At 46.9% G+C, this 72,089-nt stretch overlaps 1 pseudogene; it reads left to right on the top strand.

Moving 5' to 3' along the window:
* The first annotated feature begins 18,280 nt into the window (after positions 1-18,280).
* On the top strand, positions 18,281-18,758 carry LOC125536954 (annotated as a pseudogene).
* Positions 18,759-72,089: the final 53,331 nt, after the last annotated feature.

Below are 72,089 nucleotides of genomic sequence, written 5' to 3'. Positions count from 1 at the left end.
GTGACATCCATCATGATTCACCCCGTGTGGCAGCTTATGTTGAAGCTGATAATGAGAAGGCACGTCAAGATTCTCTGGAACTGTTGGATGAAGAGCGGGATCTTGCAGCAGCACGTTCGGCGATTTATCAACAAGATCTTCGACGTTATGACAGCCGCCGGGTTAAAACTAGAACCTTTCAAGAAGGTGATTTGGTGCTCCGGCTCATCCAGGATCAGACTGATATGCACAAGTTATCCCCCCCTTGGGAAGGACCCTTTGTGGTCAGCAAAAATCTGCACAACGGATCCTACTACCTCATTGATGTTCGAGAGCATGAAGACTCACGTCAATCGGAGGAGGAGACAAAGCGGCCATGGAACATAGCTCTCCTTCGGCCTTACTATACTTGAAGCCATAGGCTCTTCACCTGTACATATTTATGACAGTGTATATACCATATAATAAAGTGGAGCCTCTGTTATAAGCGGGGTATCTGTTCTTTCTTATATCATATGTGTGCTTTTACAAGTTAACGGTCAAAGCAGAGTCTTTGTTAAACCGGCTTTAGCAATTGCATAAAGATAATGAAAATCACTAGGGGGCTTGGTCATGTTTGAACCACAGCTACACCTCTTGATAGGCATTTCAGCCACACAAGGAAAAACTTGTGGAGCCAAAGAGGGTATTGTACACAATACAAACTCAAACATAGGCACACGCTGAGCATCGCTCACAAAGTTACTTGGGGGCTCTTTTTTGCAAAGCAACAAAGAGTCTGAAAGGACCCTCGTAATTGGCTATCAAGCCATGGCTTGGAAGCCTGGTGTATTCACCTAAAACCCCGGGTTAACCTGCCTTCATCAAGTAAGCCACTCCTATCTAGGTAATCCTGGCATGACCCATCGAAGATTTGACAAGTCAATCTTTTACAGACCCTGAACTTGTCATAGTTAAAACGATGATTGGTTAATTGGAGGCCCATCTTAAAAGGCTTTGTTAAATGGTTTCACTCAGAGGCCTGGCAGCCCCTGAAAAGCCTCGATTTGGAGCCTGGCAGCTCGTAAAAAGCCTCACATATTTTCCTATTTGAATTTTGTTTGTTGACAATCATAAGTATTTTTTGATAAACCGGCGTCCCTGACCCGGCTTGCTTTCCAACTACCAGTTGTTGGCACATGATCAATTATAAACCGGTGGTCATTGACCCGGTCTGGTTTGACTAAATCACCAGTGTTATAAAGAAAATCCGGTAGTTATACCGGTCCGGTTTAATAGATAGCCAGGCATTATGAAGATGAAATTACCAAACGTCTTGGATTGGTGTTAAACACCTTTGCTGTATACACGTTTGGTGAATCAATGAGGTATGTTTTGTACATTATTTTTTGTACAAACACTTGATTATTCAACTAAAGTACTATATACTTCTTGGATATTATGACATGTTTAGCGGTAAACCGCTAGACACTTTTAAGTTTTTTGGACCTAGGAAGGCAAGTCATCATAGGCTATGCATAAAATATATCCTGAAGGACGACACAAATTCTCACAAAGTGTTATGAAACATGCTCGATGGCATGGCAGATAAACAAAGTTTCAGCTATCCTATTACATGAAGCTTCAAAGCGGTTCAAATAGTGCCATTGTTTTTCACAGTAGCCATATAAACCGGCGACCGGATCAGTCTTCTTCATCACGACGGTTTGACGGTTGCGGATCAGTTGGTGTTGGCACTTCTTCATCCCTCCCCAGCCGCTGGAAATCATACGTTGACCAGTCGATTCCGGTTAAAGCTTGAAACACTGCCTCCTCATGGATAAGATCAGAAGGGTTAATATCAGGGGCATAAGTGTGCTTACGAATCGGAGGCACAAGTTCTTCGACTTCATGGATATTGGCCGGCTGTCTTTTCCCTTCTGCATCATAAAACGGTTGAAAATGGGACAAATCGGTGTCCTTAGCCAATTTGCTGGCCGCTGGCAGCATCTGTTTGGTCATCCGCCGAAGATCATCATTGTCAAAATTTGAACCGTCTTCTTTAACGCCTGGATATCCTTTAATGATATCCTCCGCTTCAATGTCTGGAATCCAAGCCTTGGCTCGAATAAGGGCGGTTAATGCTCCTGCTCTCGCAGCGGCTCTTTTCAACTCACCAATACGCGCCGGTAACATGCCCAGCTTCTCAAGGGTCTCCTTAATCAATGTTGGCGCCGGTTTGTTATAAGCCGCTGTACTAATGGCTCGCTGAGATCCAGAATATAGCTGCTCAACCAATGTATATGCCGCTTTGAGCTTCATCCGCATATCTGCACCAAGATGAGTGATCCGAGTTCCTGCCAAAGATTTTATCAATATTTTGGTTAGTTTTAAGATTCATTGACTGGTGCAACATACATAAGCAGACACTTACCAAAGATAGTAGAGGTCATAGCATTGATTTGGCGCTTCAAACCGGCTAGTTCTTCAACCACCGGTTTCAGGGCTTCCTCGGCATCTACAGCTCTTTTGGTCAAACCGGCTTTTTCGGTTTCCCATTCAGCATGATCTCGGTTGAAGGATTCTTTCAATTTTTCCATTCCGGCCAGGGCCTGCGTCAGCTCCTCTTTGGCTTTTGCAGCTTCGGCTTGTTGAGACTTCACATTTTCTTGCAAGTCAGAGTTTTGGGCATCTTTGCTTCTCAGTTCAGCCTGCAACATTGAAGGTATATTCAACAAAACAACATATTTATGCACTAAGTATAAAGCATATAACAAGTTATCCACTTCATACTTGGGGGCTAATGCCTATTTGCTCTCAAATACTACCCTCTATACAAGTCTCCAGAACAATGCAAGCATTATCCTTGACACTTGGGGGCTAATGTACGTTTGTTCTAAACCGGCGGTGTGGATTCAAAACCGGATTAATTTGCCAAGTTTAACCAGCCTTTGGGGGCTATGCTGCAGAATGTTATCTAAATTTTTTCAAACATGAGTCTTATCTATGATTGAGGACACGCCTTTGCAAGGATCAATGATGGGATGCTTGAAGTGTTACAAAGACCCGGTTTATGATTAACAATCATAAAACGGTTCTTGGAGGCTACTTGGAATAATATTTAAGCTATAAATCAATGTACAAAGGAGAAGCATTTACCTCATATCGTTCTTTCATCAAATTCACCAAACCGGCTTCATAATCCCAGTTTGAGTGCAGACGGTTCAGGAAGCCGGAATGAAGTTCATCAGCGTTAAGATGAGCATAGTTTGATAAGTCACTGCTCCATTTACCTTTATCCCTTGCAATTTGCTCTTCTTTGGCACTATGCTGAGCCAAAATGACGGGATGACCAGGAGAGATGTCGCCTGTTCTAGTAATAATAACGTCATCACCTTGGCCTTCAGGATTTTTGGTGGATGATGATGGATTAGCCCGGTTTGGTTCTGCCGGTTCAGTATCAGGGGCGGCAGGTTCAGCATCTGTTGGTTTGTCAGTATATTGGCCGTCAAGGGGTGGATCATCAAAAGTTGTTTCACGATGAAGGCCTTCCGGTTCACCAGTCTGCTCTGGTTCACCTCTTGGTTCTTCTTCTTCAGCAACAAGGTCTTCTGGCGGATTGGTGACCCGAGCTTTCTTGCTGGCTCTAGCTTTGGCCCTACAAACAAAATAAAAAGGGATTAACATCCTGTTCAAAAGATATAGGGCGCATTGAAAGGAAAGATTTTTCATAAACTCACCCGGCCACAGTTTTCAAAGGGGGAGTTGAGTTGCTGTCGATTCACCAGAAGAGGAAGGAGGTGTCACCTGATAATTTGAATCAGACGGATTAAGAGGTTATCTGAAATAACCTGCCTTGGGGTAAGAATGGTCAGAAGTAGGAGAGACCTCAGACCGGCACTTCTGAACCAGAGTATCAGGTAAACCGGTAGAGGTGACCTGTTGGCCACTGTGCCGGGTTGTCCGGCGAGCTTCATGTTGTTGAGTCTTCAAAATAAATGTTGGATCCAAGTGAGCAAGAGGATGAGAAAAGCTTACTTTTCGGATTGCTTGGCGAGTTTTTTGTGTTGGCATAGAGTCCGAACCGTAGGAAAGGGTAATTACCTCTACGTCATCAGCCAGACTAGCTTCTGCCTCCTCCTGAGGAAGATCATTGTTAACAAGATGCATAAAAAGAGAGCCAAGTGAGTCAATTTCTACCTCAACTTCTAGGTCATCAGTATCATCATCAAGTTCCATATTAATCCGGTCAGCCGTTTTCCACTTTGACATCCGTTTTACGGCTTTGGTCTTCGGGTGGGTTGGTTTGACCGCTTTGTCTCCAGTTGGCTTTGCCACTTTCTCTATGGATTTCCGTTTCCAGAAAGGGTCATCACCCTATATATATAAAGAAGAAGGGTTTCAGCTTGTATAAGTTAAAGATATTAGAGATGAAGAGGAAGTGTAATGCTTACAGCAGGCGGTTTGTTCTTGGTATAGAAGGGACTCAGACCGGTTTGACTACAGACCAGTTTCGATTCATTCAGAATTTTCTTTACACCTTCGGTAACTTATTCCTCAGATAATTGGATATTGCAGTGGCGTTGAGGATCGTCAACTTCGCCGGTATATTCACACATTAAATCGGGATGCCGGCTTAGCGGCAAGATACTCCAGGATATCCAACAACGCACAAAATCTACGCCTGTTAAACCGTTTGCCATAAAGGCCCGGAGCATGGCGATTTGAGGAGCGTATTTTGCCCTTTTTGAAGAGCTCAGGCATTGTGGCATTGGGTGAGTATTGGATAATCTATGATCACGGAAGCCGGGGAGGGGATTTTCATCCTTAGGCGAAGTGTCTCTGCAATAGAACCATGTTTGGTTCCATTCCTTTGGGTGGCTATGGTGTTTGGCATAAGGAAATTCCACTTCTTTCCGCTTTTGAATCGAGACACCACCAAGCTCTGTGTTCGGGCCATTCACAAACTCTGTGCGCCGGTTTAAGTGAAAGAAATCCCGAAACAATTATGCAGTTGGTTCTTCTTGTAAATAGGCTTCACAGAAGAGTTGGAAATTACATAAGTTGGAGACTGAGTTGGGACCAATATCTTGTGGATGCAGTTGGAAGCTGGCAAGTACATCTCGATAAAATTTTGACCCTGGTGGTTTGAAACCACGGCCTATATGGTCAACAAAGATTACCACCTCGCCTTGTCTTGGGGTTGGAGGATTCTCTGTTCCTGGAACTCACCATTTGATCTCAGTTTTCTTAGGCAGAGAGCCGATGCTAACCATCTCATTCAATTCATCCTCAGTAACCCGGGAACGAGCCCAGTTGCAGGCAGTGAATTGTTTGGCCATTGCGAAGCGAACAAACTGAAAAATGAAAGGCCGATTTATAAATTACGTATGATTATACACAAGAGACAAGGGAATAAGAAACGTGCTGATATGATAAATGGTATAACCCGGAGACTTGTATAATGAGAGAGAAAGATAATGCTAGCACAGGGTTGATCAGACACTGTTAAACCGGAGCATAATTGTGAAGGTAACATGCTCTTCTGGTTTATCAGAGAGCTAATGGCATAGACTGTTTATACAATGCTAAACCACTTATATGGGTGCGAGGAGAAACGGATCTCGCAGGAACATAGAAACAGATCTCATAGTGATGTATGAAACTTTCGGATCTAAAGCTAAAGACAGAAAAGCAAAAATAATTGGATCTTGAAGGGGTGCAGAACTGAAGCAATTTCTGACAGACTAGATCAGTTCTTTGCGCATAAGGATTTGTGATGACTATGGTAGGTAAGCTACGGGAAGAGATGCATCAAGCATGAAGTGTCCATCTATTAAAGGAAGAATAGGGAAGAATAGCACTGATGAACTTCGGAAGAACGGCGAAGAATGTCGAAACCCTAGGACAGATCTATGGTGAAGAAAGCAGAGAACTTACCGAAGCTGGTGAGGAAGCGGAAGGGCGCCGCAGTATTCTGGTGCGTTCAGGCTGATGCAGCGGCCAAGGTCGAAGCAGAGGCGACGGTCGACGGTGGCGGCGGAGCTCCAGAGGCTGAGAGGCGCGAGGAAGACGACGCGAAGAGGCATGGATGGAAACAGTGAAAATGACCCCTCGGTCCTATTTATAAGGCGAAGTGATAAAATGGCAAGTACGGGAATCAAGGAGCCCAAAAAATGGATAAGTTAATAAAGGTGTTGCCTCGATGACTGGATATATATATTAAATGAAGGAAATATCCGACATCAACGGATGGATGACGTCACGGCGGTTTATCGTAATTTTGAAGTCTGGCATCACGGCGGTTTACAAGATCAAAAATGAAGATAAGAGAGAAGATTATTTCTAAAGTGTGGAAGATTGGCATGAACAAGTTCAAACCAATCTGGGGCCTAATGTTGGGGATATTACTAATGGATGTAAACCGGCCTTATGTAGCTGGGTTGACTCTTTGAAGATTAGAAGCCCATGAAGATGTAAAGATGATGGCGCTTTATGGTGGGCCCAAAGGCGGGTTACAGTCTGTAAATGTAAACCAGCCTAGTCATGTAACTTTTATAGTAAGATAGAAAGAGAGAGGCCGAATCGGACACGTTTATAATCCGGCTTCGGGACTCTGTAGCCCGGCGGGCGTCAACCTATGTATATAAAGGGACGACCCGACCGCGGTTTAGAGACAGACAACAACAACTCGAGAGCCAGACAAAGCGGATTCGCTCCCTGGCCTTCGAAACCCTAGCAATACCAATCACAACTAGACGTAGGATTTTTCCTTCATTGAAGGGGCCGAACTAGTATAAACTCCCGTGTCCCCGTGTCCAGTTTAACCCCTTTAAGCTAACCCGTTGCGATGGCTCCACGACTAAGTCATTTCACGAGGACATCTGCCGTGACAAACCCATGACAGAAGTCTTCCACCCTGAGTGGCTGGTCAACCCAGTCCTCGTCCTGAAGAAAAACAAGACCTGGCGCATGTGTATCGACTACACCAGCCTGAACAAGGCCCACCCCAAGGATCCGTTCGCCCTCCTGCGGATCGATCAAGTCATCGACTCCACCGCCAGCTGTGAGCTCCTGTCCTTCCTGGACGCTTACTCCGGCTATCACCACATAAAGCTAGACTCGACCGACGCCCCGAAGACGTCCTTCATCACGCGCCCTTCAGGGCATATTGCAAAATCACTATGTCATTCGTCCTGAAGAACTTCGGCACCACGTTCCAACGCTACATGCGGAAATGCCTGCTACCGTAACTCGGCCGCAACATCCACGTCTACATGGACGACATTGTGGTGAAGACCAAACATCACCTCACGCTCCTCGATGACCTAAAGGAAACTTTTGCTAAGCTGCGCGAGTACTGGATCAAGCTCAACCCGGAGAAATGCATTTTCGTCGTCCCGGCCGAAAAGCTACACGGCTTCCTCGTCTCGGAGCGCGGCATTGAGGTGAACCCGGAGAAGATCAAGGCCATCAAGCGCATGCGCAAGCCCGCTCGGTTGCGCGATGTCCAGAAGTTCACCGGCTGCTTGGCCTGGGTTAGCCGATTTCTCAGCCAGCTGGGTGAGAGAGCCCTGCCCCTATATCAACTGATGAAGAAGATGACGCCGTTCGAATGGAATGACCAGGCGGACGAGGCTTTCCGGGATCTCAAGCATATGCTCTCCACCGCACCCGTCCTGGTCGCGCAAAGTGAGAAGGAGCCATTATTGCTCTACATTGCCGCCACCTCGCGGTCGGTCAGCACAGTGGTGGTGGTCGAGCGGCCGGAGAAGGGCAAGATTCAAGCCGTCCAGTGCCTGGTCTACTACCTGAGCGAGATGCTCTCCGCCTCCAAGCAGAACTACCCGCACTACCAGAAGATGTGTTATGGTGTGTACTTTACCGCCAAGAAGTTTTCCAAGAGCATGTTCTCACCGTGGTCAGCATGGCCCCTATCAGCCAGATCATCGGCTGCCGGGATGCCTCTGGCCGGGTTGCCAAGTGGGCGATCGAGCTAGCCGGCCACACCATCCTCTACGAACCCCGCACCACGATCAAGTCCCAAGCCCTGGCCAACTTCCTTATCGACTGGACCAAGACCCAGTACCTGCCGCCGCTGCCGAATTCAACGCGTTGGCACATGCACTTCGACGGCTCCAAGATGCGCCTCGGCTTGGGCGCCGGCATCATGTTGTATTCCCCGAAGGGCGGCCGGCTTCGGTATGCGCTCCAGATCCATGTCGCCGCCTCCAACAATGTCACCGAATACGAAGCCCTTGTGCATGGCCTCCGGCTTGCCAAGGAACTCGGCATCCGACGAATCCTGTGCTACGGCGACTCGAACCTGGTGGTGCACTCGTGCTCCAGCGAGTGGTACACCCGTGACGCCAACATGGCAAGCTACCGCTTCCTCGGCCAGCAGCTGTCCGGATTCTTCGACGGCTGCGAGTTCCTCTATGTCCCACGCGCGGAAAAATGAAGCCGATGACGCGCTGGCCAAGATCGGCTCATCCCGGCAGTCTGTCCAGTCCGGCGTCTCCCTCGAGCACTTGCACAAACCATCCGTCAAGACGTGCCCGGACTCCGAGTCCATCTTCGTCTCGGACAACCCGGCCGCGCCTCTACCCGGCCCGGGGGCTGCTGAACCCGGCCCAGGGGCTGCTGAACCTGGCCCGGGGACTGCCCAACCCGGCCCGGGGGCTGCTAAACCCAACCCGGGGATTGCCCAACCCGGCTCGGGGGCTGCAACACTTGACCCGGCTGTCGTCATCCTCGACCCGGCCGCCGCCATCCCTGCCCCGGGGGCTGCTATCCTGGAACCCGCCGTGGTGGCTGTCTTCACCATGGTGACGGCCCCAGCATGGGCCCTACCCATCTCGGAATTCCTAGAGAACGGGGTTCTGCCCACAGATGAGACAGAAGCTCGGCAAGTGCAATACCAGGCGTCTGCCTACAACATCATCAACAACGAGCTCGTCAAATGCAGTTCGACGGGCGTTTTCCAACGCTGCGTCGAACAAGACAAGGGCATTGAGATCCTCCTCGACATCAATCAGGGCAAGTGCGGGCACGACACCTTGTCGAGATCCCTGGTGGCCAAGGCTTTCCGCCATGGTTTATACTGGCCACGGCCCTCCAAGACGCCGAGTTGCATGTCCTCAAGTGTGAGGGATGCCAACGCTTCAGCAAGCGCAGCCACTAGCCGGCCTCAGCACTTCGAACCGTCCCGATCACCTGGCCCTTCGCGGTCTAGGGACTCGACATGGAGGGACCTTTCAAGATCGCCCGAGGCGGCATGACGCATTTGCTAGTGGCGGTGGACAAGTTCACCAAGTGGATCGAAGCACGACCGATCAAGAAGCTAGATGGACCAACAGCCGCCCGATTCATCATGGATATCGCGGTGCGCTACGGCATCCCGAACCGCATCATCACGGACAACGACACGAACTTTGCCCAGGGCGCACTCGCGCAATATTGCTCCGTCTCCGGCATCCGCCTCGACCTGGCCTCTGTGGCGCACCCGCAATCCAACGGCCAGGTCGAGCGGGCCAACGGCCTCATTCTACCCGACATCAACGCGCGGCTCGTCGAACCACTCGTTCGTTCACCCGGCAGCTCGCTCGACGAGTTGCCATCCATCCTCTGGAGCCTCTGCACAACGCCAAACTACTCGACCGGGTTCACCCCGCTCCTCCTCGTCTATAGAGCCGAAGCCGTCATCCCGACCGACATCGAGTTCGACTCACCGTATGTCGTGATGTACACCGAAGCCGAAGCCAAGGAGGCCCGCGAAGACGGCATCGACCTACTTGAAGAAGCACGCCTCTTGGTGCTCAGCCGGTCAACCATCTATCAGCAAGGCCTAAGGCACTACCACGGTAAGAAGATCAAGCCCCTCGCATTCCGCAAGGGAGACGTCATCCTCCGACTCGTCCAGCAACAAGCCGGCCAACACAAGTTGTCCTCCCCATGGGAAGCCCCTTCATCGTCAGCAAATCCTTGTGCGGACGCAAAGCCTACTACCTCATCGACGCCCGCAAGTCAAACAAGCGCAAGAGAGACACAGCCGGCAAAGAAACAACCCGGCCATGGAACGCAGAACTCCTCCGCCTGTTTTACAGTTAGCTGTATGTCACCACCTGCCGTCCTCCTTAGCAACTCTTGGTGAGTTCATGTCGCCACGGCCCTCCACTTCGCCCTACGCCACTTAACTTCGGCTGTCGGCTGGCAAGAAAAAGGGGCCAAAGCACCAGCACGCTACGAATATTAAGTTGGACCCACCGGATTGCCCAACCCGGCCCCGTCACCATAAGCTGTCGCACGACCAGCTGCTCACCAACCGGCTTCGCCGGGCTGCCGCCAGCCAGTCCAGTCGGTGTTTTGCTCGCGCTCAACGTTCGAAAAGCCTAAGTACCGCGCACCTCTCTCAAGGGCCAAACTCCTTGTCACGGACCGGAGCCCGGCCGTTCGACTCGCGAGGGGGGAGGCCCAAGAAGGGAGGCAAGCAGGAAAATGGGGGGAGGCCCAAGAAGGCAGGCAAGAAGGAAAACGGCTTAGAAGATAGAAAGTAGAAGTGCAAACACTCACAAACTATTTACATCACAAATTTAACAGGCCCAAGGCCGGAGTTCATTACACTACACCCAAATACCCCCCGTGGGTGGGTGGACCTGCTACCTAACAGAAATTTTTACTAAGATAAAACATGATAGCGCCAGCCATAGGCATCTCCAGCACCAGGCCGCGCGGCTGCCGGCTCCCTCTTGGTGGTCTCCGGGTTCACCGAGGTGCCGGTATCTCCCTCCTCGGCGTCCCCATGGCCATAGACGCCCGCCTCCTCGGAGCTGCCCTTCGGGTCGTCCAGAAGCAGGTCGTAGTCGACAGCAGGAATGACTCCGCCATCGTCTGTCCGCTCTGGGTGGAACTCATCGTGGATGGCCAACCCGTCGATGTAGTTGGCCCGAGCGGCGATCCGTCCGGCCTCCGCCTGTAGCTGGCTCTCTCTTCCGGCTCGCTGCCCCATCAACATATCCAGCGCTAGATCCGGATGCCAAGACATCACAAACCTGAGCGCCATCTCTTCGCCGGCGCGGGCGGCGGAGACATGCCACGCGTGGAGCTGCTCCGGGCCTGCCTCCAACCACCGCGCTAGCCGCGTGAAGCTGTTCGGTGCAACAGCGCTAGGCCAGAGGGCCACCGTCATCGCCGTGCCGGCCTCGGAGAGCCGCCCCATCTACTCACCTAAGACTCGCAATCGAGCTTCAGCGGCGGTCACGATCTCCGGGAAGGTCCACGCAACCCGCGGATCAGTCCCGGAGCCCATGACTCCCTGTGGATCTCGCTAGAAACGGACGACCTCCTCCGCCACCCTGCGCATCTCCGGGAAGTTCCCTACCAAAAAGAAGAGCAAGACAAATCAATAACCAAGGGAAGGAAAGCTGGCTTCCCAACCTGGCAAAATCCAAAGAAAGCACTTACTGGCGAAGGACTCGTCCACGTGCTGCGCCTCAAGCAACGTACCGCGCTGCTCCCTGGCAATGGCATGGTCACGCTCCTGAAGCGTCTTCTCCAGGTCGGTGACCTTGGCGAGTGCCGCCTTCAGCTCGACGTCCTTGGCCTCAGCCGCCTTCTCGTAATCCTTGCAGCGGTGGAGTTCCGCCTGGTGCCCCCCCATCTTGGTCCCCTCCGCCTTCAGGTGCTCCACATCGGCCTGAAGCAGGCCCTTGTCGTTGGCCATCTTGTCGCATTGCTGGCCGGTCTCGGCAAGGGCTTGCTGGGCCTCCATGGCCTTAGCCGCCTCCTCCTTGAGGCGGTCCACCTTGGCCTCGAGCCGGCTCTTGTCGCCCACCAGCTACTCCTGTAGCCGGTCGGATTCGTCAAGCGCCCGCCGGGTCCCTGCTGCCTCCGCCACCTCGGATCGAAGCCGACAAATGTCAGCAATGACCCAGTCGTACTGATAGCCGCCTTGGATCAGCTGGGTTCGCCAGGAGGACACCTCAGCTGCAGAGGCCGCACGACAAGGATTCAGAAACAAAGGATTACTTTAAGATTCGACCCAGCTACTATGTAGTTGGCCCGAATCTTGGGGGCTACACCCAGTGGGTGCACTAGCGCGCCCCCACTAAGAAGAGCACGCAAGAAAAGATACATGTGGCGACGCGGAGCGCCTCGTCCTTGGCAGCGAGCTGCTCCTTGAGCTGCCGGTGCTTCTCTAGGAGCCGGTTGAAGACACCGACCCGATAAGAGTCTAGTTGTCGCAAGGAGCAATGATAAGCACAAGATAGCAGTTTAAGATTTGACCCAACTACTACATAGTTGGCCTGAATGTCGGGGGCTACACCCAGTGGGTGTGCTAGCGCGCCCCCACTAAAAGAAGCAGCAAGAAGAAAGATAGAAGAGAAAGGAAGAGCTTACAAACATGGCATGCTCTAGCTCCGGTGTCTGCTCCACCTCGGCCTTGGCGAAGGCCTGGATCCTGTGTGTGCACCCTCGAAGGCGCTTGCTCACGACGGCCATCGCCGCCGCCTCCTGGGTCAAGGGTCCGAAGAAGACCTCGTTGAGCCTAGCCCGAGCCGGCTGTGGCCCGACGACTCCTTGGCCTGGGTACCAGGGCGTACTCGCCGCTGACCGCCTCCTCCACGGCCGGCGCCCTCTCCAGCATTCTCTCCGGCACGGCGGCCGGAGTCGCCTGTGGCACCACGACAGGCGGCGCCCGAGGCGCTCCCTCCGGCACCGTCCGCAACGCCTCCTCCAAGACGGTGTCGCCTCCCCTTCCTCGACCTCCTCCCACTCGGCCACGTTGGTCCGTGTGGGGTGTCGTCGTTAACCCCCACGACCTGGTCCCTGTTCCAGTCCCGCCAGGCCAGACACTCGGTGTCGACCGGGTCCTGGCCTAGGTCCGGGTCGACCATCCCCTCGTCCCGATCGATGGCGTTGGTCTAGGTCTTCCGGAACACGGTGCCCCCGCTAGACGCGGCATCTGCCGCCTCCAGCGCCAGCGAGATCGGCGACCCAAGGCTCGACGGAGTAAACAAGCAAGAACTAAGGGAAGCCACTCAGCGACTCAAATTCAACTGAAAGAGAACTCACCCGGCAATAGCGAGACGGTGGGTCTTGCTGGTGTCGCCTACGGAGCGCGACTCTTCCTCTTGGCGGGCGGCTTCGTCGCAGCCGCTTGGTCCACCGCGCGCTTCATGGCCGGACCTCGGGGGGCCACGTCGCCCTTCCCGTGCTGCCAACTTGCCGCCGCCGTCCCCCAAGATGACCCGGCTCTAGCCGCGTTGCTGCCACCTCCACTCGGTGCCACTGCGCCAACAAATCATGTCAAAAATCCTCACGCCGCCTCGCCACCGACGTCTCAAGAGATAAAGAACGTAGAATCTTACCCGTCGTGCGCCCCGCGCCGGTGTCGGCGTCCGCCTCCTCCCCTTTGGCCACGGGCTCCTCCGAGCCGGCCCACACCACCTACATCGGCGCCCGGTCATATGGGTGCCAGATGGCATTCAGGAGCACCTCCCGTGTCACGTCGGGATGAACAGGAAGATGGGCGGCGGCAAAATACAGAGACCAAGGACTCACCGTCGGTGCCGGGTTGGCCTGGCTGTACGGGGGCTTCCCGAACTCCCAATCCTCCTTCAACCCGGCCTTGGAGATGTCGTTGACCCAACGGGTGACCTGGTCCGCTCCGAGGCACAGGTTCAACATCTGGTTGGGGTCCTGAAGACCGGTCATCAGACCGATGATGTGGGTGCGCTGCTGCGGCGGTAGCACCCGACACTTGATGAAGGCGGCGATAAGGTCGGCGCCGGTGAGCCCCTCCCGCTCCTTCATCCACGTAACCCGCTAGCACAAGCTGAGCACCTCATGCAATGGGTGCCTGGGGAAGTAGTTCCAGTTCTGCTTCCCCTGCGGCGTCACGTCGACGAAGGGCGGCAGGTTGATGCGGTGCATGCCAAGGTAGCAGACGCAAAAGAAGGAGTTCTATCATTTCTTGGCATAATCCTCTAGCAGCATTTTGGGGCAGTCCCCGCCCTTCTGTTTGTAGATGACGGCGGCCCCGCAAGAGGACATTGATACGTCTTCATCGTATCTATAATTTTTGGTTGTTCCATGCGAATATTCTACAACTTTCATATACTTTTGGCAACTTTTTATACTATTTTTGGGACTAACATATTGATCCAGTGCCTAGTGCCAGTTCCTGTTTGTTGCATGTTTTTTGTTTCGCAGAATATCCATATCAAATGGAGTCCAAGCTGGGTAAAAACTGACGGAGATATTTTTTGGAATATATATGATTTTTGGGAAGAAAAATCCACGCGAGATGGTGCCCGAGGTAGGCACGAGGTAGGGGGCGCATCCCACCCCCCTGGGCACGCCCCTGACCCTTGTGGCCACCCCATACGGCGGTTGATGCCCTTCTTTCTCTGCAAGACATCTAATATACGGATAGAGATTGTGTTAAACCCTTCTCCCATCTAGGGAGGAGGTCAAGGAAGAAGAAGAAGGAGGGGGGCTCTCTCCCCCTCGCTTCCGGTGGCACCGGAGTGCCACCAGGGGCCGTCATCATCACCGCAATCTTCACCAACAACTTCACCGCCATCATCACCAACTCCTCCCCCCTCTATGCAGCGGTGTAACCTCTTTCTTACCCGCTGTAATCTCTACTTAAACATGGTGCTCAATGCTATATTTATTTCCCAATGATGTATGGCTATCCTATGATGTTTGAGTAGATCCGTTTTGTCCTATGGGTTATTTGATGATCGTGATTGGTTTGAGTTGCGTGTTTTATTATTGGTGCTGTCCCATGGTGCTCTCTGTGTCGCGCAAGCGTGAGGGATCCCCGCCATAGGGTGTTGCAATACGTTCATGATTTGCTTATAGTGGGTTGCGTGAGTGACTGAAACACAAACCCGAGTAAGTAGGTTGTTTGCGTATGGGATAAAGAGATCTTGATACTTTAATGCTATGGTTGGGCTTTACCTTAATGATCTTTAGTAGATGTGGAAGCTTGCTAGAGTTCCAATCATAAGTGCATATGATCCAAGTAGAGAAAGTATGTTATCTTATGCCTCTCCCTCAAATAAAATTTCAATAATGATTACCGGTTCAATTATCGATTGCCTAGGGACAAATAACTTTCTCGTAACAACAAGCTCTCTACTAAAACTAACATAGTTGTGTCTTTATCTAAACAGCCCCTACTTTTTATTTACTTGTTCTTTATTATCTTGCAAACCTATCCAAAAACACCTACAAAGTACTTCAGGTTTCATACTTGTTCTAGGTAAAGAGAACGTCAAGCTTGCGTAGAGTTGTATCGATGGTCGATAGAACTTGAGGGAATATTTATTCTACCTTTAGCTCCTCGTTGGGTTCGACATTCTTACTTAACGAAAACTGTTTGCGATCCCCTATACTTGTGGGTTATCAAGACCTTTTTCTGGCGCCGTTGCTGGGGAGCAATAGCGTGGGGTGAATATTCTCGTATGTGCTTGTTTGCTTTATCACTAAGTAATTTTTATTTTCTGGTCTTAGTTGTTCTTTATCTTTACTTATGGATATGGAACACGAAATACCAAAAAAATTAGGTGTACTTGCTGCTCATGGAGATGAGGAACCTCCTAAAACCCTTGATGCTCATTATGTGACAGATATTATGTACTACTTTGATAATCCAGAGAAAACCCCATTCAATTTGGTAATGGGAGACACGTTGGATCAATGTGAATACTTTAGGGATTATCGCTTGACTCAAAAAGAGAAACTATTATGGGATCAAATTTATATGTTGAAGTAGTATGCTAGGCAACTATGCTTGGGATATGATTATACTTGTTGCTCTAGGATGAAGTCTCCACACCTTCCCTTTTCATGCAAATTTAATGATAATGAAACCTTGGCTTCTTATGCTAGAGGTATATATGACTACTATGATGTGGAACAAATAGAAGAATTTGTTGCTTTTATGGGTGCTTATGAAATTCAATCTACGTTCAAAGAATATGAAAATCTTTATGATGCTGTTTACAGACCTGAAAATTTAGCTATCCTTAAATGTTGTTATGAGAATTATGAATACAATTCCGATATTGATGCGTTTATTGAGAAAGTCTCCGCTGTCCCAGAAGAGACTAATATTTTACAGGAATCTATGGAAGAAGAAAATGATGAAACTATGAGCTCATTGGATGAAAAAGATGAGGAGGAGAGTGTAATGCCTCGGACACACCCGCCGGTGGTCGTTACTCCTGGCGGGATCTAGACTGGCCCCACAGATCAATACTAGTCTTTTCTGCGCACTTTGTCGTCACTCGTGCGCACCCGTGAGCAACTTCCCGGTCGATCACCCATCCTGACACTACTCCAAGCTGAGAACGCTTAACTTTGAAGTTCCGTCTGAATGGGCTCCCAGAAAATAAGAAATTCCTTAATGATATGAGTAGTCTATCATCCCTAATAAGTCAGGTCATCACATACACCCCCACTCAGAGGAACCGACGTCCTCGTCGGGCCACAGGAACGTTCCCTCTTGGCACATACGTCTGTGCATCCAGTCTGGTACATGTACCATGTCGTGTGCCACGACGGGTCATAAACGTCATGAACAACATGACCGCGCACCTGTCCGCAAACATCCATGTAACCGCGAGGATCAACTCTGATACCAACTTGTAACGCTCCGGACACACCCGCCGGTGGTCGTTACTCCTGGCGGGATCTAGACTGGCCCCACAGGTCAATACTAGTCTTTTCTGCGCACTTTGTCCTCACTCGTGCGCACTCGGGAGCAACTTCCCGGCCGGCCACCCATCCTGACACTACTCCAAGCTGAGCACGCTTAACTTTGAAGCTCTGTCCAAATGGGCTCCCGAAAAAGAAGGAATTCCTTATTGATATGAGTAATCTATCATCCCTAATAAGCCAGGCCATCACAGAGAGCGAAGAACAAAAGGAGGAAGAGCGGATTGATAACCTATGCCCACCTTCTAATGAGAGTAACTCTTCAACTCATACATTGTTTAATTTCCCTTCGTGCTTACCGAAGGATGAATGCTATGATAATTGCTATGATCCCATTGATTCTTTTGAAATATCCCTTTTTGATGATGCTTGCTATGATTGTGATCAAGATGCCAATATGAATTATCCTTATGTAGATGAACTTGCTATAGTTAAACATGAAATTGTTGCTATTGCACCCACACATGATAGTCCTATTGTCTTTTTGAATTCCCCAAACTACACTATATCGGAGATGTTTGTGCTTATTAAGGATTATATTGATAGGTTGCCTTTTACTACTACACATGATGATTTTGATGAGTATAATATGCATGTGCTTGCTGATCCTACTTGCAATTATTATGAGAGAGGAACTATATCTCCACCTCTCTATGTTTCGCACACGATAAAATTGCAAGAAACTGTTTATACTATGCATTGGCCTTTACTATGTGTTCATGAATTGTTCTTTTATGACATGCCGATGCACAGGAAGAGAGTTAGACTTCGTCATTACATGATATATGTTGCTTTGTGCTCACTACTAAATTACAAATCATTGCTAATTAAAATTGGCTTTGATATACCTTGGGATCCGGGTGGATTCACTACTTGAGCACTATATGCCTAGCTTAATGGCTTTAAAGAAAGCGCTGCCAGGGAGACAACCCGAAAGTTTTAGAGAGTCATTTGTCATTTGTTTCTGTTGAGTGCTTTAATATATAGTTTAAAAACAACAAAAATAAAGAGGGGAACCCAAAACTTTTTCAAAAAAGAAAGTGAAAATGAGAGAGACAAGCATTGTTGAAGTGAGAGCTAGCCTTAAACTTTGTTCATGCTCACGAAAACTTTGTGAATCTTTATTACAAAATTTTTTCAATAAAAATAATTATCCCCTGTACAATTCCATTGTATTATCTTTCCCTAATACTAAAGCAGCTACTGCTTCTGGTGGTTCGTCATCCACTTTTACAGAAAACACCCTGACTTTACTGATAATCGACCCGCAATCCTATTGTCCAGTCAGCAAAGGGAACCAAACGAATTTCCTCTAGAGGAGAAGGGAATGGAACAAATTTCTTCTGAGGAGAAAGGAAAGGAACAAAATTTCCTCTGTAATGGGCAAGAGGAAGCAAAGAAAAGGAAACGGAATGAGGAGGAATAAACTCCCAAGTGAGAAAGGAGAGAAGAAAAAGGAACGGAAGAAACCCAACCCATCGATCTCCCTAAGATAGAGTGGTCGTAGTTGCCTTGGCGAGAGGAAGAGAGGGGGGCCACCGGCCCAAGAGCTGCGGTCAGGAACGAGGACGAGTCCAGTAGCTACAAGGAGATGACCGTGTCGCTCCTGACCGGCACGGGGCAGTTCAACATCAGCGACCTCGTGTCGGCGCTGTCGTGGCTAGACCTGCAGGGAGTGCAGGCCAAGCTGCGCCGGGTGCACCGCCAGTTCGACGTGCTCATCACAAAGCTGCTGGTGGAGCACCCGGCAATGGCCGAGGAGCACGCCTGGGAGGAGGGCCGGCTGGACTTCGTGGACAGGCTCCGGTTGGTGGCCTGGAGCAGGCCGGGGCGAGGCGGTCAACTGGAGCCGCGAGCAGAGGCGAAGCGAGGGTGAGCGGCGCGTGATTGGCCGGACCTATGGGGGGGACATGCCGCTGGTGGCGGAGGCTGTGTGCGGGGCCGTCCGAATCGGGTCGGAGAAGAGGCTGCTGGCCGGATCCGGAGCGGCCCGACGACTGGGGCGGGATGGCCAGATCAGACCCACGACAGAGGAGCTTCCATGGCGTCTCTGGGTTCCTTGTCGATAAAGGGTACTGCCCTGGCTCTGGTCAGCCACCACGGTCGCGCGCACTCCAGGAGAGTGAAGTGCACCATCGGCGCAACACATGTAGAAGAGGAGGAGGAGCAGCAATGGGTGATACTTTGATAGTGGCTGGAGAAGAGGAGGAGCAGCGTTGAGTGAGAAGGAGGAGTGGCGATGTGGATAAGGCACGCAGATCGGCAGATGCATGAGAAGGAGTGGCGCTGGCCGGTCGGTGCTTTTTTTCTTTAATGAAACCAAATGGAATTGGTCTTGTACCGGCTAGAAGGATGCATGCGTGCGATTTTTTTTTCAAAACTATGACGTATTTTATAGCAAATTCGGAAACTATAGCAAAGAGTAGAGAAAAATCAAAAGTAGCACCCCATCGGCCACGTGTGGATCGAAAAGGGTGTTTTCGGCCTCCCTTTAGAGGAAATGGACTTTTCGGCCTTGCCTTGGCCGAAAAGGTGCGTACCTGGACCGAAAAGACCTTTTTGGTCAGGAGTAGGCTGAAAAGTTCTTTTTGGTCAGGAGTAGGCCAAAAAGTCCTTTTTGGTCAGCAGTAGACCGAAAAGTCCCTTGGGCCCACTTTTTCACGTTAATGGTTGACCGAAGTTGCATGGCTCCACTCTTCGGCTTACGTTAGACCGAAGTGATTTTTTTATTTTGGTATATAAATATTGTGCAACCATTGTCCATCTTAGACACTGAAATATATATTTTCGCGTAACCCTTTCCCCTTAATATTTTTCCGTCAACTCTTTTTCGCCATCCGTTTCCCGCCAACCACTTCCCGCCATATGTTCCTGCCACCCGTTTCCCGCCATATATTTCCGCCAACCCTTTCCCGCCATACCATAGTATACCATTAAATAAATTCTTCATATTAAAAAAATGGGATAAAAGCGCAAGCGATGGAGTCAAAAACCTGACCTCACGCTGGGTATATGTGTTACAAGCCAAATAGGATAGCATCTGGCTAATGTACAACAACTGATCCCTTTCTTTATAAAAAGTCAACATTTTCAAAAAAGGTGAACAATTTTACTTTAGCAATTTAAAATAGAAATTTCCGAAATATGAACAAACTTTTAAAACGTGAAAAATTATTGAACACATGAACACAATTTTATTCCAAACATTTATTGATTTTTTAAGTGATGAACAATTTATAAATATACACTGAGCATTTTTGTAGTATAAGCTGAAAATTTTCCGAAGACACATTGAATATTTTTGTGATATACGGTTAATGTTTTTCTGAATTGTTAAGACATTTAAAAAAAGTGAAAAGATTTTGAGAAACATGATTTTTTTAAATATGAAGAATTTATTTAATGGTATACTGTGGTATGGCGGGAAAGGGTTGGTGGAAGCATATGGCGAGAAGGGGTTGGCGGGAAACAGGTGGCAGGAACATATGACGGGAAGGGGTTGGCGGGAAACGGGTGGCGGGAAAGAGTTGGCGGGAAAATATTGAGGGGAAAGGGTTGCGCAAAAATATATTTTTTCAATGTCTAAAATGGGCAATGGTTGCATAGTATTTATATACCCAATTTTTTAAAAAAAATCGCTTCGGCCTAACGTAAGCCGAAGAGTGGAGCCATGCTACTTCGGTCAACCATTAACGTGAAAAGGTGGGCCCAAGGGACTTTTCGGCCTACTCCTGACCAAAAAGGTCTTTTTGGCCCAGGTACGCAACTTTTCGGCCGAGGCAAGGCCGAAAAGTCCATTTTGGCCAAAGGGAGGCCGAAAACATCCTTTTTGGCCCACGCGTGGCCGACAGAGTGCTAGTTTTGATTTTTCCCCACTCTTTGCTATAGTTTTCGAATTTGCTATGAAATGCGTCATAGTTTTGAAAAAAAAATCCATGCGTGCTAGCATCAATTACAAATTTTTATTTTCCGGAAGAGCAAAGATTATTACTTGCAGTTGTTTGTTGTTACATTATATATACGCCCTTCTTTCAAAGTAAGTGTCATAATTTTAGTACAACTTTGTATTATAGTTAATACAAAGTTAAGACATTTATTTTAGGGAGGAGAAGGTATAATAATTATAGGTCAGTAAATATTAGAAAGAAATTTTTCTTTAGAGAGAAGATATTTGAAGCTTACCGATGCTTGCTGTCCATGAAGATATTCCTCAAATCAGGATGCCATGGGTGAGATAGGGTGGAGTGGCGGAGGGATGAAGAATAGAGAGAGTGCGACAACGATGCATCTTGCTCACGTCCTGTTTCGCCCAGCACGGCAGCTGGGAGGGAGAGGACTACCCTCCATTGTACCATCTATCCTGCAGTTCTACATACCCTAATTCTGATCCCCATCAAGGCCCGACGATAATGTTCAGGGAAGTGGTCTTGTTGGCGTGAAGAGTTGCTCCTATCGACGTATCAACAAAGAGCGGCAAGCATTTTAAATACTTCACTTTCCGGCCATCATATTTTTGAAGTGGGAAAGTATAAATATGAATTAATGTTAAAAGGGATTGTGAGATATAGGAATTAATATATGATCTATTTGAAATTGTTACATGATGCACAATTGCTTTCGCATTGAAGGAGTAGCTGATAATCTACTGGATTTTCAAAATATTTTTACACGGGGTTGTTAAATAACAACAACTTATTACACATAACTCAATTTCTTTAGAGAGAGTTGAAGAAGTGGGATATATTGGTAGAGAGAAAAGATTACGAGTTTTTGGAATACAATAAGATCTTCATAAAGTGGATCCTTACGAGTCTTACAACCGATTAATTGGAAAATCTTATTATTCACCATGACAGGTACACTCTCGAATATCACATGAATACTCAGATTTATTTTATACCTGTTGCAACGAACGGGCATTTTTGCTATCAACTTTTTTTGGTAAAAAAAAGGCTTCGTACGTCGTCCCTGTTCGTTCGTTTGCTTTTTTTGACAAGTCGATCTATTCGTTCGCACTCGCCTGGGTCGAGTTAGCTTCTGGCTCACCACAAAAAATGTCTGGCCCGTCAACAACCAGAGCGCAGGGCACAATTTTAATGGGCCGGTCCATTCACTGGCACATTACGAGCCAAAAATTCCAGAAAAAACTGATCCATCAGGAATCGACCTAACAACACCTTGATGGACACACAATGATGGTTACCACTTGGGCTACTTCCTATAAGCAATTAATACACAGCACGAACATTTATAAACCAAATGCAGCGGCAGATTAAAAAAACGAAAATTTTCAACAATTTGTTGGAAAATTGGAAAAACAAATTCTAAAAATTGCAAACAGTGTTTCAAATTGTGATAAAGTTTTGAAATTCTAAAAAAATATTGAAAACATCAATTTCTTTTTTGAAAAAGTGATCAAAAATCAATTGCTTTTCTGAGAAAGTGATTAAACATGAAAAAGTGAATGAAATTGGAAAAAACACTGAACAACTTTTAAAACGTGAACAAGTTTTGAAAATGTGAACAAAATTTCAGAAACCTTGGAAACATGGACAAGAAATTTCAAAGAAATTGTGAACAAATTTCAATTCCGAAACAAATTTTTTCAATTATGAATATTTTTAGAAAAAATCGAATCTAATGTACCGTGAACATTTGCTTTGAACAATGAGCATTTTTATACACTAAGACATTTTTTTATACAAAGTGAACATGTTTTAAAATGTACGATGCACATTTTTTATACAAATTAAAAAACTAATGTATTATGAACGTTTCTGAAACGTGATTTTTTTAAAAAAAATATTTTTTTTTTGAAAATGAACAAAAAATAGGATTCCAAATTTTTATGAATGTTTAGCAAATTTTGATAATTTTGGATTTATGAAAAAAATCAGGAAAAAGAAATGTAAAAAATAAACAAATAAGCAGAAAAAGAAAAAAAAGAAGAAAAGAAAAAAATTGAAAAGAAAATCAGAAAAAGCAGTAAAAGAATAAACAGGAGAAAAGCGGTTGAAGGAACCTTCTAGGAGGTTCCAAAACCGGTTGCTCCTTGAAGTGGGCTGGCGTGTGTGGTGTCGTCGCTCGCAGCGCTTCAGCGAAGCCGCAGCTCCGTGAGCATGCCGGCATCAAATAGGACCCCGCCAAATGAGTGTCTTCGTGTTTATCTCAGTAATCAACTAGGCCTCCGAATAGATTTTCAAAACTATAAAAAAATAAAGTGGGCGAGCGAACTCCTTTGCACAAATCCAAGTTGCATATAGGATTTAAACATTCCTAATTCCCATACTACTCAGAGAAAGGGATAAGGTACGCGTCCTACGGAGGCAGCGAACATGGATTTGTGGCTTAGTGAGTATGTGTTTCCCCCGACTCACCCGGCTTTTTTAGGAGTCCATCAGAGGGATCAATTTGTTGCTAGCTGCATACCTATTTCTTATTACCCCTAAAGAAACCTAGGTCCTTTATCATACGATAGAGTCGACCATACATAAATGTTGCTTCCACATCCACACAGTGAGTTAGGTTGCTGCTCGCATGTTAGTAACTCGTTATGATTGTTAATCTTTTTATTGATCCAAACTTTGGAGCGACAATGATTGATTGCAGGATGTGAAGGAACGAAGGGACCAAGGGGTCTTTGGTGGCACGGAGGTTGGCCCAGCTATTTTAGATCAAGGAGGATCCGAAGCAACAAGTACATGTGGAGATGGAGGCTCGAGAGCGGGATAGGATGGAGAGGAGATGCAAGTGGCGGAGGTGGAGGTGAAGGTGAAGGTGGGAGTGTATGGAACCTTTGGATGGTTTCAAGAGTAGGAGGAAGAGAGGCCGTGGGAGGAAGAAAAATGGGAGAGGGGGAGCAAGGTAATGAGGATGTTTTACCCCCATTATTCTAACCCACATCGTTCGATTTTATCACCACCACCACTGACTCCATCTATCTATCCACGTGTCTAATCTTTCTTGTGACCATGTTAAGCATATGTTTCTCCCATTACACCCCTGGGCATTTAGTGCTTCTTGTGATATGTCACATAAATTACCCCCAAAGTTGCAAAATATTACCCATCGATGCCACTTATAAGTGTCAACAAATGTTTCACACAATGGAATCCCCCGCCTGGGCCAGCCCACATAGCTCCTATAATTCGCTCTGCGCGTTGGGAGAAGACACAGCCCGCCCGTTTGAACCGGCCCATGTGTGGGCGGCGTGTTTTCAAATTTTATTTTTTTATTTTTATTTTCTTTTTTCTTTTTTTCACCTTTAAATAATTTGGTACTTCAAAAAAAGTTCCACAAAATTTAGAATTTTAAAATAAAATTTGCCATAACTCATAAAATGTTTGTGGCTTCAAAAAATGTTCTCAATTTTAAAAATAAATGTTTGGGAAATCAAAAAATATTCATCATGTTTTAAAAAAAGTCCGTGTACTAAAAAATATTAATGAAATTGAACAAAATGTTTGTCAAAATGTTACCGGTGATGCAGCAAAATGTTGTCATGGCCGTTGAAGATTATATTTTTTTCTTCTGTTGCAACGCACGGGCCTTTTGCTAGTAAAAATGATGTGCCAAGGTTTGCCTTTAGGATATTTGCAATGCTTGTTGGTCTGTACGGTGCAGGACAGAAACTTTGGCTGTAGTGCGCGATTTTTCATTTTTTACTGGAATGTCAAATGGTTCTGATTCTATTTGCACAGTCTTTCTTTGCAAATTGTTTATTTTTCCTAATTTTTGCAGAATTTTTCAAGTATCATAAGTATGGTGAATGTTCAGATTATTACAGACTGTTCTATTTTAGATAGATTCTGTTTTTGATGCATAGTTTGCTTGTTTTAATGAAACTATCGATTCATATCAGTGGATTAAGCCATGAAAAAGTTATACTACAGTATAGACAATGAAAAAACAAAATATGAATTGGTTTTCAACACTACTTAGAGTAGTGATTTGCTTTATTAACTAACGGATCTTACCGAGTTTTTTGTCGAAGTTTTGTGTGGATGAAGTGTTCGATGATCGAGAAGGTCTCGATGTGAGAAGAAGGAAGAGAGGCAAGAGCTCAAGCTTGGGGATTCCCAAGGCACCCCAAGTAAATATTTAAGGAGAATCAAGCGTCTAAGCTTGGGGATGCCCCGGAAGGCAACCCCTCTTTCTTTGACAAGTATTGGTACGTTTTCAGATTCGTTTCGTTCATGCGATATGTGCAATCCTGGAGCGTCTTTTGCATTTAGTTTTCACTTTTCTTTTATGAACCATGCTGGTATGAGATAGTCCTTGGTTGATTTATAGAATACTCATTGCACTTCACTTAAATATTTTGAGTGTGGCTTTATAGAATGCTTCATGTGCTTCACTTATATTATTTGAAGTTTGGATTGCATGTTTCTCTTCACTTAGAGAACCGCCATTTGTAGAATGCTATTTTTCTTCACTTATATTTGTTAGAGCGTGGGCATATCTTTTGTAGAAAGAATTAAACTCTCTTGCTTCACTTATATCTATTTAGAGAGATGACAGGAATTTGTCACTCACATGGTTAGTCATAAAATCCTACATAAAACTTGTAGATCACTGAATATGATATCTTTGATTCCTTGCAATAGTTTTGCGATATAAAGATGGTGATATTAGATTCATGCTAGTGGGTAGTTGTGGATTGTAGAAATACTTGTGTTGAGGTTTGTGATTCCCGTAGCATGCACGTATGGTGAACCGTTATGTGATGAAGTCGGAGCATGACTTATTTATTGATTGTCTTCCTTATGAGTGGCGGTCGGGGACGAGCGATGGTCTTTTCCTACCAATCTATCCCCCTAGGGGCATGTGTAGTAGTACTTTGCTTTGAGGGCTAATAAACTTTTGCAATAAGTATGTAAGTTCTTTATGACTAATGTTGAGTCCATGGATTATAGGCACTCTCACCCTTCCACCATTGCTAGCCTCTCTAGTACCGCGCAACTTTCGCCGGTACAATAAACCCACCATATACCTTCCTCAAAAACGCCACCATACCTACCTATCATGGCATTTCAGCCATTCCGAGATATATTGCCATGCAACTTCCATCATCATCATATACATGACTTGAGAATTCATTGTCATATTGCTTTGCATGATCGTAAGATAGCTAGCATGTTGTTTTCATGGCTTGTCCGTTTTTTGATGTCATTGCTACGCTAGATCATTGCACATCCCGGTACACCGCCAGAGGCATTCATATAGAGTCATATCTTTGTTCTAGTATCGAGTTGTAATATTGAGTTGTAAGTAAATAAAAGTGTGATGATCATCATTATTAAAGCATTGCCCCAGTGACGAAAGGATGATGGAGACTATGATTCCCCCACAAGTCGGGATGAGACTCGGGACTTTAAAATAAATAAAAGAGGCCAAAGAAGCCCAAATAAAAAAAAGAGGCCAAAGCAGCCCACCAAAAAAAGAAAAAAAGAAAAAAAATCAGAGAAAAAGAGAGAAGGGGCAATGTTACTATCCTTTTACCACACTTGTGCTTCAGAGTAGCACCATGTTCTTCATATAGAGAGTCTCTTGAGTTATCACTTTCATATACTAGTGGGAATTTTCATTATAGAACTTGGCTTGTATATTCCGATGACGGGCTTCCTCAAACGCCCGAGGTCTTCATGAGCAAGCAAGTTGGATGCACACCCACTTAGTTTTAGTTTGAGCTTTCACACACTTATAGCTCTAGTGCATCCGTTGCATGGCAATTCCTACTCACTCACATTGATATCTATTGATGGGCATCTCCATAGCCCGTTGATACGCCTAGTTGATGTGAGACTATCTTCTCCTTTTTGTCTTCTCCACACAACCTTCACCATCATATTCTATTCCACCCATAGTGCTATATCCATGGCTCACACTCATGTATTGTGTGAAAGTTGAAAAGGTTTGAGAACGTCAGAAGTATGAAACAATTGCTGGCTTGTCATCGGGGTTGTGCATGATTTGAATATTTTGTGTGGTGAAGAAGGAGCATAGCCAGACTATATGATTTTGCAGGGATAACTTTCTTTGGCCATCTTATTTTGAAAAGACATGATTGCTTTATTAGTAGGCTTGAAGTATTATTATTTTTTATGTCAAATGATAGATTATTGCATTGAATCACTCGTATCTTAATATTCATTCCATGATTAGATACATGATCATGATTATGCTAGGTAGCATTCCACATCAAAAATTATCTTTTTTATCATTTACCTACTCGAGGACGAGCAGGAATTAAGCTTGGGGATGCTGATACGTCTCCGTCGTATCTATTATTTTTGATTGTTCCATGCCAATATTCTACAACTTTCATATACTTTTGGCAACTTTTTATACTATTTTTGGGACTAACATATTGATCCAGTGCCAGTTCCTGTTTGTTGCATGTTTTTTGTTTCGCAGAAAATACATATCAAACGGAGTCCAAACTGGATAAAAACTAACGGAGATATTTTTTGGAATATATATGGTTTTTGGGAAGAAAAATCCACGCGAGACGGTGCCCGAGGTAGGCACGAGGCAGGGGGGTGCGCTCCACCCCCCTGGGCGCGCCCCTGACCCTCGTGGCCACCCCGTAAGGCGGTTGATGCCCTTCTTTCGCCGCAAGAAAGCTAATATACGGATAGAGATTTTGTTAAATTTTTAGCCCAATCGGAGTTACGGATGTCCAGGAATATAAGAAATGGTGAAAGGGTAGAATCTGAGAACGCTGAAATAGAGAGAGACAGAGAGACAGATCCAATCTAAGAGGGGCTCTCGCCCCTCCCATGCCATGGAAACCAAGGACCAGAGGGGAAACCCTTCTCCCATCTAGGGAGGAGGTCATGGAAGAATAAGAAGGAGGGGGTCTCTCACCCCCTCGCTTCCGGTGGCACCGGAGTGCCACCGTGGGCCATCATCATCATCGCAATCTTCACCAACAACTTCACCGCCATCATCACCAACTCCTCCCTCTCTATGCAGCGGTGTAACCTCTTTCCTACCCGCTGTAATCTCTACTTAAACATGGTGCTCAATGCTATATATTATTTCCCAATGATGTATGGCTATCCTATGATGTTTGAGTAGATCCGTTTTGTCCTATGGGTTATTTGATGATCGTGATTGGTTTTAGTTGCATGTTTTATTATTGGTGCTGTCCTATGGTGATCTCCGTGTCGCGCAAGCGTGAGGGATCCCCGCTATAGGGTGTTGCAACCCGAGTAAGTAGGTTGCTTGCGTATGGGATAAAGAGGACTTGATACTTTAATGCTATGGTTGGGTTTTACCTTAATGATATTTAGTAGTTGCGGATGCTTGCTAGAGTTCCAATCATAAGTGCATATGATCCAAGTAGAGAACGTATATTGGCTTATGCCTCTCCCTCAAATAAAATTTCAATAATGATTACCGGTCCAGTTATCGATTGCCTAGGGACAAATAACTTTCTCGTAACAACAAGCTCTCTACTAAAACTAACTTAGTTGTGTCTTTATCTAAACAGCCCCTACTTTTTATTTAATTGTTCTTTATTATCTTACAAACCTAACCAAAAACACCTACAAAGTACTTCTAGTTTCATACTTGTTCTAGGTAAAGCGAACGTCAAGCATGCATAGAGTTGTATCGGTGGTCGATAGAACTTGAGGGAATATTTGTTCTACCTTTAGCTCCTTGTTGGGTTCGACACTCTTACTTATCAAAAACTGTTGCGATCCCCTATACTTGTGGGTTATTAGACATCTTCCCGGTCTTCGGGCCCTGCTTCTTCAACACGAGGAAGCGCACCCAGAGGTCGATCGAGGGCTCGACCCCGAGGAACCCCTTGCACAGGGTAACGAAGCCGGAGAGCTGCAAGATGGTGTTCGCGCCAAGATGATGGGGCTGGAGCCCGAAGAACTCCAGGAAGGTGCGTAAGAAGGGGCTCCTAGGGAGGCCGAACCCGCGCTTGAAGTGCGGGTCGAAGACCACGTGCTCCGTCCCCTCCGGCCGCGGCTCCTGCTCGCCTTCGGCAGGCGCACGACGACCTACGTTTCCCTCGGCAAGCGCCTGGTGGTGTTGGGTTCTCCGGTAGGGTGCATCGACTGCAAATTAAAATTTTCCTACGCGCAGAACAACCAAGAACATGCTATGGGAGATGGATCACAGTTCGTTACCACTAGACGCGCAGTGCCGTGCAGTGGAAGAAGAGTTGGGGCAGCGCGTCTCCTCGTCGTCCGATCTCCCTTGAACAGCCGGTCGTCGGTTCCCACGTACAGGTTCGCTAGAGCGGCGTAATTGCACCGCCTCTAGCGCTATCTGTGCGTGTAGTAGGAACGCCGTTCGACAGACTGCTAGGTCCGATCACACAACCGGCGTTGAGTGGAGGTGTCTATTTGCAACACATGCAAACCCTAGTGACAGCACTGAAGCGATCAATCGCATGAGTGTGCCACACCTCCACTTTATATAGGCGTCCATCATGGGCTCAACACTTGGGCCTCGCATGGACTCTAAAGCTCATAAGTCTACTCGGCCACAATCCGAATACTGCTCAGATCACATCCGACCAGTGTCCTCGGATCCGACCTAGTAGGTTCCTTCCCTTAAGCGCGCGACCCCTTAGGTTCAAGCCGGCTTGGTCGCAGTTCGGATCACCTCCAAACTACATGGTTGGTAGTGGCCCCTAGCAAGGCATGCCGAACTCCAAGCAAACTATGAAGATGGTTAGGTGAACCTGTACATCATACTTCCATTCCTTTTGCCACACGATATATGTTGTCGGGCTCAAGGCGAGTATGTCATCCTTGTGCTAGCCCAACCTCTTTCTCATTCTAGTGATGCCGACCACAAACCAGACTATCCCATAATCCTTGTCGCATGGCCATGCTTATCCTGGTCGGATCACACAAGGGGCTCAAAAAGATACGGCGGCAGCTGTGGCCACGGCAGCAACATGGTAGGGCGACTACGAGCTCGGGCACGGCGGGGATCGAAGCTAGCAGCCATATCCATTGATGGAGAGAGAGGAAAGGGGGCACAGGAGCTCACAGAGAATACGATGAGGTGGTCAGCAAGCTCGGGGACGTCCTCGTTGCTGCGAATCGAGCAGCGGCGATCGCCGACCATGGCGACAAAGATGGCGGTACGGTGGTGGCGTGGCTTCGGGGCACCCGGCATCGCGCGCGTCGGCGTAGAGCTTCACGGATCCAAGGCAGAACTTTTGGGCTAGCTGGATGGGCGCGGGGATGCTGCTGGCCGCGGTGGTGTTCGTCGGCGCACTCCAGCTCGTTCGGGTGGCCGCGAAGGGGGCACAAGGGAGAGGGAAGAAGCACCGGGAGAGTGGGAGAGAGGTCGGGGGCTGCGTGGCGACGCATGGAGGCGTCCAGGGCATCGGGGACGCAGGCAGCCAGGCAGGAGGTTGCTCGGGCGCGTGTGCGAGCGCGGCGAGCACGCGCTCTGCCTACGGGCCTAGGGAGGAAGACGACAGGGGAGGTGGAGGTGGGCTGGGCCATTACAGCGCCAGGACAGGTGGGCTGCACAGTAGGTAGGTCCAGGTAACTTTCTCTCCCTTCTCTTTCTATTTAATTTTCTGTTTTTCTATTTTTGCCTTTGTTTTTGATTTAGCAAAAATGTCAAACCACTTTGTAAAATGCTCAAAATATGTGTGGGCACTTGGGAAATTATTTCCCATAGCCCTCAAATGCTTTCAAGATTATTTGGACATTTAAAAATATTTATAGAATTTAATTGTCCAAAATTCAAATACTTATGAATTAACTCCAAAATCCAGAAATGTCCCAGAAATGTGTGCATCATTTTTGGGAGAAGTTTTCACCCATTCCAAAATTGATGAACTTTTCTGAAGGCCATTTTGGGTAGACTGAAAAGATTTACTTTGACCCTAGTTCTATTTCATTTGCTGCTAGGGTTTATCAGTCCCCATTTCAACTTTCAGCTAAAGTTAGACATGATGCAACAGATAGTGCTAGCTTAGTACAAGGTAAAGCTAGGGATGTGACAACTCACCCCCACTAAACAAGAATCTCGTCCTGAGATTCTAGACGTGAGGTAAGAATACAGAGGGAACACAAAGCTAACACGATCTTCTTGATCCAAACCCCCTTCTCGAAGATGTTGATTCATTCCTTCAAATTGATCTTCATGTCCTTGCTTTCGAGATCTTCATCCAACTATGATGATGGAAGATAGGAAACTTGACATAATTCGGTCTTCATGAAGATCAAGCGATACACGATCAACTCATGGAATGAGACAAAAGAACGTCTCTTCAGCCGAGACACAAGACACACATCAGGGGTGAAAGGAAACAGATGGCGTTGTCTCAACTCGGTAGGAAACAATTCCACGCTCGATCATGACGTAGTGAGGAGTTAACTGCCATGATTCCGCAACGGGGCACCTTAGGGAAGGTGACTCATAGAATTATTCTCTTAATTGGCAAAAAGAATTAATTTTGATATAGAGATCATTGAAACTCCCTATACCAGGCTAGGGCAATTCACAACCGACCGTTTGAAGAAGTCTGAAAGGATGGCATACTCAGACTAGAATGGATGATGTGGATTACTTTGTTGAAGACAATGCAATGGATGATTTTTGCTTATCATCAAAAATGGATGGGACCCATGGTAGAACCACTTTTGAAGATGATCCTGAACAAGAATTACTAAGAAGGCAACCAACAGTAAAATGGCACAAAGACGGGCGCAAGCTAGGCACAAAATGCAAATGCAAGGAATGTTCCAACCATCATATCTGCCCGAGATTCAGATCTAGTTAGTAACAGGATACTTCAGACTCAACATGTGTGCACAAGAAAGTTTGCAACACATATCAATGAGATGACGTTGCGAGATTCTCGGGAGATGAACTACGGAAGCAAGCTCCAAAATATGAGCTGGTTCTGCTACACACCTGTGAACGCGCTGTCCATGACAAGCATGACCACATAGTAGTCTTACAACAAAACACTACCGATTTCTGGTTGGGAACCATCGTTGAGGATATCGGAGTCTTGTGCATGATCTAGAATTAACACAACAGACTCCTTTTCCTTGAGCAAATCAATTAGTGGTTTGGTGTGCTAGGGAATACATATGGAGTGGAAGTAATTAATCTACGAAACCATAGAATACATTCACACATGCATAACTAACTTGGGATGATACCAGAGGAAACAAAAACAATCTTTCTTGAACTCACTGCGGCAACTTGCACCAAATGCACATGAATTTGAGGAAGTCACTTCTTCCATCCAAGCTTAAGCTTCATGAACGGAACACGACGTTGCTTACAAAGTTTCCAACACTAGGTTGATGTTCAACATGAATCATGGAGGAGACAAAATGCTGCCGATGGGCTCAACAGCAACTCATCAGAATTTCCCATATCACTGGAATTCCACCATTATGTGAACAATGTTATAGTATTGGTCGGACCAAAAGATGTAATGGTGTATGCTCGAGGAACAACCACGAGTAAGACACCATTACGAATATCGTTGGTTCTAACTTGATTTGACGATAGCCCACACTCAAATCAAGGTTTGGACAAGACGATAGATTCAACAAACAATCACGAGGAACAATCGATGAAGATATCATCTCTCTTCAACACACACACACACACAAGGATATCCCTTAGAAATGAAAAGTCGGACAAGCTTTCATCTTCCGACTCTCCAAGTTGTTGTTCAGCTTAACCAACCAGTTTAAGGTATCCAACCCAGATTCTTGGAGAAGGGGTGGTTACAAGAAACCAACTTGATAACGAGCTCAACATAACAGTTAGGGGACAACATGGCGATACTTCCGAGAAGATAGCCAGAAAATTACGAACCACCGAAATGTTATTAAGCTCGGGAGCAGTCTTGCTTTCGAGGCAAGATGATGTGATCAAAAGAGCAAGGGATTGACACAATCCTAACTCATTGATCGAAGAGTGCACCAGAAATAAGGACTAGGTAGCATGATCAATCTTAGGATGATGATTCAATAACCAGCATGCTAAGAGTGAGAGTATTGTCCATTAACTACCAAGAAACACGGTTGCTAGGAGTATTGAGTTCACACATCATGGTTCACTTGTCGGCATTCCGGTTGCGATAAAACGGGACCGAGGAATGAAAAATGATGGCAAGAAGTATCATTACATCAAGAATTCATGAGAGATGGTGCAATTCTCATGACAATCCTGACATAAATTGGGTAATACTCCGAGGTAGAACAGACCAAAAGCTGGAGTGGCATTTTGATCTGCAGAATACAACTACTTTGACCACTCCAAGAAATGGATGAGGTGCTGGAGTTTGTTTCTCCTAGTCATTCCAGAATAGAATGGCTTGACGGACCACAAGAATAATAGGAATCGATAACATGAATGCACAACTAGTCCCGACTATCAATTGATAGATAGAGGTTAGTAAAGAGAGACAACTCAAAGGAACACATGGTTTTCTGAGTTGCGGATGCATAGATTTAGTATGTCAAACAAGTTCAACACATTTCTTCCAGATAATCCATGCAAAAAGGTAGGACTGGCAGATTCACAATGCAGAATGGAGAACTCATCAAGAGCACTCTTATTGTGATATTTTTGTTCAAAAGAACTTCTGCCAAGAATGGTTCATGGTATTCGGAAGAATGGTATACCACGGACCTCGAGGACTATCGCAAAGGTTACTAATATCGTAAAGGAACTAGCAAACACTACCAACATGGATGCTTAGGTTGAATCTCGGGTTTAAGAACCCAGGAATGAAATGCCTACTAATTAAATGGCATCACGGGATGCTTTCGAGAATGACGGCCAGAATCATCACACTGAGAACACGAAACATGGCTAGATTACTAGGTGACTCCCTAAGACACCTAGGGTCATACTAATAGCTCCAACATATATACCGAGGAAATGAAGTACCTCCACACATAAGTTAGTGTGGTTAATCTGGCCCAAAGGGACATCGGGAACGGAAAGAAGGGGTTTGCAAATGCATCAGACTATTTAGAAACCTAGGATGACTCGGACAGCATAATGGTTGTAAATGCTCAAAAAGATTTGAGACATCCTGCAAAATGGTGGCATAACCACGTAGCATCACAATATCAAGGTTCTGAAGCCAGCTATGAACACATGGAAGTAGTAGGAGCTGAACTGAGGCTTGAAACCAACAATCCTATAAGTCTACGGATTAGTAACACATGATCCTGATAGCAAGATGAGAAGCCTAGTTCTTAACCGCCGTAGAAGAGAAGAGGTTGACTCAGATCAGAAGGGCATAAGGTAAAGGAGTAAAAAGAGCCTGACGTTCCCTTCCACAATCAATTCCCTTATATAACTAAAGCATTTCTAGACTGAGCTTCGACCAGTTTGGCTTGGTAATCCTACAGGCAGTCAGGCTCTGATACCAAAGCTGTCAGGACTCTGATCCTATGCCACACCGATCTAGCATGTAACACCTCATATCACTTTGCAGCCTCACGCACGGTATTCTGACGGGTGTCGCCTTACCAGGCCCGTGACCATTTGCGCCTTTTAGCTCACGTATATGATAGTGTCGCTAGCATCCATATGACAAAGAACCCGGGCTGACATGGCTAGTCGTGGACCCAAAGTGGTGCTAACTTACAGGGACAGGCATACATGACACAACAACGAACGTGTCGATCAACAATGAATGAATCCCATGTCGTAGCAAGCTACCAGGACTTAAAGGATCACCACGTGACATTTCCCCGAAGGGACAGACACAGGAACGAAGAAGGACACATGCCGGCCAGCCTAAGTGTTCCAGAGTAGTAGCAAGCTACCATGGCTTAGTGGAAGCACTAGGAGACATTTCCTGGTAAGAGAGGCTACCAAGGATAAACAACTAGATAGTCAGATCCCACACATACCAAGCATTTCAATAACATACACACAATATGCTCGATATGTGCAAATACAACATGGCAACACAACATGACTCTACAACTCAAGTATTTATTCATAAGATTCCGAAGAGTCAGATATTACAAACATGGGTCTCATGACCCAGTATTCAAGTCACACAAGCAATAGCACAAGCGGAAGCTCATCTTGTCTGAGTACAGACAACTACAAAGGAAAAAGGCTGAGAAGCCTGACTTACTACAAGACCCTGCCAAGGGCACAAGTGAAGGAAATATGCCTTAGAGGCAATAATAAAGTTATTATTTATTTCCTTATATCATGACAAATGTTTATTATTCATGCTAGAGTTGTATTAACCGGAAACATGATACATGTGTGAATACATAGACAAACAGAGTGTCACTAGTATGCCTCTACTTGACTAGCTCGTTGATAAAAGATGGTTATGTTTCCTAGAAATAGACATGAGTTGTCATTTGATTAACGGGATCACATCATTAGGAGAATGATGTGATTGACTTGACCCATTCCATTAGCTTAGCACAATGATCGTTTAGATTGTTTCTACTGCTTTCTTCATGACTTATACATGTTCCTATGACTATGAGATTATGCAACTCCCGTTTACCGGAGGAACACTTTGTGTGCTACCAAACGTCACAACGTAACAGGGTGATTATAAAGGTGCTCTGCAGGTGTCTCCGAAGGTACTTGTTGAGTTGGCGTATTTCGAGATTAGGATTTGTCACTCCGATCGTCGGAGAGGTATCTCTGGGCCCACTCGGTAATGCACATCACTATAAGCCTTGCAAGCATTGTAACTAATGAGTTAGTTGCGGGTTGATGTATTACGGAACGAGTTAAGAGACTTGCCGGTAACGAGACTGAACTAGGTATTGAGATACCGACGATCGAATCTCGGGCAAGTAACATACCGATGACAAAGGAACAACATATGTTGTTATGCGGTTTGACCGATAAAGATCTTTGTAGAATATGTGGGAGCCAATATGAGCATCCAGGTTCCGCTATTGGTTATTGATCGGAGACGTGGCTCGGTCATGTCTACATAGTTCTCGAACCCGTAGGGTCCGCACGCTTAAAGTTCGGTGATGATCGGTATTATGAGTTTTTGTGTTTTTATGTACCGAAGGTAGTTCGGAGTCCCGGATATGACCATGGACATGACGAGGAGTCTCGAAATGGTCGAGACATAAAGATCGATATATTGGACGACTATGTTCGGACTCCAGAAAGGTTCCGAAAGGTTTCAGACATATACCGGAGTACCGGGGGGTTACCGGAACCTGCCGGGGGGCTTAATGGGCCTACATGGGCCTTAGTGGAAATAGAGGGCAGCAAGGGGAGTGTGGGGCTCTCCCCCCACCCCAAGGCCCAAACCGAATTGGTTTAGGGCAAGGGGGTCGGCCCCTTCTTTCCATCTCCTCCTCTCCCTTTCCTTCCCCTTTCCTACTAGGACTAGGAAAGAGGGGCAAACCTACTTGGAGTAGGATTGCCTCCCCTTGGGCGTGCCTCTCCCCTTGGCCGGCCCTCTCCTCCTCCCCTCCTTTATATACGGGGGTAGGGGGCACCCCAAAGACACACCAATTGATCATTGCTCTCTTAGCCGTGTGCGGTGCCCCCTCCACCATAATCCACCTCGATGATATGGTAGCGGTGCTTAGGCGAAGCCCTGCATCGGTAGCATCATCATCACCGTCACCACGCTGTCATGCTGATGAAACTCTCCTCTGAAGCTTTGCTGGATCGGAGCTCGCGGGACGTCATCGAGTTGAACGTGTGCAGAACTCGGAGGTGCTATGCGTTCGGTACTTGGATCGGTCAGATCATGAAGACGTACGACTACATCAACTGCGTTGTGCTAACGCTTCCGCATTCAGTCTATGAGGGTACGTAGACACACCCTCCCCTCTTGTTTGTATGCATCACCATGATCCTATGTGTGCGTAGGATTTTTTTTTGAAATTACTACATTCCCCAACAGTGGCATCCGAGCCAGGGTATTTCATAGATGTTATATGCACGAGTAGAACACAAGTGAGTTGTGGGCGATACAAGTCATACTGCTTACCAGCATGTCATACTTTGGTTCGGCGGTATTGTTGGATGAAGCGGCCCGGACCGACATTACGCGTACGCTTACACGAGACCGGTTCTACCGACGTGCTTTGCACACAGGTGGCTGGAGGGTGTCAGTTTCTCCAACTTTAGTTGAACCAAGTGTGGCTACGCCCGGTCCTTGCGAAGGTTAAAACATCACTAACTTGACGAACTATCATTGTGGTTTTGATGCATAGGTAAGAACGGTTCTTGCTCAGCCCGTAGCAGCCACGTAAAACTTGCAACAACAAAGTAGAGGACGTCTAACTTGTTTTTGCAGGGCATGTTGTGATGTGATATGGTCAACACATGATAAGATATAAGTTATTGTATAAGATGATCATGTTTTGTTGAAGTTATCGGCAACTGGCAGAAGCCTTATGGTTGTCTCTTTATTGCATAAGATGCAAGTGCCAAATAATTGCTTTACTTTATCGCTATGCGATAGCAATAGTTGCAAGAGCAATAGTTGGTGAGACGATCATGTGATGACATGTTGATAGAGATCAAGATGATGGAGATCATGGTGTCATGCCAGTAACAATGAAGATCATGACAATACTCTGGAGATGGAGATCCAAAGCACAAGATGATGATGGCCATATCATGTGACATATATTTTGATTGCATGTGATGTTTATCCTTTATGCATCTTATTCTGCTTTGTTTGACGGTAACATTATAAGATGATCTCTCACTAAATTTCAAGGTAAAAGTGTTCTCCCTGAGTATGCACCATTGCCAAAGTTCATAGTGCTGAGACACCATGTGATGATCGGGTGTGATAAGCTCAATGTTCATCTACAACGGGTGTAAGACAGTTTTACACATGCAGAATACTCGGGTTAAACTTGACGAGCCTAGCATATACAAATATGGCCTAACACTGAGTCCGAAAGGTCGAGCGTGAATCATATAGTAGATATGATCAACATAGTGATGTTCACCATTGAAAACTACTCCAATTCACGTGAGGATCGGTTATGGTTTAGTTGATTTGGATCACGTGATCACTTAGATGATTAGAGGGATGTCTATCTAAGTGGGATTTCTTAAGTAATATTATTAATTGAACTTAAATTTATCATGAACTTAGTCCTGATAGTATTTGCATATCTATGTTGTAGATCAATAGCTCGCACATAGCTTCCCCATTTATTTTCGATAAGTTTCTAGAGAAAAATAAATAGAAAGATGTTAGTAGCATTGATGCGGATTGGATCCGTGATCTGAGGATTATCCTCATTGCTGCACAGAAGAATTATGTCCTTGATGCACCGCTAGGTGATGGACCTATTGCAGGAGCATATGCAAACGTTATGAACGTTTGGCAAAACTCGGTATGATGACTACTTGATTGTTTAGTGCACCATGCTTTACGGCTTAGAACCGGGACTTCAAAAATGTTTTGAACGCCACAGAGCATATAAGATGTTCCAAGAGTTGAAATTAGTATTTCAGACTCATGCCCACGTCAAAAGGTATGAGACCTTTGACAAGTACTTTGCCTACAAAATGGAGGAGAATAGCTCAGCTAGTGAGCATGTTCTCAGAATGTCTGAGTGCTACAATCACTTGAATCAAGTGGGAGTTAATCTTCGAGATAATATAGTGATTGATAGAATTCTCTAGTCACTATCACCAAGTTACTGGAACTTCGTGATGAACTATAATATGCAAGGGATAACGGAAATGATTCCCAAGCTCTTCGTGATGCTGAAATCGACGAAGGTAGAAATCAAGAAAAGCATCAAGTGTTGATGGTTCACAAGACCACTAATTTCAAGAAAAGGGCAAAGGGAAGAAGGGGAACTTCAAAAAGAACGGCAAGCAAGTTGCTGCTCAAGTGAAGAAGCCCAAGTCTAGACCCTAAGCCTGAGACTAAGTGCTTCTACTGCAAAGGGACTGGTCACTGCAAGCAGAACTGCCCCAAGTATTTGGCGGATAAGAAGGATGGCAAAGTGAACAAAGGTATATTTGATATACATGTTATTGATGTGTACTTTACTAGTGTTTATAGCAACCCCTCAGTATTTGATACTAGTGCAGTTGCTAAGATTAGTAACTCGAAACGGGAGTTGCGGAATGAACAGAGACTAGTTAAGGGTGAAGTGACGATGTGTGTTCGAAATGGTTCCAAAATTGATATGATCATCATCGCACACTACCTATACTTTCGGGATTAGTGTTGAACATAAATAAATGTTATTTTGTGTTTGCGTTAAGCATGAATATGATTTGATCATGTTTATTGCTATACGGTTATTCATTAAAGTCAGAGAATAATTGTTGTTCTGTCTGCATGAATAAAACCTTCAATGGTCATAGACCCAAGGTGAATGGTTTATTGAATCTCGACCATTGTGATACACATATTCATAATATTGAAGCCAAAAGATGCAAAGTTAATAATGATAGTGCAACTTATTTGTGGCACTTCCATTTAGGTCATATTGGTGTAAAGCGCATGAAGAAAATCCATGCAGATGGGTTTTTGGAATCACTTGATTATGAATCACTTGATGCTTGCAAGCCATGCCTCATGGGCAAGATGACTAAGACTCTGTTCTCCGGAACAATGGAGCGAGCAACTGACTTATTGGAAATAATACATACTGATGTATGTGGTCCGATGAGTGCTAAGGCTCGTGGCGAGTATCGTTATTTTCTGACCTTCATGGATGATTTGAGCAGATATGGGTATATCTACTTGATGAAACATAAGTCTGAAACATTTGAAAAGTTCAAAGAATTTCAGAGTGAAGTGGAAAATCATCGTAACAAGAAAATAAAGTTTCTACGATCTGATCGTGGAGAAGAAAATTTTAGTTACGAGTTTGTTCTTCATTTGAAATAATGTGAAATAGTTTCGCAACTCATGCCACCTGGAACACCACAGCGTAATGGTGTGTCCAAACGTCATAACCGTACTTTATTAGATATGGTTGGATCTATGATATCTCTTACCGATTTATCACTATCATGTTGGGGTTATGCATTAGAGACAGCTGCATTCACGTTAAATAGGGCACCATCTAAATCCATTGACACGACACCATATGAACTGTGGTTTGGGTACAAACCTAAGTTGTCGTTTCTTAAAGTTTGGGGTTGCGATGCTTATGTGAAAAAGTTTCAACCTGATAAGCTCGAACCCAAATCGGAGAAATGTGTCTTCATAGAATACCCAAAGGAAACTATTGGGTACACCTTCTATCACAGATCCAAAGGCAAGATCTTTGTTGCTAAAAGTGGATCCTTTCTAGAGGAGTTTCTCTTGAAAGAAGTGAGTGGGAGGAATGTAGAACTTGATGAGGTAATTGTACCTTCTCCCGAATTCCAAAGTAGTTCATCACATAAATCAGTTCCGGTGATCTCTACACCAATTATTAAGGAAGCTAATGATGATGATCATGAAACTTCAGATCAAGTTACTACCGAACCTCATAGGAGAAACAGAGTATGGTCCGCACCAGAGTGGTACGGTAATCCTTTCTGGAAGTAATGTTACTAGACCATGACGAACCTACGAACTATGAGGAAGCGATAATGAGCCCAGATTCCTTGAAATGGCTTGAGGCCATGAAATCTGAGATGGGATCCATGTATGAGAACAAAGTATGGACTTTGATTGACTTGCCCGACGATTGGTGAGTCATTAAGAATAAATGGATTTTCAAGAGGAAGACAGACGCTGATAGTAGTGTTACCATCTACAAAGCTCGAATTGTCGCAAAATGTTTTCGACAAGTTCAAGGTGTTGACTACGATGAGATTTTCTCACTCGTATCGATGCTTAAAAGTCTGTCCGAATCATGTTAGCAGTTGCCGCATTTTATGAAATCTGGCAAATGGATGTCAAAACTGTATTCCTTAATGGATTTCTTAAAGAAGAGTTGTGTATGATGCAACCAGAAGGTTTTGTCAATCCTAAAAGGTGCTAACAAAGTGAGCAAGCTCCAGCGATCCATCTATGGACTGGTGTAAGCATCTCAGAGCTGGAATTTATGCTTTGATAAAGTGATCAAAGCATATGGTTTTATACAGACTTGCAGTGAAGCCTGTATTTACAAGAAAGTGAGTGGGAGCACTACATCATTTCTGATAAGTATATGTGAATGACATATTGTTGATTGGAAATAATGTAGAATTTTCTAGGAAGCATAAAGGAGTGTTTGAAAAGAGTTTTTTTCAAACAAAGACCTCGATGAAGCTGCTTACACATTGAGTATCAAGATCTATACAGATAGATCAAGACACTTCATAAGTTTTTTCAATGAGTACATACCTTGACAAGATTTTGAAGTAGTTCAAAATGGAAGAGTCAAAGAAGGAGTTCTTGCCTGTGTTGCAAGGTGTGAAGTTGAGTAAAGACTCAAAACCCGACCACAGCAGAAAATACAAAGAGAATGAAAAGTCATTCCCTATGCCTCAGTCATAGGTTCTATAAAGTATGCTATGTTGTTTACCCGTCCTATTGTATACCTTAGCATGATTCTGGCAAGGGAGTACAATAATGATCTAGGAGTAGATCACTGGACAGCGGTCAAAATTATCCTTAGAGGACTAAGGAAAAATTTCTCGGTTATGGAGGTGATAAAAGAGTTCGTCGTAAAGAGTTACGTCGATGCAAGCTTTTTACATCGATCGAGATGACTCTAAGTCTCGATCTGGATACATATTGAAAGTGGGAGCAATTAGCTAGAGTAGCTCCATGCAGAGCATTGTAGACATAGAAATTTGTGAAATACATACGGATTTGAATGTTGCAGACCCATAGACTAAACTTCTCTCATAAGCAAAACATGATCACTCTTTGGGTGTTAATCACATAGCGATGTGAACTAGATTATTGACTCTAGTAAACCCTTTGGGTATTAGTCACGTGGAGATGTGAACTAATCACATAAATATGTGAACTAGATTATTGACTCTAGTGCAAGTGGGAGACTGGAGGAAATATGCCCTAGATGCAATAATAAAGTTATTATTTATTTCCTTATATCATGATAAATGTTTATTATTCATGCTAGAATTGTATTAACCGGAAACATGATACATGTGTGAATACATAGACAAACAGAGTGTCACTAGTATGCCTCTACTTGACTAGCTCGTTGATCAAAGATGGTTATGTTTCCTAGCCATAGACATGACTTGTCATTTGATTAACGGGATCACATCATTAGGAGAATGATGTGATTGACTTGACCCATTCCATTAGCTTAGCACAATGATCATTTAGTTTGTTGCTACTGCTTTCTTCATGACTTATACATGTTCCTATGACTATGAGATTATGCAACTCCCGTTTACCAGAGGAACACTTTGTGTGCTACCAAACGTCACAACGTAACAGGGTGATTATAAAGGTGCTCTACAGGTGTCTTCGAAGGTACTTGTTGAGTTGGCGTATTTCGAGATTAGGATTTGTCACTCCGATCGTCAGAGAGGTATCTCTGGGCCCACTCGCTAATGCACATCACTATAAGCTTTGCAAGCATTGTAACTAATGAGTTAGTTCCGGGATGATGTATTACGGAACGAGTAAAGAGACTTGTCAGTAACGAGATTGAACTAGCTATTGAGATACCGACAATCGAATCTCGGGCAAGTAACATACCGATGACAAAGGGAACAACGTATGTTGTTATGCTGTTTGACCGATAAAGATCTTCATAGAATATGTGGGAAACAATATGAGCATCCAGGTTCCGCTATTGGTTATTGACTGGAGACGTGTCTCGGTCATGTCTACATAGTTCTCGAACCCGTAGGGTTCGCACGCTTAAAGTTCGGTGACGATCGGTATTATGAGTTTTTGTGTTTTGATGTAACGAAGGTAGTTCAGAGTCCCGGATATGATCGTGGACATGACGAGGAGTCTCTAAATGGCCGAGACGTAAAGATCGATATATTGGATGACTATGTTCGGACACCGGAAAGGTTCCGGAAGGTTTCAGACATATACCGCAGTACCGGGGGGTTACCCGAACCCCCCGGGGGGCTTGATGAGCCTACATGGGCCTTAGTGGAAATAGAGGGCAGCAAGGGGAGTGTGGGGCACGCGCCCCAAGGCCCAAACCAAATTGGTTTAGGGCAAGGGGGCCGGCCCCCTCTTTCCTTCTCCTCCTCTCCCTTTCCTTCCCATCTCCTACTAGGACTAGGAAAGAGGGGGCAAACCTACTTGGAGTAGGATTGCACCCCTTGGGTGCGCCTCTCCCCTTGGCCGGCCCTCTCCTCCTCCCCTCCTTTATATAGGGGGGTAGGGGGGCACCCCAAAGACACACCAATTGATCATTGATATCTTAGCCGTGTGCGGTGCCCCCCTCCACCATAATCCACCTCGATCATATCGTAGCGGTGCTTAGGCGAAGCCCTGCATCGGTTGCATCATCATCACCAGCACCACGCCGCCGTGCTAACGAAACTCTCCTATGAAGATTTGCTGGATCGGAGCTCGCGAGACGTCATTGAGTTGAACGTGTGCAGAACTCGGAGGTGCCGTGCGTTCGATACATGGATCGATCAGATCGTGAAGGCGTATGACTACATCAACCGCGTTGTGCTAACGCTTCCGCATTCGGTCTACGAGGGTACGTAGACACACTCTACCCTCTCATTGCTATGCATCAGCATGATCTTGTGTGTGCGTAGGAATTTTTTTTGAAATTAGTATGTTCCCCAACAACAAGATCATAGCTGAAGTAACAAGCTAAACGTCGAAGTCCACGTGGAACTACTAGCGAGACTGAAGTGTCGCTGCAAAAACATAAATTAAGCAAACGTGAGTACAAATGTACCCAGCAAGACTTACATCAGAACTATCTACATATGCATCATTATCAACAAAGGGATGGTGGGGTGTAACTTCAGCAAGCCAGCTTTCACTCAGTGGCTAACCTAAACTACTACCGCAAGTAACTCTTTTGAGGTGGCGCACACGAGTTCGCATATTCACCAATCAATACACCACTATGGATCTGCTCCCGTCTCCCTACGAGAATGCCATCCATAGCACTCATGCTTATCTTGCGCATTTTAGAGTATCTACTTTCACTTGTCTATGAACTGTATAGGCAACCCAGAAGTCCTTCACCGCGGGCACGACTATTCGAATAGATGATGTTAACCTTGCAGGGGTGTACTTCTTCACACACGCTCTCGCCACTTACCACCATGTACATGTCGTGTATCTCGGCAACCTTTAAGCGGAAGTCTGGCGAGGGAGTCGGCCACGACCTGACTAACCACACAAGTCTCTAGTCCAGGCTTATCGCCTATTCGGGTTCCATCTGCGAGGAGATCCGGCTGGGGTTTCGCTCACAACCCCAAACGATGTGTGCAGGGTTCCCGAGACACCAAACGGGCGACTCGGTACACCGGGCCTCGGTGTATCTACTGCATCATAGCCCACCCCTAGGGTCAGTGCTACGCACGGCCTCCAACACATATACTACAAACACCAGAAACTAGTTGCAACTCCTGGACAGAGATCAAGGCGATTAATAAGTTGAGAGAGGCAATTAAGGATCCCAATGTGTGGTAGTAACTGTTTATGGATCACAAACACAGAACTCAGTTCCTGAGGACAGTTTCAATGAGACAACCCACCATGTACTCCTACATGGCCTCTCACCGCTACCTTTACCAAATCATGTTCACACACTTAGCTCACACACAGTAGGACATGTTCATCACCATTACAATTCATCCCCGATGAATTAGACCTAACTCAACTCTAAGCAGTAGCAGGCATGACAAACAAGCATGAATGAGTAGCCACATCAGGGCTCAAACAACTTCTATTCATGCTAGTGGGTTTCATCTATTTACTGTGACAATGATAGGTCATGCAGAGGAAAAGGGATTCACCTACAACATCATGTAACAGTTGAATCGTTATTGTCCTAATGCAGTAAAAGAGAGCAGGAGCAAGAGAGTGGGATTGTATCGGAATGAACAAGGGGGTTTTGCTTGCCTGGCACTTCTGAAAATAATATAGCTCTTCATCGGTGTCATCGAACTAATCGTCGGAATGTCGTCTACTCAGAGGGAACAATTACCAGCAATAGAGAAGAAACACAATCAATGCAATGCAACAATAAGATGCATGCTCATGACATGACAATATGCTGTTGATTGAACTAATGCAACTAGCAACCAATTAAATGAAGTTGGTTTGAACCCATGGTTCAAATTCAAACTCCATATGTGGATATTCAAGTGCCATTTATTTGATTTGCCATAAACAGTAGCCAAAAGGTGTTCTAACATGCATGAATACGATACTGATGGATAGATTGGATTTTTCTGATCATTTTTCATATATAAACTATTTCATTTGGAGTTACGGTTTATTTTCTATGATTTTTAGAAGTTCATACCTTTTCCTGGAATTTCCTAGATTATTTTTAATCCAGAAAATGACTTATTGTGTCAGCATTACGCCAGGGTGATGTCAGCGGGTCAACTGGGTCGGCCAGGTCAAACCTGACCTGCGGGACCCATTGGTCAGTGACCCTGGGCTTGTGAGGTCACGGACAGGTGGCCCGGTCAATGGCCACGTCAGCACAGTCAACTCTGACGCGTGGGTCCATCAGGATTAACTTAAGTCTAACTAATTTTGCTAGGGGTTTAAATAAATCGGTGGGGCCCGGTTGTCAGTGGCTTAGGGGCTTAGTTAGCGGGGTGATTAACCCCTAACAGTGGCTATCACCAGCGGCTAATCGCCAGCGTAACCAGGATGCGATGGTGTTGCCCGTCCGGCCGTTTCTGGCGGCGGGAGCAAGCGGGGCTGGGCTCTACGTGCTCAGTGCAGAGAGGCGCATTGAACGGTGGTCGTGGTTCGAGCGGGGGTGGACGGAGTCAGTGGCGGCGACCAAAATGGCGGCGACCGGAGCACGGTGGGTTGCAGGTTTGGGGTTGTGGTGCATTAGGGGATGAGATGGTGCGTGCGTTCGGCTCCTAGGATCACGGTGAGCACAACGGCAGGCCCAAAAGATACGGCGGTAGATGTGGCCATGGCAGCAACATGACAGGGCAACGACGAGCTCGGGCACGGCAGCAACACGGCAGGGCGACGACAAGCTCAGGCACTGCGGGGATCGAAGCTAGAAGCCATATCCGTCGACGGAGCGAAAGGAAAGGGGGCGCAGGAGCTCACAGAGAATATGATGAGGTGGTCAGCGAGCTCGGGGACGTCCTCGTTGCTGCGAATCGAGCAGCGGAGATCACCGGCCGTGGCGATGAAGACGGCGGTGGTGGCGTGGCTTTGGGGCACCCGGCGTCGCGTGCGTCGGTGTAGAGCTTCATGGATCCGAGGCGAAGCTTTTGGGCTAGCTGGATGGGCGCGGGGATGCTAGTGGCCATGATGGTGTTCGTCAGCGCACTCCGGCTCGTTCGGGCGGCCGCGAGGCGGAGAACAGGGGAGAGGGAAGAGGCACGGGGAGAGTGGGAGAGAGGTCGGGGGCTGCGTGGCGACGCATGGAGGCGTCCAGGGCGTCAGGGGCGCAGGCAGGAGGTGGCTCGGGCGCGTGTGCGCGTGCGGCGAGCACGCGCTCTGCCGACTGGCCTAGGGAGGAAGACGACAGGGGAGGTGGAGGTGGGATGGGCCGGCACAGCGCCAGGCCAGGTGGGCTGCAGAGTAGGTAGGTCCAGGTAACTTTCTCTCCCTTCTCTTTCTATTTAGTTTTCTATTTTTCTATTTCTGCCTTCGTTTTTGATTTAGCAAAAATGCCAAACCACTTTGTAAAATTCTGGAAATATTTGTGGGCACTTGGGAAATTATTTCCCACAACCCTCAAATGCTTTCAAGATTATTTTGAGATTTAAAAATATTATAGAATTTAATTGTCCAAATTCAAATACTTATGAATTAACTCCAAAATCCAGAAATGTCCTAGATATGTGTGCATCATTTTTGGAAGAAGTTTTCACCGATTCCAAAATTGATGAACTTTTCTGAAGGCCATTTTGGGTAGGTGGAAAAGATTTAATTTGACCCTAGTTGTATTTCATTTGCTGCTAGGGTTTATCAGTCTCCATTTCAACTTTCAGCTAAAGTTAGACATGATGCAACAGATAGTGCTAGCTTAGTACAAGGTAAAGCTAGGGATGTGACAACATCCATCCTTCCAGGGGATGGACTCCCATGGCCACACACTCCACCACGGCCATGCTTGGCCACTATAGAATGCATGCTCACTCCGGCCACACACACATATAGAGTCATATGCCCATGACACTGATCCCAGATACAGCTCCAGGAGCACTTTGTACTGCCAGATGTACACTTCACAGATATATCCAGACATGCAGGAGTAGGGGTGTTATCTCTCGAGAGAGTCCCGAACCTGGGTAAACTACCATGTGCTAATCGCATACCCACCCCCGGATATTCCGCAACAGTCTTGCCCTCACACGAAGCCACCTTGTGGCATTTGTCGTCTTGCACCCCCGTGAGAATACCACGACAATCGGCGCCCACCATGGGGCAAGCTGCTGCTGGTTGCGCAGTCCGGGCGGGACCATTTTCGTCATCTCCACCGCGACATCGCCACAGTCTCTCCAGCCGTGCTCCAGGGTTCGACACCAACTCGCCCCTGGGGCGAGCGCGCGGGATGACGCACCCTCGTCATCGGCCTCGCCCTCTTCGCCACCTCCATTACGACCCCGGTCGTCCATCCGCGCGCACGCCGCATGCGGGGCCTCGCTTCGGTCGGCCACATACATCCACGCACTGCTCGCGTCTGCTCCCCTCCGCATTGCGCCTAGCATGGGCCGAAACGCGCTTTCGCACCTCTATATATCATTCATACAAGCTAGCTAGATGCAAGTCATACAATGGTCAAACCATTGGTCATACACTACACAGATACTACCCGGACAATGCCCCGTACACTACCCAGGCAATCTCCATACAATATCATGGTCTCTTGCACCAGCGCTGCTGCACTTGTTAGCTATGGCCATGGCCTAGTCACACGCATGCACGCACCTGCCGCATGCGTGTTGGTCGTGTGCGGGACAACACATGCACGCATAGCTGGCTGCTTGGCCAGCCTTGGCCGGCTTCCCACCTCGGCGTATACTGGGTCAGGCCGCCAGGCTCCGGCCTCGTCCGACTCCGCTCTGCCTCATCTATTGCTCCGCGGCCCGACTGCTGTGCAGTCCGCCTGCCTTGGTCCCCGCTGGCTGCAACTTGCCCGTCGCGCGCGCCCGGCCTACTGTGCTCCTTGTGAGGGAGCCGGCTGCTCCATTCGCGCGGGCACGTCGTCCCGGCCGGCTGCTGCTACGCACCCGCGTCCGCGCGCCTCCGCGTCACGTGCCTGGCGACAGGCCTGGTTGCCGCGCCCTCCGCCTGCGTGCTAGCTCGCCTCCAGCGTGTCATCCGTCGCCCTCGCCTCGCACCTTCGCGGCTCCGACGAGCTAGCTGGCTACCCCGAGCTCGCGCCCGGCACTCCTCCCCTTTGCGCGCTGCCTCGGCCTCCTCTGTCGCGCATCCGCCTCCGTGTCGGTTCCCCGCGTGTCGTTCGAGCCGGCCCCGACCATCTCCACCTCCTCCGTGCTCATGCGCGCCCGGCTACTCCACGTCCACACCTGGACGCCGAGTCCCACGCCTCACCGCCTGCTGCTTTGCTCCCGACACCCCCACAGCCGGGTCCGCACACACGCACGATGGCCTTGCCGACTTCTTGTTCCGTTTGTTCATAAAGAAAAGAGGCCGACTGCTCGGGCTAGAATGGTCAAGGGCCGAGTGCCCAAAAAATGGAGAGAGAATCCGGCTGCCCGAGAAAGAAAGAAAGAAGTACGCCCGGCTGTGTGGGCGGCCAAAAGAGAAGAAAAGAAAAATGTTCGCCTGCTTCGCCACTCGGACAGCCGGACGTGACCCGGCCTGTCTGCCCACCTCGCCGCCTGGCCGGCTGTGCCAGGCCGGCTCGGCCGCGTCCCGCTCGCCGCCTGGCCGGTCAAGCCCGACCGGCTGGACCCTCCTCGAGCGTCCGGAGGCTCGTGGGCTACACCCAGCGGGTACGCCGACGCGCTCCGCGAGCATCGAGCCGCATCGGCTGTCATTGGCAAACTCTGCCTCGACTGCGCCAAAAGCAATGTGAGTTCCTCACCCGCATGATTTTGTACCACGCAAACACGGATAACCCCGAGCAATGCTCGGGGGGCTATCTTCGCAGTTTATTACAGTTTCATCACTATTCGTCCCGACGCCAACCAGAGTTGGCCCGGAGGCTGGTCGATTAGCCTGAGACGTTCGTTCCTCCAGACGGCTTAGTAGCATGCACGGTACCAAAGGCTCACTCTTAGTCACAGACTGCAGAGCGGCTGTCCGGCTAGCAAAGTGCGAACGCTGGAGGCCACCCATGCGAAAAATGTCTGGGGAGAAAAACGTTTTAGGCGACCCGGCCGTTTGCTTTATGAGTATCTGCTCGGTTATATCTGCTCCCAGAATCTGAGTACCGTACACTCCACTCTGCGGCCCACTCTCAGCCACAGACCGTAGAGCGGCTGTCCGGCAAGCGAGAGCACAAGCCAAAGAACTGAGGGAACATGAAAAAGATTGAAGGGGGCTCGGACTAAACCGAGTCGGCACCCTCCGCATAAAACTTGCAATGCTAAAAGCAAACCATTGATATATCTGCGCGGACTAACTTTGTCTTTTGCATGATCATTTCCATGGGGAACCCCCTCCTCACTCGGAGGCTCGGAGGCTACACCCAGTGGGTGAGCTGGCGCGCCCCCACTGGAAGCAAACCGCGCCGGCTGCAGCCCGCAACGGGCTGTCAGCAACAACATTAGTCAGCGGACCCCCGCGCCCGGCACCCTTGACGCCATCATCTGCACCAACTACCGCGAAAAGCTTCCGCCCAACTTTTCTAAGTTGCCTAGAGGCTTGGAGGCTACACCCAGCGGGTGCGCTGGCGCGCCCCCGGTGGGAGCAAGCCATGCCGGCTGCGGCCTGCAGCCGGCCGTCATCAAGCATCTTCTACATCAACACCCGCTAAAAAACCTCCGCCAAACTTTGCCAAGTTGCACAGAGGCTCGGAGGCTACTATCGGGGTAATTGACCACGGGTACCCCGAAGACGGCGAGACAACATTTCTAGACATCGGGGCTAGCAACGCCCCTTAGTCCGACTGCTCTGGCCGCTCCAGATGGCCCCATGTCTGACTGCTCGAGCCGGCTCGCCACTCGGCTGCCCGGCTTGCTTTCCGTCCGACTTCTCCCCCCGACCGGCTGCCTGGCCGGCTGCGCCGACCTGTCGGCTGCCCGAAGTCAACCGCTGCACCGACAAGACAGCCGTATCGCGACATCATCTACAGTGTACTTGTCCCCTGGCACTATTTTATAAAGTGTCGAGGGGACAACCAGCCATGCCACCATGCCTCACACATGGCTTGGTTTGTAAGCTAGCCCGGATAGCTTACAACCAATGCCATGTCCCATGCCTACCTAGCTTAGAAAGTAAGCTAGCCATGCCTATATAAAGGCACACATCCATCCATCCAGGGGATGGACTCCCACGGCCACACACTCCACCACAGCCATGCCTGGCCACTAGAGCATGCATGCTCACTCCGGCCACACACATATACACAGTCAGATGCCCATGGCACTGATACCAGATACAGCTCCAAGAGCACTTTTTACTTCCAGATGTACACTTCACAGATATATCCAAACATGCAGGAGTAGGGGTGTTATCTCTCCAGAGAGCCCCGAACCTAGGTAAACTACCACGTGCTACACGGATACCCGCCCCCACATATTCTGGCAGCAGTCTTGCCCTCACATGAAGCCACCTTGTGGCATCTATCATTTTGCACCCCCCCGTGAGAATACCACGACACACGGAGTAGCGTTTGGTTGGCCCAAAGCAAGTTTGTGACCATCCCGAGTACATGGGCCAGCTCAGGTCTTAGGACATAGAACATATGTTGTACTAGAGACTCACAAATGACATATCGCTGCCTCTCATACTTGGGTCTGTCCGACTCGAACCTTATCTCAACTCGGATCCGACTACGTCGAATCCGGCCAGATCCTTCCAAGTCCATATTATCCGGTTAGCATCCAATGCTTCATGGCTAGTGAGACCAAGCCATTGACCGTGTCATATGCTAGTATAGTCGGCTGCGCGTCCGCACAGCCGTTTCGACTACGGACCTTTTAGGATGGTCATCATACAATGCATAGTCCCACAAACAAGTCACATACTTGATGATACACATCATTGATAATGTCCAAGGGCTATATTTATTCATAAACACATAGGAAATATCATCATACATGATTGCCTCTAGGTAATATCTCCAACAGTCTCCCACTTGCACTAGAGTCAATCAAATAGACATCGAAAGCCTATAGCTCTAACGTGCCCCTCATGCTTGGATTGTGGAAGCGGCTTAGTCAAGGGATCTGCAACATTTGCATCCATGTGAATTTTGCATAACTCAACATCACCATTCTTTACGATCTTTCATATCAGGTGATATTTCCGATCTATGTGTCTGGTCTAGGAGAAGGCGGACAGCCAAGCAGGCTTTCTGATGCTTGGGGCCGGGTTGTCCCTCCGGCTGCTGGTCCTCAACTGTCGCCACCTACCGACTGGTGGGAGCCGGCTGCGGGGCCTTGCGCTTGTTGTCGTTGTGCTGCTGGCGCCGACTGTTTTCACCAGCCGGCGTCCGGGGAGCCGGAGGGAGCACCTTTCCAGTCGCATCCACTTGCAGCTCCGACTTCATGTAGGAGTCGGCCGTGGTGTACTTGTCTGCTATGATCAGCAGCTCATCGAGTGTAGCCGGCTCATCGCAGAGTCGGTGTTTGAGACTGTTTTTCATGGCATTTTGCCCAACCTTTCCTGCTCCCAATCGGCAAGATCAAGATAGACGTCCTCTTCGGAGACAAAGATCACTTCCGCCGCGAGGCAATTTGGTTTGAGGTGGTTGACCTAGAGAGTCCTTATCATGTACTCTTAGGCCAGCCAGCTCTAGCAAAGTTCATGCCAGTACCTCATTATGCCTACCTCAAGATGAAGATGCTGGGAACCAAGGGCATTATCACGATAGCCGGGGACTATGAGAAGTTGGCCACCTCTGCTGTAGCTAGTAGCCGGCTGGCCGAGTCCCTTGTGATTGCTGCTGAGATGAAACTCCTAGACCGAGTAGTGGCCATGGCTAGCAAACAGCCGAACCTGTCGCCAGATCCCACTGAGTCAGAGACCCAGGGCTCCTTTCAGGCGGCCAAAGAAACTAAGAAGATCCCCTTGGACCCCGAGCACCCGGATAGACACGCTGTCATAGGGGCCAACCTTGACAGCAAATAGGAAAGTGAGCTCGTTGATTTCCTCTGTGAGAATCAAGACATCTTCGCATGGTCTCCGAAAGACATGCAGGGTCTTCCGACGGATTTTGCCGAGCACAAGCTACATGTCAGTTCAGATGCCAAACCAGTCAAACAACCCCTTCGCCGACTTTTGGATGAGAAGAGAAGAATTGTTGGTGAAGAGATAGCCCGGCTTCTGGCAGCCGGCTTCATTATGGAAGTGTTTTTTCCAGAGTGGCTTGCCAACCCAGTCCTTGTACTAAAGAAGAACAACAAGTGGCGCATGTGTATTGACTATACTAGCCTCAACAAAGCCTTCCCCAAAGACCCTTTTTCTTTGCATCGGATTAACCAAGTGACAGACTCCATAGCCATATGCGAGTTGTTGAGTTTTTTGGATGCCTACTCAGGGTACCACCAGATCAAGTTGGAGCCAGCCGACCACCTAAAGACCACCTTCATCACACCATTCGGAGCCTTCTGCTACCTGACCATGAAATTCGGCTTGAGAAATGACGATGCCACGTTTCAGCGTTGCATGTAGAAGTGCCTCCTCAAGAAACATGGTAGAAATGCCCACATCTATGTAGACGATATTGTGGTGAAGACGGAGAAGCGCAGTACCCTATTGGAAGATCTCAAGGAAATTTTTCATAATCTGCACCGTTTTCAGATCAAGCTCAACCTAGAGAAGTGCGTCTTTGGGGTACCAGCTGGCCAGCTCCTTGGCTTCCTTGTCTCAGAGCGTGGCATTGAGTGCAATCCTGTGAAGATTAAGGCCATTGAGAGGATGGAGAGACCCACCTGACTGCGAGACGTCCAGAAGTTCACCGGCTGCTTGGCATCCATCAGCCGCTTCATCAGTCGTCTGGGTGAGAAGGCTCTTCCCCTGTACCAAATCATGAATAAAACCACTCACTTTGAGTGGAACGACAAGGCGGACCAGGCCTTTCTCCACCAGAAGAAGATGCTGACTACCCCGCCTGTCCTGGCGGCCCCGGCTGCTAAGGAACCCATGTACCTCTACATCGTCGACACCAACTGGGTGGTCAGCACTGTCATTGTGGTGGAACGACCAAAAGGCGGCAGAGCACAGCCGGTCCAGAGGCATGTGTACTATTTAAGCGAAGTGCTGTCGAGCTCAAAGCAAAACTATCCCCACTATCAAAAGATGTGTTACAGCGTGCACTTTGCCACCAAGAAGCTGAAGCCATACTTTTAAGACCACCCAATCACGGTTGTCTGCACTGCCCCACTTGCTGAAATAATAAGCAGAAGGGATGCATCAGGCCGGGTGGCCAAATGGGCCATCGAGTTGGCCCCTTACACCATCTTCTACCAGCCATGCACCGCCATCAAGTCCCAAGCACTGGCCGACTTCCTCGTCGACTGGGCCAAGACCCAGTACCTGTCGCCAGCTCTGGACTCCACTCATTGGTGGATGCACCTTGATGGCTTGAAGATGCGCACCGGCTTGGGAGCCGGCGTTGTCCTCACCTCTCCCAAGGGCGACAAGCTCAGATACACATTGCGAATTCATTTCGCCGCCTCCAACAACATGTCCGAGTACAAAGCTCTAGTACATGGACTCCGGTTGGCCAAGGAAATCGGCATCCGCCGGATCCTGTGCTATGGTGACTCGGACTTGGTGGTCCAACAGTCGTATGGCGACTAGGACGCCAAGGATGCAAACATGGAAAATTACCACTTCCTCGTCCAGCAGACCAGCAAATACTTTGACGGGTGTGAGTTCCTTCACGTGCCACGGAATGACAATGAGCAAGCTGATGCCCTGGCACGGATTGGCTCCACCCGCCAAGCAATACCAGCCGGCGTTTCCCTTCAATGCCTCCACAGGCCGTCTATCAAGTCTTCTCCAGAATCCGAGTCCATCTTCATGTTGGATGCTCCCGAAGCAGTCGGATCCGACTTGGGGGCTGCAGCAGCCGGCCCGAGGACTTCACCAAGCGGCTTAGGGACTATGGTAGTTGCACCCGGCCTGGGGACTTCACAACCCGGCCCGGGGGCTGCAGCAGTTGGCCCGGGGACTCCATTAACCCAACAAGCACTACAAAAAATACACTTTCATGATGATACGTGTTTGTCACAGTAGGTCGCGTTTTCTGTCATGCATGTACATCCATGACGATTTTATGACAATATCAAGATAGTCATACCTGTGCTGTCGTAGAAGTGTTCCATGACATTACCAAAATTGTCATCACAGAAGTGTCCACTTCCATGACGATAAATCGCGCGTCACAGAAGTGCTTTCGTCAAGGGTGACCGACACGTGGCATCCATCGTAACGGAACACAGTTAAGCTCTCGGGTCAGGTTTTGGATCGGATAACCCGTTAATAGCCCCGACCAATGGGGATTTTCCATGTGTAAAATCATCATTGGCTGGAGGAGACACGTGTCAGGTCCGCGTTGGCATAGGTGTCGCTCATCCAATGGGAGAGACGCGCCTATGATATGTTGACACGTGGACCGGCCCATCAAGTTTAAATGGGCTGGCCCAACTGAAGGCCCACAAGATTTTGCGGACCATAATGGGCCGACCCAGCTAAAGGCCCATGAGATTTTGCGGACCATAATGGGCTAGCCCAGCTAAAGGCCCACAAGATTTTGCGGGCAATAATGGGCCGTCCCAGGTAAAGGCCCACAAGATTTTTGTGTGCCATAATGGGCCGGCCCAGGTAAAGGCCCACAAGATTCTTGCGGATCATAATGGGCTGACCCAGCTAAAGGCCCACGAGATTTCGCCGACATTAATGGGCTGGCCCAGCTGTAGGCCCACAAGATTTTGAGGACCCTAGTAGGACGACCCATTAACTGGCTGCCATGTTTTGGGCCAAATGCCGGCCCATATTTGATCCGGTCCATTAATAGCCTGCCACGCTCCGGGCCTAATAGTGGCCCATATGAGATCCGGCCTGTTAAAGGCTTCTGGGCCAAATTACGGCCCAGATCAGGTCCGGCCCTTTAAGAGGCTTTGGGCCCAATTATGGCCCATATAAGATTCGGCCCGTCAACTGGACACTATGCTTTTGGGCCCACTTGCTAAAGGCCCACTTAGTAATTCGGCCTGATATTAGTTTTGGCCTGTTAAGGTCCCGTTTAACATTTCGGCCCTATATTAATTTCGGCCTGTTAAAAGCCCGTCATATAGTTCGGCCTAACTACGGCCCGGTTTGCATTCGGCCTGCTCGCAGCCGATATCTGATTGGGCCAAACAAGGATCGAGACAAATTTGGCCAGTTAAAAGCCCGTGATTTGATTCGCACAATCATGGGCCGGGGTTCATTTCGGGCTGCTGCCGACCCGTGAGCTGTTCGGCACGTTTAAGGCCCAACCTACATCATGATTGCATGACAGCCCGATTATGTACCGTAATTTTACAGTTTGCTCGGTTTACTGCAAAGACAGGATATATATACAATAAAATAACTGCAACATCGTGAATAAGAAAAAACCTAGACTATACAATAAATAAATTATGTCATATTACATCCACTAGGCATCAAAGTTCGCCACTATGATAATAAAGCACAAGCAGACAGCTGATTACATACATTGGGCATCAAAGATCGCCACTGGTGCAAATAAACACGCCGACAAAATAACATACAAAACGGACAGCACTTCAATAGAGTTCAAGAAAAGTTAGCCCTGCTGGGGAGCTGCAGCGCAAGCAGCTGAGCAAGATGATGAGACTGCGCTTGTTCAACACTTATATCTTCCTCACTCTGAAAGATAAACAAGCAGACAGATGACATGTTTTGCACATAAAAGTATCAGTGCTGACAATTCATCACATTTCTTACTGACGAATAAAGTGACAGAGTTTAAAATTGCATTAACACAATATGGTATTGTTCAGGTCAAGACATGGCAGGAAATGACATTGTGAAGGACTTGGCAGCTTCATGACACCACTGGATTACAGATCAAGAACTCATAAGTATCAATGGTTAGTGTGCTGTCAATTTATACCATTTCAGATTGGCAAATAAAGAGACGGTTTAAATAATAGTAGAATGATATGACATTGTTCATAGTTAATACATTGCAGAATATGACATTGTGTTGTAGTGGGTAGCTTCACCACACCACTGGATTACGGATGAAGAACATAAGCATACATGCAGTGCAAAAGAAGATCACTTGCTCTTTATAGTTTAATTTACATGGTATGAAGAAGGAACTTGGTTGTACAACTGAAAACTTAAATTGAGAAGCGACAAACTTTTGTTTATGAACTGCATAATAAACTTTAAACAAGCAATTTGATGCAAACACCAAAAATAAACAGCTGTTGCAGTCATGCCTAACCAAATATATACAACAAAGTTTGAAGGCTTGATATGGACAAACTTACATTATTGGTGAAGACAGGCTCTATAAAGGCCTTCTCCATGCTGATGGGGGGGGGGGTAATTCAAGAAGTTTCTCACAGAATCTTCTTCAAAAGCATTGCCTTTATTCTACATTATGTTAAGAGTAAATATAGATGTGATAATATACGAAAAATGGAGAATATTTAAGATAATATGAAGAGTGATGCTACATAACCAAGTAGCTATAAATGTAAGTGCAGCGATACAGGCAAAAGGTACAGCCAAGAGCAATGCACAACTAAACTTCTTTAGTACCAACCTTATGGTAAGACTAAATATAGATCTGATGTGTAGAAAATGGAGGGCACTTACAAGAACAATGCAGAGCTAAAAAAACATTGGCATTGGATATATTCTACACTAATGTAACCATTCATACAGATTAGATAATTTGGAGCGAACAATTGATAAGCAAGCTATCATGCATACTGCTGTCACATAATGAACCAGGTATGTATGCAAGTATAGTGATACAGGACAACAGGTACTAACAAGAGCAAAGAAGCGGGCAGCATATTTGTGATATCCTGTCGTTCTTGTCAAACCGGAATTCTTCTTCGAGCAGATTTCCTGCAAAAAAGATCCGTAAGGCACATGCGGAAAAGTAGAAGTTCAAATTGTCATGTGATTTCATAGACAGTACCTCATCCTGGGAACGAGACTAGTGCATAACAAGGTTTTTCCATTCAATGTCTTCTAAATTTAGCACAGGAGAGTTCACCGGAAATTCGTTTATAGACTTGCCATCAAAGTGTGATTTCCTCAGGTAACACCGATACTGCTGCAATGCTTCCTTGAAAAGCACAAGCAAGCTTTACTCGTCATGACTATCCAGATTGACCCTCGTCTAGTTACAACAATGTAATGTAAATCATTGATGTGTTCAATCAGTAGAAAACAGGAAAATAATAACCATGAATAATAGCACTTACACATAAGTTGGACAGGAAGATGTGAAAATGGTGTTTGTCTTCACAATAATCTTCCCATGATGGGAATATATGCACGTAGTCCCTCACAGCATTGAAAGAATTGTCTTTTAAAATGGGAATAAATGGAATGGGGTTCCAATCTGCAGGAATTGGCCATCTCTGCAGTTGGGATAGGTCTTCGGCCGGTGGACTTGCTATACTTTTTGTTGGAGTGGGATTTTTCTGTGGTACAGCTGGTGCTATGGCAAATTAAATCAGTATACCTTTTGCTGGAGTGCAGGTCCTGTGTGGCGGGGCTACTGGTGTGGCCAGTGAAGTATGGGTACAGTCTGCTGGAGTCGGTCCTACGTTTTGTGTCACTTGTTGTATAACCAATATAAGTGGGCTGTTGTCTGATTTCTCCGACACCACCACGTTTTTCAAGGACTTTGCTGGTGCTCCTTCAGGTTCGGCAATCAACCTCTTCCTTTTTGATGTCTGATGCACAAGAACAACATTTGAGTGAAAAAACATGGCATGATGACAGATGGAATATGTATTGATAATGGATGGGCATGGCATCTCGACATATATGATGAGTAAACTAAGAAGATGGCGGTGCAACAAAGTAGAAGAAATGCAAGACAACATATGCAAGATACCCGCAATCAATAAAACATTGCCAAATTAGAATTGGCACTTTGATGAGTGAACATGACATGCCATCTACCTTTGACTCCTCGAGGTTAGAATAGTCATTAGGATCATATTCTGAACAAGAATCAACAGGTGGGGAGCGTATGAGTTTCATTGCATCCAGAATGGCACTCAATGCCTTGGTGCCAATTTTGTAAGTCATTGAAGTGTTTAGCTTCAAGAGTGGACTTCTGCTAGTGTGACACAAATCAGCTACACAGATCATAGTGTAGATATAACGGGAAAACCTTAAGCATCAGAGTAAAATCAGCAAAGTGGAACTTGCTGAAATATATGTTCTAGTTTTGCCGGTATGGCTAGAAAGGCTTCGGATACCAGCTCTCTTCAAGTGAAGGTGCGGTACTGTTAATATCAGTGTAACTCTCAAAGGCGACACAACTCCCCGCATTTCCTTGCTATTCTTATAGGATTCAAGTGGGCAGGCCACTACAAATCCTATTCCTATGTTTACAAGATCCTACGAATCAAAGAGGCTCAAAGTGTCCATCACAACCGACCGTATAGACCTCTAAACTGCAAATGTCCCTGCTCATCTTCACTACAAGGAACATACTGTACTACTATCATACTCCCTCCGTTCTAGAATATAAGTCTTGGTAGAGATTTCCACTATGGATCACATATAAATGTATCCAGATACATTTTAGAGTGTAGATTCACTCATTTTTCTCCATATGTAGTCCATGGTGGAATCTATACAAAGACTTGTATTTAGGAACAGAGAGAGTACATATTAAAGAAGAACGGAAGAGGAACATGGTAAAGAAGAGCAAGCAGATTTTGGATAATAAAATGTTGGTTGCGCAGTGCCCACACATGATGAACCAGAGAACATTAAGAATGCAACTCCCTGCTGTCTCTCGACCATTTCAGGCGGTTGGATGAAGATCCTACGTCTCCTAACCCTTCTTCTTCTTCCTCGTCTCTGATTCTTCCCATACAGAACACCGCACGGGCCGCTGGCCGGACCACCGGACCCCACCGCCAGTGTTCCTCCGCCACCCCCGCCCCAACCCCCACCCGCGTCGAGTTTTCTTCGTTCGGCGAGGCCCCACAACCACCCGCACACCTTTGATCGCACCAGCGAACTCTGGCGAGCTCTGAAAAATCGACTGACCTAATTTTGAATTTTAGTCTACTGTGATTTAACTAGTGTGGAATATAAAAGGGGAAAACCATAAGCATTGGGAGTATAGTGTTGAGCGTGCCATGGCGGATCTGAAGGTGCAAACCGGACAAAGGCAACTTCGCAACAAGGACAAGAAATCTGAGTAAAGCAGTGGCGATCTATTTTCATGCTGTGATAAATAAGCTGAGCAGATACGAAAGAGTACTGCCTCTGGTGCGGCGCCGTGTACGCATCTGCTGAGAATTTGACAGTGCTATGGTAGCGATGGCCTTCAGCGGTGTGGACGCAGATCTAGGAGGGTAGACGGTGGCGGCGGGGCGCGGTGGACGAGACGGTCATAGGGGCAGCGCCGGCAAGGTGGACGACGGCCGGGTTGAAGCGAGAGGACGGGATGAAAGGATCCCAGTCTGAAGCCGTGGATGAGAGAGGTCGATCTCTTGTAATGGACGACGGCGTCGGGGTATCAGCTCCGGCATGGTGGAGGAGGACGGCGGTGGATGGGGTGGCAGACAGCGGCGGACGGAGGAGGGTGGGGTGGAGAGGGTGTTTTGGCGCCCACGGAGTACGAATGGGGAAAAGGGAGGTAGAGAGGAAGGGGGAACCATGTATTCAGGGCACGCTTGTCTCAAATGCGAGGAAATTTACAAACTTAGCCCCCATTTCAAATTTCTACTACAACACAGCAACATTAGTCGGTTGGGGATAGGACAGTAATCGCGCATATATACACCGAATATTTGCCGACGAGAGTTTGTTTTTGGCGCCCACCGTGTATGAATTTGAATCGGGGAGGGAGTCTATTTCGGCCGAGGACACACTATGTTTTGGCGCCCATCGTGTATGAATCCGGGTGAGAGACGATTACATCACGTTTAGGTGAAATTACAAACCTACCCCTATCGAAACCTATAGAAATCCAGCAGATAGGCCTTGTGTGGCAGGGATAGGCAGTAGTGATTTCCATCTCATAGATTTTGGTTTTGGGCGGTTACTGCGACTTTCCACGCTTCGTTCAAATTTTGTAGAGTGCACGTTTACCGTGCCAACTCAATTCGAATCCCGTTTGTATTCTATTTTTTTTCTGGGTGGGATCCATTTTCAATTGGAATTACATTCTATATACATCATTTTTTTATATATACTTTCAAAAGCACAACAAAGAATTCTGCTCCTTTATATTTATAATATGATTTACAAATACAACAATCTCGAAATCTTAAGGTTGAATTCGATTTTTTTAACCAAATTATGTTCTGCTAAATTGTATGGATTAGTAATATGTACATATTAAATAACATAGATATGCATGAATTCATATGTGTATGCATGTTTCGTAGATCAATTTTGGTTCGAGTATGGATTACATGTATCATCATCTCGAATTCAAATATTTGAATCCACTTTTTGTTCACTCCTTTCACGCCCATCTCTCTCGCATGCATGCTCCTTCAGGTAGCTATCACTCTCTTTTCTCCAGCTCACCCACACGCTCACTTCATGTTTCTCCTATCCTCGCAAACATGGTCTCTCGACGTCTCCCTTGAGAAGTGTCACACTCTCCCTATCATTATACATTACACGGTTTTCATTATCTCTCACGTCTCTACTATTCTCTGGTATCACTCGGTACCTAAGCTTTCTTTTTCACCGCCACACACACAGTCTCCACTCGTCTTTCACTTTGTCTTTCTCTCTATGGGATTCTCTCACACACCCTATATGTCTCTACATATGACTCATACCACTAAAATTACTCTCTCTCTCTCCTGTAGACACAACATTTGTTGCGGTCTCCTTTTCGTCTCCATCCCAGACTGACATTATTCATTTGTTTACCGATCAGACAACCCCGACTACCATCTCCTCTCTCTCTCACAGACACACACACACAACTCCTGCTTCCACTCCCCTTCCTGACTATCGTCTCTCTCTCACACACACAAAACTCTCGCTTTCGCACCCCGACTTGTATTTCTCTCACAAACATTTATCGACTAGCTAGCCTCTAGATAGGTTTATACACCCGCACACTCGTGCTTCCACCATCGCAAACATGTCTCTCTCCTGCTCCTTGTATCTATGTAGATTTTTCTTCCCTTCTTGAGACAGGCCCTCTCGATCGTGCACACACACACTATCACCTCTTTTTAAGCTGATACCTATCGCACACACACTCCTTGTGTCTTTGTCACACATGCACTCCGTCCTCCTCCACTCTCCCTCTCTCACACACACATGGGCTTTTTGCAACAACTAGCAAGATGCCCATGCGTTGCACGGAACATCAAGATGCATTTTTATGAGTAGTGTATCTTGTGGGGGAAAAGGATGAACGAGGGAAGGCCTTATTTGCAAATGTGGAGAGGGGTGTGGGTATCTTTTTTCAAAATTGCCATAGTTTCCTTCCTATCCGTCAGATATAGATCGGACGACCTATATTGCAGGATGGCAGGCACACAATCATCACCGACAATGCTTTTTATAAGAGTAGGGATAAAAAATAGAGTTGGTGATGATGGTGGGCCTGCCATCCTGTAATGTAGGTCGTTCGATTTATATCTGACGGATAGGAAGGAAAATATGGCAATTTACCCGCACTCTTCACCACATTTGCAGATAAGGCCTTCCCTCGTTCATCCTTTTCTCCCACAAGATCTTTATGTTCCATGCAACACACGGGCATCTTGCTAGTAAGAGTAGAAATTAGACATATACCACTTCTCGAATCTTCAAACCAACAACATTCCTCCCTTATCTCATCAAAACCGCCAAAAGGAATATATTTTGAGTGAAACATAACATATTTTTTAGTGATATACGTATTTCAAAACTAGACTTTTTTTCTATAAAATCGGTGAATATGTATTAATCTACTTTGATCATGTGGCAACGCATTGGGACATTGCTAGTAGTTATTATAATTTTTTGGACACCAGACAAATGGTGGAGTACATATACGAAGAGAAGAGGCACATGCACGCAGTCGGCCTCTCGCTGTCTCACACACATGAGTGTTACGTAAAGGCGACGTTAACAAATAAACCCTAAAACCCTAGGTGCACGATTGCTGCATTCGCGGGTACCGGGTACGTGGTGGAGCACCTTTGTATGAATAGTCAGCTCGCGTGATAATTTGATCCGTAGGAGTTGATGGTCGGTGTCGGTGTCAAAACCGGCGGATCTCGGGTAGGGGGTCCCGAACTGTGCGTCTAGGTCGGATGGTAACAGGAGGCAGGGGACACGATGTTCTACCCAGGTTCGGGCCCTCTTGATGGAGGTAAAACCCTATGTCCTGCTTGATTAATATTGATGATATGGGTCGTACAAGAGTAGATCTACCACGAGATCAGAGAGGCTAAACCCTAAAAGCTAGCCTATGGTATGATTGTTTTTCGTCCTATGGACTAAAACTCTCTGGTTTATATAGACACCGGAGAGGGCTAGGGTTACACAGAGTCGGTTACAATGGTAGGAGATCTACATATCCATATCGCCAAGCTTGCCTTCCACGCCAAGGAAAGTCCCTTCCGGACACGGGACGAAGTCTTTAATCTTGTATCTTCATAGTCCAGGAGTCTGGCCGAAGGTATAGTCCGGCTATCCGGACACCCCCTAATCTAGGACTCCCTCAGTAGCCCCCGAACCAGGCTTCAATGACGACGAGTCCGGCGCGCAAATTGTCTTCGGCATTGCAAGGCGGGTTCTTCTCCATATTCCGTGTACCTGTTGAATAGTGTCCAGTTTCTTCTAAATGTAGTGCTCCTTGGTTTCTACGCCCAATAATGGCCGTTTTCCACGTGTCAAACGAATACGAAAAGTCAGGGTGTTTTTTATATTTATACCCCTAGCCGAGTGAATGAGCCGCCTATTTAAGGGGACGAGGATTTAGATCCAAACCACACCTTCTCCCTTCCGCAAGTATTCAATAGAGCGTATCCGACAAAGGTCCATTGTATCATGGCCGGCCGCCGCAGCTCCTCCTCTCACCCGTCCAGCCCTCAGCCTGGAGATTGGAAGAGGTGCTCCATTCCGCACAGCGAGCTAGTGAAGGGATTTCTCCCCCCGGCCTATATGGTCCCGGTTCGAGCCGGACTTGCCACTATAATGGCGGAGAGCAAGTGGAGAGCGCCCCCAATCCCTCCAAAGGAGAGCGGGTATGCCTTGCCCCTTACTTAATAAGAGGGCTCGGATTTCCAATTCACATGTTTCTCCGGGGGCTTCTGGAGTTCTATGGCCTCCAGCTGCACAACCTCACGCCTGCCTCCATATTGCATATCGCGGGCTTCGTAGCCCTTTGCAAGCTGTTTTTGGGCTGCAAGGCTCATTTCGCGTTGTGGAAAAGGCTATTCTGCCTTGTTCCCCGCACTAAGGAGGGGTCAATATATCAAGTGGGCGGAGCCGAAGTGTGGCGCATCGCCGGGACCGGATATCTATCCAGAACCCGAAAGAAGCCGTCCGAAGACTGGCCTTCGGAATGGTTTTATATAGAGGACGTCCCGCTGCCGGATCCTGTCTAGATCGGCCTCCCTGAGTTCGACAGTGCTCCCCTAAAGAAGCGCCTAAGCTGGCGTCCACGGAGCCCTCAGAGGGAAAGCCACAGGGACGTCATTTACCTGATGGGCCGGATAAGATTGTTAGCTCATTCCGGACTGACCATGATCGGGGTCATGGCCGCATGCATCATGCGAGGGGTTTAGCCGCTTCGGTATAGAGGCAGCCCCATGTGGGACTTCAACAGGGAGGACAACGCCACCCGCTATGGCCGTAAGGGGCCGGATTCGGCTGCCGCTCTAATAAAGACCTTGTCCGCTTTGTACAAGGGAGAAGAGGAGGAATTTCTCCGTGTCAACCCACGGAGTGGATTTTCTATGTACAATCCCCCAAGTTGGGTAAGTGGACACTTTTACTTGCCCATCCGTTTTATATTCCCATTGTTAAATTTTCAGTCTAACGACTTCAATGCAGGAACTGCGCCAGGCTGTTAAAGAAATAAACAGCCCTCCTCCACAACCCGAGGATCCGGGACGGTCCCTCGATCCGGCCTCTCAAGAGGATCTGGACTTATATGTGGAGCTGATTGGTGGAGTGTTTCATCAATTGAGCAAGGACAACGCCTTGGTGGCCATTACGGCCGATTATCCAGGGCTACTCCCAGCCTCGCAGGTAACTGAGACCGGAGTCCTAGCACTTTGAAAAGGGATCTGTCCTCGCGTGTTTTCGATTGCCGTATGAGAACCGTGTTTTGCAGGGGAGGTCCTTGAGACGGGAGGCCGAGCCTGTGGCGACTAGCCAACGAGGGGCGGCAAGGCCCCGCGAGCTGAAAAGAAGTGCGGTCCGGACTGAGGCACCGGCACAAAGGTATAGCGCGCCGCCTTATTCCCAGGTGTTATTCCTTCGAGGCATATTAACGCTCGTGCTCTCTTCAGGACGAAGAGACCTCGCCGGACTATATTCGGAGAGGCTGCCAATCGCGCCTCCACCAGCCAGGCTCCAAAGCTTGGTCCGAAAGCGGAGGCGAACACGAGGCGCGCACAGGACGCTCCTCCGACGGAGGATGCAGACAGGCTGTCTGCCACCAAATCCGAGGTGGAGAGTGCCATGAACCACAGGTGTCGCCAGACAGTTCTTCACGACGCTTGTTTCTCCCGAGAGGCATTGGATGCCTTCAATTCGGGAGATGCGTACCTCCGTGCCGCTCAAAATGGTCTAGCCAAAACCATCAGAATGATTCCAAGATACCCGCGTGATCCTAAATTTTTTTAGTGAAATTTGAGAAGAGAAGAGTCAAAACTCTACGTCAGGATGCCTTACCAGAGCGATGAGGAGACTGGGAAGTAAAAAGAATTCCTAAACTCTCCGATATATAATTCCTAAATGACTCAAAACATTTTTCTAGACTCAACTCGTCCGCTAATTCGATCAAGCAATGGGGCTCCTAAGGTCGGGGAAGGCTTTGATTACCAACTTGTAACACCCTCGATGTGACTATATCTCCCACGTGTCGAGGCACGACTTAGAGGCATAATCGCATTGAAGGCATATGTCGCAAGTGAGGTAATCTTCACACAACCCATGTAATACATAAGGGAAAGAGATCCATAGTTGGCTTACAATTGCCACTTCACACAAATACATAAATAAAGCATTACATCATCCAAATACGCTCAAGGTCTGACTACGGAACCAAAATAAAAGAAGAACCCCAAATGCGACACGGTCCCCGATCGACCCCAACTGGGCTCCACTACTGATCAACTAGAACGGAACAACACAAAGGACAAGATCTTCATAGAGCTCCTCCTTGAGCTCGGTTGCGTCATCTGCACGGTCTCATCGACATCCTGCAAACTGGTTTTGGAAGTATCTGTGAGCCATAGGGACTCAGCAATCTCGCACCCTCGCGATCAAGACTATTTAAGCTTATGGGTAAGGTAAAGGTGTGAGGTGGAGCTGCAGCAAGCGACTAGCATATATGGTGGCTAACATACGCAAATGAGAGCGAGAAGAGAAGGCAAAGCACGGTCGATAAAAGTATGATCAAGAAGCGATCCTAAAACAACCTACGTCAAGCATAACTCCAACACCGTGTTCACTTCCCGGACTCCGCCGGAAAAAGACCATCATGGTTACACACGCGGTTGATTCATTTTAATTAAGGTCAACTTCAGGTTTTCTACAACCGGACGTTAACAAATTCCCATCTGCCCATAACCGCGGGCACGGCTTTCGAAAGTTCAAATCCCTGCAGGGGTGTCCCAACTTAGCCCATGACAAGCTCTCACGGTCAACGAAGGAATAGACCTCCTCCCGAGACATTCCGATCAGACTCGGTATCCCGGTACTCCAAGACATCCTCGACAATGGTAAAACAAATCCAGCAAGACCGCCCGATGCGCCGACATCCTGATAGGAGCTGCACATATCTCGTTCTCAGGGCAACACTGGATGAACACTACGTACAGCTAAAACCAGCCCTCAAGTTTCCCCGAGGTGGCGCCGCAAGTGACTCTAGTTTGGACCAACACTTAGACAAGCACTGGCCCAGGGGGGGGTTAAAATAAAGATGACCCTCGGGATGCGCGACTCCCAAGGGAAAAAGGGGTAGGTGGCGAATGGTAAAACCAAGGTTGGGCCTTGCTGGAGGAGTTTTATTCAAAGCGAACTGTCAAGGGGTTCCCATTATAACCCAACCGCGTAAGGAATGCAAAATCCGGGAACATAACACCGATATGACGGAAACTAGGGCGGCAAGAGTGGAACAAAACACCAGGCATAAGGCCGAGCCTTCCACCCTTTACCAAGTATATAGATGCATTAATTAAATAATATATATTGTGATATCCCAACAAGTAAGCATGTTCCATCAAGGAACAACATCTCCATGTTCCAACAAGGAACAAACTTCAATCTTCACCTGCAACTAACGACGCTATAAGAGGGGCTGAGCAAAGCGGTAACATAGCCAATCAACGGTTTGCTAGGACAAGGTGGGTTAGAGGCTTGGTTCAACAAAATGGGAGGCATGACAAGCAAGTGGTAGGCATCGTAGCATGGGCATAGCAAAAGAGCGAACATCTAGCAAAGCAAAGATAGTAGTGATTTCGATGGTATGATCATCTTGCCTGAAATCCCGCAAGGAAGAAGAACGAGTCCATGAAGAAGATAAACGGATGTAGTCGAACGGATCCTCACAATGCGACGTTACCGGAACTAACCCGAAGAAGCAACACCGGAAAGAAGCAAACAACATAGTAAACAACCAACACATAGACATGGCATGATGCACAAACAATTATGATGCATGTCCGGTTTAATGAGGCATGGCATGGTAAAGTGCACAAGCAATCCTACAAATTAAGTGAAGCTCAATATGCAACTCCGTTGCATATTGACGGAACACCACATCAAATATTTAGTTCTCTCTCGGTTAGGTACTCAACAATATTAAATGGGGCTGGATATAACAAATAACGAATCCGGTAAATCCCCATATGCCTTAGTAATTTATTGCAACAACAATTTAAACATTTTAATTGTTGTTATCATGATGCGGATGACATAAACAAGTTTATGCAATTTTTATGAAAATGTTGATAAGAGCATTATGAAGCATTTTTCACCGTGGTGGAAAGAAAAGGGCTGCCACGACAACGAATCCAAAAATTATGCCACGACAACATATCGGTTCCGGTAACTCGATTGAGATCCCGGTGCGAAAGAAAATGCGACGGGAGCGTGACATGCGATAGAATGTGGGGTGCTCTCGAATACCGAGTTCCCACATGTCGGTGGCAAGGCAAAAGAGGGGCGACGTTATCGAACAAGGGTGCATCTCGTACAACATGCATTCATTTACGGGCATCATCTCGGGGTTATACCTTCGAAGCATGTGTTGTCGGAACGGACCAAGTTTGATGCGGTGTAGGGGAAGTAGACGTTCTCGGGACGTTCGTAGTGGAAGTAGGTGTACATGGCGACGGTAGAGGTACACGTTTTTCTGTAGATGTTCGGGTCATCGTGGAGGTACTTGGGGTCTTCGGACTTGTCGGTCTCGTCCTTGCGACGGCAGACATTCACGTTTGTTCAGAGAGGTACTAGACGCACCCCGGATCTGTAGTCGTACACGCACGTAGATGAACTTGGTGTAACCATGCGGTAGTTGAACTTGGCGGTCCGGTGCGGTAACCAACACGTAGGGGTACACTTGTTGAAGCGGAACTTGACGAAATCCAAATGGAGGTAGCTGTCTGTTCGGGGACGTTGCGACAACAGCAGCAGCCGGACGTGCTCGCGGGTGAGAGGGTCGGCCCTAGGACTGATGCAGGGAGGAGCAGGGGAGGTACAACGATGGGCATGGAGCGACAAGGCGACGAGGACGAGGCACGTCGGGGCAGCAAGGCGGAGTGGAGCAGAGGCGGAGGCGCCTGGCACAGGGACTTGGCGCGGCGACGACAGAGGCACGATGCTAGTCGTGGTCGCCGGCGCGATGATACAACACGGACGCCGTGGCAGGGAGGCGGCGAGCTTGAAGCTGAACGGAGGGACGAGGAGGCGCAGGCGCGAGGAGGTGAAGGAGAGGACGGTGAGGCCGGAGGAACTGGCAGGGCTCGGCGGCGACCTGCTGCTGGCAGCGCGCTCCAGCGAGGCTGGCATCAGGCCGTGTGGCTCGCGAGCGTGCAACGAGGGTGAGGAGACAGCCTCCGGCGCGGGGAAAGGCAGCAAGGCGCCGGGTCACGCGTGGGGTGGCCTTCCTGATGGACCTCGGCGGCGGAGGAGGCATGGGACGATGAACGGGCGGCTCAAGGCAGTGGCTCACAGGGAACGAGAGGGAGATGGTGAGAGAGAGATCGAGGGGATCGGGCTCTGGCTGGCGGCGCTTGGGGGAACGAAGGAGAAGGAGGGGTTTGAGGGGGATGGGCTTAGGTTTAGGTGGGAGTGGGGCGCTGGGCCTTAGGAGAGGGATGGGCCGGTGCAGGAGGCCCAGTGAGAGGAGGTCTACCAGGCCGGTTGGTGATGGAGAGGCCCTGGTGGGCTGCGGCTGTCCCAAAACTGCTGTTTCCTCTCTCTAATCTTCTTCAATCAGAAAATAAAGAGAAAAACACAGGGGAAAAGAAGAGGTGTATGAGAAATATAAAAATATCCTCATGACCTTGAATTCATGCCCTATTTGATAAAATTGGTTTGGACATTTTTGGAGGTAGAAAAATAAAACAAGTTTAAATATGATTCAAACTTGAGGCATTTTTGAACCAAACCAAAACAACTCCAAAGGATCTGAAATTTGACAAAGAGGTTGAGGGCATGGTCGAGAATTTATAGGACAAGAATGAACATTAATAGAGAAGGGGAAAGTGGCACTTGCAAAAGAAAGGAACTAGAAGGAAAAGAGAAGGAGATGATGCATGGGACAAAGGCATTGGGATATTTTGCAAGTGTGTTTGCGGTAATTCCAAACGAGTGGAATATTTTTATTTAGCTCCCTAATATTGGGAGGATATGTTATAAAGAGAATCACCATGTGAATTCCCTCGATTTAAATGGACCGAAGATCCATGCAATTTATTTAGTTGAGTTACAAAAGATTTATGAGATGATGGCATGATGACATGATGCAATGCACATGATGCAAAGATGAAATGCAACGGGCCAAACAAATCACATGACAAAACCTGGAAACCCTGGAAGGCATCTGAAGCTCCGGTCTTGGGGCGTTACAACACTCCACCACTACGAGAGGATCTCGTCTCGAGATCTAGAATGGCACCGGAGGAGCAACGGAAGAGAAAACAGGAGAGGTGAAACTAAGTTGCTTCTTCGACAAATGAGTGAGACCAAAGAACCTTGAGAGTCTGAACAAAATACAGACAGAAAGCAACGGAGATGAACGAAGTTGAAAACACTCCGTTAGGGAAAAGAACAAGGAAGAACAACTTCGGGCAGCACTCTGGTTGAAAATAACAGAAATTGAATAAGAACTTGATAAGGTGATAGAACTTGAAAAGAGGGCACGACACTCCGGTTAAATGGACAATCATGAAAAAAAAACATGATCTTAGGCAAACGAGATGATGGGTTGAGAAGAGCAACATCAATAGACCTCCAGGAGAAAGAATAGGATAAGGATAATTGAGACAAAAGAATGTAGAAGAAACAGCCAACTTCTGCTACAAAAGAGCTTGAAAAGGCATCTTAAGGAGAAGGGTCGAACAGAGTTGTTGGAACAATCCACAACGAAAAGAGTAAGCTTGATATGGTCTTATGGAATACATCTCAAATTATGAGGTGAAAAACCTGCCACTCACAGAAAAAGAATTGGATTGGAATGAACAAGGAGACGAGAAACTTATATCACCGGGAGGATAAATGAAGAAACTTGGATCATTTATAAGCACCATAATAACAACAATCCTTAGGGAAGGCTTTAGGTGAAATATAACCCAAGATAATTCCAATGACGAGATTGATGGATTTAAAATATATCATTCATGACAACATGTGAATCATGAAACATGAATTCAAATTATCAAAATGACATAATACCACCTCCAAGAATATGGAAGACAGAATTGCACTCCGGATAGCAAGAAGAAGAAAGCTAGAACTTCTTAGAAGAGAATCTTGAAGAAAAGCTTGGAGAAGGAATTAACTCCTTGATGAACCATCATGTAGAGCCTCCATGAAGAACTCCGGTAAACAAAAGGAATGAAAAGAAAGAGAAATTGAAAACACAAGGTGAATCCTTGCAATGATTTAGATGGATCTCGCGATGAAATAATTGAGAGAATTTGGCACTCTGGAAAGAAAGAAGAGCACTTGAAACCAAGAATAAGTATGATGAACCACTCCGGAAAACAGGAATTAAATAAACTCGATGAAACAAGAATAAGAATTACATTATGCATATCCTTCACCAATTTAAAATTGATGACAAGCAATGGAATTGGCATACTACTTATTCTCATAGAAAGGATTAAGATAGATATAGCGCAAGCTTGGGAAGGTCTTCAACGAACCACCGGTAGAATTGAAACAACCAATAAATTGATATGATACACGAAGGAGGAAGAATCTTGAACGAACCACCGGTAGAATTGGTTAAGAATGAAGAGAAGATAAAGAAACACCGGGGAGAATCAGCCAATAAACGAAGATGCCTGAGAGAAATTAGATCGATGATAACGAAGAGATCACGAGCTGATTTGAGGATATTTGAACGATGCACCGGTAAGATTAGGAGGATGAGAGCTGAAAGCTAGAATGAATAATCCTGAAATGATGGCCTTCGGAGAATCAAACTGAAAAGGATCTTGAACTGCTCCGGATAGGTGAAAAGAATTTTCACAACCCAAAAACAACTATGAGAGGATGGCAACAAGCTAGAATGACGAATCTTTGAGAGAACGGATAAGATATGGAGGAAAAACTCTTCTTCGGTCTTCAAATGATGAGAAAGACAACGAGAAACACCACCTTGAATTATTGAGACACTTCGGAATAAAGAAGAATAGAAAAGTTGAACCAATGATGAAAAGAAATGAAAGATCTTGGAGAAAGACATTTGACTGATGATAATTCATTCTTACGTCAAACTTCGAAATGGATTTGAGAATAACTCCGATAGAAATTAGAAGAGTCAGGTAAGATCCTGGGAAAAGACCTGTGGGTTAGGGCCCACTCAAAAGAAACACCGTTGAACGATTCAAAAGAGAGAAAGCACCGGTTGAATTAAATGGCTAGAATGAGATAACATCCTCGAAAGATCTTGAACGACTGCAGAGTGGAAACACGAATCTTCTGAGCTATCTTTGGCGCTCCGGAACAAATGAATAGCGAGAAGTGAAAGATTATGAGGTGCACCGGCATGAGAAGGTATTTGAAACGAGGAAAAAGATATGATCAACACCGAAAGCTTGAATTGGTTCCACCGGAGAAGAAAATGAGTGACGAGAGACGAACTTGAAGCTTCGTTAGCATCTTCCTAAGAATCACCGGGTAAGAACATGAAGGAAAAGAATGGAGAGACTTCACAAGAATAAAATGGATACCTGATGAAGAAATCTGAGTCCTTGAAGAAACAAAGGGAGGGAGGGTGGGAAAACAAAAGGCAACTTGGAGATGGAAGAAACAAACACCATTGAGAAGAACTGATACTTGATCTTGCGGTTGTTGAAATGATCGGATCCACTTGAAGAGAAAACACGCCGGTTGAAAAGAAATTGAAAAGACAAACTCGATGATCGAGAAGGATTAGTATTCACATCGGAGTATGAGAACACCATTTGGGGAAGGTATGGAATCAACACTTGACATTGAAGCAACTCGAATACCACAACTCGAAACAAAACAAAGGATTGGCTTGCAGAATAAGCCGGAACAAACATATGATAGAGATTTCGTCCAA

This window comes from Triticum urartu, chromosome 2 (genome assembly GCF_003073215.2).
Source record: "Triticum urartu cultivar G1812 chromosome 2, Tu2.1, whole genome shotgun sequence".
NCBI classification, from domain to species: Eukaryota; Viridiplantae; Streptophyta; class Magnoliopsida; order Poales; family Poaceae; genus Triticum; species Triticum urartu.
The sequence above is the reverse complement of the archived record's forward strand: the minus strand, read 5'-3'. Positions and strand labels throughout refer to the sequence as shown.